Source organism: Caretta caretta, chromosome 6, assembly GCF_965140235.1.
Source record: "Caretta caretta isolate rCarCar2 chromosome 6, rCarCar1.hap1, whole genome shotgun sequence".
Taxonomy (NCBI): domain Eukaryota; kingdom Metazoa; phylum Chordata; order Testudines; family Cheloniidae; genus Caretta; species Caretta caretta.
In genome coordinates, this window is record NC_134211.1 from 2120194 (window position 1) to 2181141 (window position 60948).

The 60948-nt window shown below is 49.8% G+C and overlaps 2 protein-coding genes across 2 annotated transcripts; both read left to right on the forward strand.

The window, feature by feature from the left end:
* Positions 1-40860: 40860 nt before the first annotated feature.
* LOC125639106 (serine protease 27-like) lies at positions 40861-51260 on the forward strand. The gene is made up of 6 exons (XM_048855634.2): positions 40861-40960; positions 44728-44754; positions 45798-45963; positions 46353-46624; positions 47504-47673; positions 48376-51260. The coding sequence occupies exons 1-6, from the start codon at positions 40879-40881 to the stop codon at positions 48682-48684; spliced, it is 1026 nt and encodes a 341-aa protein (XP_048711591.2). The 5' UTR covers positions 40861-40878; the 3' UTR covers positions 48685-51260.
* A 1031-nt stretch (positions 51261-52291) lies between these two features.
* Positions 52292-60429, forward strand: MFAP4 (microfibril associated protein 4). The gene is made up of 6 exons (XM_048855637.2): positions 52292-52555; positions 55602-55686; positions 55899-56059; positions 56329-56425; positions 58717-58899; positions 59621-60429. Exons 1-6 carry the CDS (start codon positions 52550-52552, stop codon positions 59866-59868), a joined length of 780 nt encoding a protein of 259 aa, XP_048711594.1. The 5' UTR covers positions 52292-52549; the 3' UTR covers positions 59869-60429.
* The last annotated feature ends 519 nt before the right edge of the window (positions 60430-60948 follow it).

The following is a 60948-nucleotide window of genomic DNA, read 5'->3' on the forward strand; positions in this document are numbered from 1 at the left end:
AGCTGTAGCTCACGAAAGCTCATGCTCAAATAAATTGGTTAGTCTCTAAGGTGCCACAAGTCCTCCTTTTCTTTTTGCGAATACAGACTAACACGGCTGTTCCTCTGAAACCTATTTTTTTTGTGCTTACAGAGTTTTCATGTACTTTTATCCAAGTGACAGTCTGATTATACAGAGCCATTTTAAGGCTCAGTATTTCTAACATTGCTTCTTTTTGTTTTCAGAATAGCAGCCGTGTTAGTCTGTATCCATAAAAAGAAAAGGAGGACTTGTGGCACCTTAGAGACTAACCAATTTATTAGAGCATAAGCTTTCGTGAGCTACACTCACTTCATCGGATGCATTCAGTGGAAAATACAGCGGGGAGATATATATACACAGAGAACACGAAACAATGGGTGTTACCAGACAGATTGTAACGAGAGTGATCAGGAAAGGTGAGCTATTACCAGCAGGAGAGCGGGGGCGGGAACCTTCTGTAGTGATAATCAAGGTGGGCCATTTCCAGCAGTTTACAAGAACAGCAGGAGGGGAAATAGACAAGGGGAAATAGTTTCACTTTGTGTAATGACCCATCCACTCCCAGTCTCTATTCAAGCCTAAATTAATTGTATCCAGTTTACAAATTAATTCCAATTCAGCAGTCTCTTCTTGGAGTCTAAAGAAAAGGAGGACTTGTGGCACCTTAGAGACTAACCAATTTATTTGAGCGTAAGCTTTCGTGAGCTACAGCTCACGTCATCGGATGCATACCGTGGAAACTGCAGCAGACATTATATACACACAGAGATCATGAAACAATACCTCCTCCCACCCCACTGTCCTGCTGGTAATAGCTTAGCTAAAGTGATCATCAAGTTGGGCCATTTCCAGCACAAATCCAGGTTTTCTCACCCTCCACCCCCCCACACAAATTCACTCTCCTGCTGGTGCTAGCCCATCCAAAGTGACAACTCTTTACATAATCAAGTCGGGCTATTTCCTGCATAGATCCAGGTTTTCTCACATCCCCCCCACCCCCATACACACACAAACTCACTCTCCTGCTGGTAATAGCTCATCTAAACTGACCACTCTCCAAGTTTAAATCCAAGTTAAACCAGAACATCTGGGGGGGGGGGGGGTAGGAAAAAACAAGAGGAAACAGGCTACCTTGCATAATGACTTAGTCACTCCCAGTCTCTATTTAAGCCTAAATTAATAGTATCCAATTTGCAAATGAATTCCAATTCAGCAGTTTCTCGCTGGAGTCTGGATTTGAAGTTTTTTTGTTTTAAGATAGCGACCTTCATGTCTGTGATTGCGTGACCAGAGAGATTGAAGTGTTCTCCGACTGGTTTATGAATGTTATAATTCTTGACATCTGATTTGTGTCCATTTATTCTTTTACGTAGAGACTGTCCAGTTTGACCAATGTACATGGCAGAGGGGCATTGCTGGCACATGATGGCATATATCACATTGGTGGAAACAGCAGACTGGACTTCTACATAGAGTGCTTCCGCCGACGTGCACGGGCTGAAATTGTGGAAAAGCAGCATCACTTGCCCCATAACCACAGCCGTGCGGAACGCAATGCCATCCACAGCCTCAGAAACAACTCTGACATCATAATCAAAAAGGCTGACAAAGGAGGTGCTGTTGTCATCATGAATAGGTCGGAATATGAACAAGAGGCTGCTCGGCAGCTCTCCAACACGAGTTTCTACAAGCCATTACCCTATGATCCCACTGAGAGTTACCAAAAGCAACTACAGCATTTGCTCAAGAAACTTCCTGAAAAAGCACAAGATCAAATCCGCACAGACACACCCCTGGAACCCCGACCTGGGATATTCTATCTACTACCCAAGATCCATAAACCTGGAAATCCTGGGCGCCCCATCATCTCAGGCATTGGCACCCTGACAGCAGGATTGTCTGGCTATGTAGACTCCCTCCTCAGGCCCTACGCTACCAGCACTCCCAGCTACCTTCGAGACACCACTGACTTCCTGAGGAAACTTCAATCCATCGGTGATCTTCCTGATAACACCATCCTGGCCACTATGGATGTAGAAGCCCTCTACACCAACAATCCACACAAAGATGGACTACAGGCCGTCAGGAACACTATCCCCGATAATGTCACGGCTAACCTGGTGGCTGAACTTTGTGACTTTGTCCTTACCCATAACTATTTCACATTTGGGGACAATGTATACCTTCAGATCAGCGGCACTGCTATGGGTACCGGCATGGCCCCACAGTATGCCAACATTTTTATGGCTGATTTAGAACAACGCTTCCTCAGCTCTCGTCCCCTAAAGCCCCTACTCTACTTGCGCTATATTGATGACATCTTCATCATCTGGACCCATGGAACAGAAGCCCTTGAGGAATTCCACCATGATTTCAACAATTTCCATCCCACCACCAACCTCAGCCTGGTCCAGTCCACACAAGAGATCCACTTCCTGGACACTACAGTGCTAATAAACAATGGCCACATAAACACCACCCTATACCGGAAACCTACTGACCGCTATTCCTACCTGCATGCCTCCAGCTTTCACCCTGACCACACCACACGATCCATCGTCTACAGCCAAGCTCTGCGATACAACCGCATTTGCTCCAACCCCTCAGACAGAGACAAACACCTACAAGATCTCTGTCAAGCTTTCTTACAACTACAATACCCACCTGCTGAAGTAAAGAAACAGATTGATAGAGCCAGAAGAGTTCCCAGAAGTTACCTACTACAGGACAAGCCTAACAAAGAAAATAACAGAACGCCACTAGCGGTCACCTTCAGCCCCCAACTAAAACCCCTCCAACGCATTATTAAGGATCTACAACCTATCCTAAAGGATGACCCAACACTCTCACAAGTCTTGGGAGACAGGCCAGTCCTTGCCTACAGACAGCCCCACAACCTGAAGCAAATACTCACCAACAACCACATACCACACAACAGAACCACTAACCCAGGAACTTATCCTTGCAACAAAGCCCGTTGCCAACTGTGCCCACATATCTATTCAGGGGACACCATCACAGGGCCTAATAACATCAGCCACACTATCAGAGGCTCGTTCACCTGCACATCCACCAATGTGATATATGCCATCATGTGCCAGCAATGCCCCTCTGCCATGTACATTGGTCAAACTGGACAGTCTCTACGTAAAAGAATAAATGGACACAAATCAGATGTCAAGAATTATAACATTCATAAACCAGTCGGAGAACACTTCAATCTCTCTGGTCACGCAATCACAGACATGAAGGTCGCTATCTTAAAACAAAAAAACTTCAAATCCAGACTCCAGCGAGAAACTGCTGAATTGGAATTCATTTGCAAATTGGATACTATTAATTTAGGCTTAAATAGAGACTGGGAGTGACTAAGTCATTATGCAAGGTAGCCTGTTTCCTCTTGTTTTTTCCCCCCCCCCCCCCCCCCCCCCCCCGATGTTCTGGTTTACTTGGATTTAAACTTGGAGAGTGGTCAGTTTAGATGAGCTATTACCAGCAGGAGAGTGAGTTTGTGTGTGTATGGGGCGGGGGGGATGTGAGAAAACCTGGATCTATGCAGGAAATAGCCCGACTTGATTATGTAAAGAGTTGTCACTTTGGATGGGCTAGCACCAGCAGGAGAGTGAATTTGTGTGGGGGGGGTGGAGGGTGAGAAAACCTGGATTTGTGCTGGAAATGGCCCACCTGATGATCACTTTAGATAAGCTATTACCAGCAGGACAGTGGGGTGGGAGGAGGTATTGTTTCATATTCTCTGTGTGTATATAAAGTCTGCTGCAGTTTCCACGGTATACATCTGATGAAGTGAGCTGTAGCTCACGAAAGCTCATGCTCAAATAAATTGGTTAGTCTCTAAGGTGCCACAAGTCCTCCTTTTCTTTTTGCGAATACAGACTAACACGGCTGTTCCTCTGAAACCTATTTTTTTTGTGCTTACAGAGTTTTCATGTACTTTTATCCAAGTGACAGTCTGATTATACAGAGCCATTTTAAGGCTCAGTATTTCTAACATTGCTTCTTTTTGTTTTCAGAATAGCAGCCGTGTTAGTCTGTATCCATAAAAAGAAAAGGAGGACTTGTGGCACCTTAGAGACTAACCAATTTATTAGAGCATAAGCTTTCGTGAGCTACACTCACTTCATCGGATGCATTCAGTGGAAAATACAGCGGGGAGATATATATACACAGAGAACACGAAACAATGGGTGTTACCAGACAGATTGTAACGAGAGTGATCAGGAAAGGTGAGCTATTACCAGCAGGAGAGCGGGGGCGGGAACCTTCTGTAGTGATAATCAAGGTGGGCCATTTCCAGCAGTTTACAAGAACAGCAGGAGGGGAAATAGACAAGGGGAAATAGTTTTACTTTGTGTAATGACCCATCCACTCCCAGTCTCTATTCAAGCCTAAATTAATTGTATCCAGTTTACAAATTAATTCCAATTCAGCAGTCTCTTCTTGGAGTCTAAAGAAAAGGAGGACTTGTGGCACCTTAGAGACTAACCAATTTATTTGAGCGTAAGCTTTCGTGAGCTACAGCTCACGTCATCGGATGCATACCGTGGAAACTGCAGCAGACATTATATACACACAGAGATCATGAAACAATACCTCCTCCCACCCCACTGTCCTGCTGGTAATAGCTTAGCTAAAGTGATCATCAAGTTGGGCCATTTCCAGCACAAATCCAGGTTTTCTCACCCTCCGCCCCCCCACACAAACTCACTCTCCTGCTGGTAATAGCCCATCCAAAGTGACAACTCTCTTCACAATGTGTATGATAATCAAGGTGGGCCATTTCCTGCACAAATCCAGGTTCTCTCACCCCCTCACTCCCCTCCAAAAACCACACACACAAACTCACTCTCCTGCTGGTAATTATCCAAAGTGACCACTCTCCCTACAATGTGCATGATAATCAAGGTGGGCCATTTCCAGCACAAATCCAGGTTTTCTCACCCCCCCACCCCCATATACACACAAACTCACTCTCCTGCTGGTAATAGCTCATCCAAAGTGACCACTCTCCCTACAATGTGCATGGTAATCAAGATGAGCCATTTCCAGCACAAATCCAGGCTTTCTCACCCCCCACCCTTTTTCCCCGGGGACACACACACACAAACTCACTCTCCTGCTGGCTATTACCAGCAGGACAGTGGGGTGGGAGGAGGTATTGTTTCATGATCTCTGTGTGTATATAATGTCTGCTGCATTTTCCACGGTATGCATCCGATGAAGTGAGCTGTAGCTCACGAAAGCTCATGCTCCAATAAATTGGTTAGTCTCTAAGGTGCCACAAGGACTCCTGTTCTTTTTGCGAATACAGACTAACACGGCTATTACTCTGAAACCTGTTCTTGGAGTCTGTTTCTGAAGTTTTTTGTCGAAGAATTGCCACTTTTAGGTCTGTAATCGAGTGACCAGAGAGATTGAAGTGTTCTCCGTCTGGTTTTAGAATGTTCTAATTCTTGACTTCTGATTTGTGTCCATTTATTCTTTTACATAGAGACTGTCCAGTTTGGCCAATGTACATGGCAGAGGGGCATTGCTGGCACATAGAATCATAGAATCATAGAATATCAGGGTTGGAAGGGACCTCAGGAGGTCATCTAGTCCAACCCCCTGCTCAAAGCAGGACCGATCCCCAATTAAATCATCCCAGCCAGGGCTTTGTCAAGCCTGACCTTAAAAACTTCTAAGGAAGGAGATTCCACCACCTCCCTAGGTAACGCATTCCAGTGTTTCACCACCCTCCTAGTGAAAAAGTTTTTCCTAATATCCAACCTAAACCTCCCCCACTGCAACTTGAGACCATTACTCCTTGTCCTGTCCTCTTCTACCACTGAGAATAGTCTTGAACCATCCTCTCTGGAACCACCTCTCAGGTAGTTGAAAGCAGCTATCAAATCCCCCCTCATTCTTCTCTTCTGCAGACTAAACAATCCCAGTTCCCTCAGCCTCTCCTCATAAGTCATGTGTTCTGGTTCCCTAATCATTTTTGTTGCCCTTCGCTGGACTCTCTCCAATTTATCCACATCCTTCTTGTAGTGTGGGGCCCAAAACTGGACACAGTACTCCAGATGAGGCCTCACCAATGTCGAATAGAGGGGAACGATCACGTCCCTCGATCTGCTCGCTATGCCCCTACTTATACATCCCAAAATGCCATTGGCCTTCTTGGCAACAAGGGCACACTGCTGACTCATATCCAGCTTCTCGTCCACTGTCACCCCTAGGTCCTTTTCCGCAGAACTGCTGCCTAGCCATTCGGTCCCTAGTCTGTAGCGGTGCATTGGATTCTTCCATCCTAAGTGCAGGACCCTGCACTTATCCTTATTGAACCTCATCAGATTTCTTTTGGCCCAATCCTCCAATTTGTCCAGGTCCCTCTGTATCCTATCCCTGCCCTCCAGCATATCTACCACTCCTCCCAGTTTAGTATTATCCGCAAATTTGCTGAGAGTGCAATCCACACCATCCTCCAGATCATTTATGAAGATATTGAACAAAACCTCCCCAGGACCAACCCCTGGGGCACTCCACTTGACACAATGGCATAGATCACATTGGTAGATGTGCAGGTGAACGAGCCTCTGATAGTGTGGCTGATCGGATTAGGCCCTAGGATGGTGTCCTTTTTAATTTCTTATTTCTTATTTTATTTTTTTTACTACAGCTCTCGTCTGCTATTTTGTTACAAAAACCAAACAAACAAAAAGAATCCAGAATTTTTTCCTATTCTCCTGATTTTGACTGCCCTGCTGCATCCACAACTTAAAAACATTTTAAATTTTGTAAAGCATGGAGAAAAGGAGTACTTGTGGCACCTTAGAGACTAACCAATTTATTTGAGCATGAACTTTCGTGAGCCACAGCTCACTTCATCAGATGTGTACCGTGGAAACTGCAGCAGACTTTATATACACACAGAGAATATGAAACAATACCTCCTCCCACCCCACTGTCCTGCTGGTAATAGCTTATCTAAAGTGATCAACAAGTGGGCCATTTCAGCACAAATCCAGGTTTTCTCACCCTCCACCCCCCACACAAATTCACTCTCCTGCTGGTGCTAGCCCATCCAAAGTGACAACTCTTTACATAATCAAGTCGGGCTATTCCTGCATAGATCCAGGTTTTCTCACTTCCCCCCCACCCCCATACACACACAAACTCACTCTCCTGCTGGTAATAGCTCATCTAAACTGACCACTCTCCAAGTTTAAATCCAAGTTAAACCAGAATATCGGGGGGGGGGGGGGGGGTAGGAAAAAACAAGAGGAAACAGGCTACCTTGCATAATGACTTAGCCACTCCCAGTCTCTATTTAAGCCTAAATTAATAGTATCCAATTTGCAAATGAATTCCAATTCAGCAGTTTCTCGCTGGAGTCTGGATTTGAAGTTTTTTTGTTTTAAGATAGCGACCTTCATGTCTGTGATTGCGTGACCAGAGAGATTGAAGTGTTCTCCGACTGGTTTATGAATGTTATAATTCTTGACATCTGATTTGTGTCCATTTATTCTTTTACGTAGAGACTGTCCAGTTTGACCAATGTACATGGCAGAGGGGCATTGCTGGCACACTCTCACAAGTCTTGGGTGACAGGCCAGTCCTTGCTTACAGACAGCCCCGCAACCTGAAGCAAATACTCACCAACAACCACATACCACACAACAGAACCACTAACCCAGGAACTTATCCTTGCAAGAAAGCCCGTTGCCAATTGTGCCCACATATCTATTCAGGGGACACCATCACAGTGCCTATTAACATCAGCCACACTATCAGAGGCTCGTTCACCTGCACATCCACCAATGTGATATATGCCATCATGTGCCAGCAATGCCCCTCTGCCATGTACATTGGTCAAACTGGACAGTCTCTACGTAAAAGAATAAATGGACACAAATCAGATGTCAAGAATTATAACATTCATAAACCAGTCGGAGAACACTTCAATCTCTCTGGTCACGCAATCACAGACATGAAGGTCGCTATCTTAAAACAAAAAAACTTCAAATCCAGACTTCAGCGAGAAACTGCTGAATTGGAATTCATTTGCAAATTGGATACTATTGATTTAGGCTTAAATAGAGACTGGGAGTGGCTAAGTCATTATGCAAGGTAGCCTGTTTCCTCTTGTTTTTTCCTACCCCCCCCCCCGATATTCTGGTTTAACTTGGATTTAAACTTGGAGAGTGGTCAGTTTAGATGAGCTATTACCAGCAGGAGAGTGAGTTTGTGTGTGTATGGGGGTGGGGGGGAAGTGAGAAAACCTGGATCTATGCAGGAAATAGCCCGACTTGATTATGTAGAGAGTTGTCACTTTGGATGGGCTAGCACCAGCAGGAGAGTGAATTTGTGTGGGGGGGTGGAGGGTGAGAAAACCTGGATTTGTGCTGAAATGGCCCACCTGTTGATCACTTTAGATAAGCTATTACCAGCAGGACAGTGGGGTGGGAGGAGGTATTGTTTCATATTCTCTGTGTGTATATAAAGTCTGCTGCAGTTTCCACGGTACACATCTGATGAAGTGAGCTGTAGCTCACGAAAGCTCATGCTCAAATAAATTGGTTAGTCTCTAAGGTGCCACAAGTACTCCTTTTCTTTTTGCGAATACAGACTAACACGGCTGTTCCTCTGAAACCTGTAAAGCATGGAGTTACCTTTTAAGGGTTAAATGCCAAATCCCAAAGCCAAACAACACTAATCACCTGTGTCTAGCAAAAAGGTCTGTCAGTTTTGCAACTTTGAATTAAAGAGTCAAATGGATTTTTAGTGGCATTATTTAAAACAAAAACAAAACCAATTGGTCCTTAGAACTTTACATATTTACACACACACAGATAGATACACATTTTCTTTTCCTTAACATCCCTTCCACATTGCTCTGTTTTTTACATCCTACATTCACAGAATATCAGGATTAGAAGGGACCTCAGGAGGTATCTAGTCCAACCTCCTGCTCAAAGCAGGCCCAATCCCCAATTTTTGCCCCAGATCCCAGATGGCCCCCTCAAGGATTGAACTCACAACTCTGGATTTAGCAGGCCAATGTTCAAACCACTGAGCTATCCCTCCAACCCGCAGAGATGCTTTCTCAGTTCAAGTGGCAGGATCCTATGCTTTGGGGGAGCAGGAGCTTTATACATTTGAGGCAGTTACGTTCCAATAGAACCCCCTTCTGTTCTTTTAGCAAATTTGACTAAATTGTCCATAGTCAAACGATTTCAATCGGATAGTTCATTTTTGCCTGGCTTATTTACAGACATTCCTTTGGAAAAGGGCCCATTTTTCCTTCAGAATGGCTGCAAAGAAACCAAGAATGCTCTTTCTCTCACACTTTTCCTTTTTAACATTTTCACAAAGTTTAGCTGCTTAATTCCCTCCAGCCTCTGCAGAGTTAACTTTTCACTCTCTTTTCTCTTCGTAATTATGCCTGGGAGTGCAGAGTGCCGTACATAGGACCTTCTCCCCCTTCACCCGCTCTAATGGCAGTTACCTGTTTAGTGGCAAAGCCCAATTTTTGTCTCAGACTCACAACGACTGTGATTTACAGGTGCTCGGCCCTGCTTCAAGGTTCATTTCTTTACCATACCTTGGAGCACATGATTCTCTCTTTCAGTTTTCTCAGAGGCTTTAGCTTGGTCTGCCGGGAATCGCTCTCTCTCTGCATTCCTGGAGTGCCTCTTTCATTATTTCCAGCTGACGCTGGGTATTTATAGCCAGCACCTTCCAATTGTCTGCTCCCTTTTGGTTTGGCTTTTCCTGTAAAGATGCCTTTTCCTCTTTACATGAAGACAAGCAGAGGCAGGAATCATTAAAGGTCTCCCGCTACAACCAAGTTGCTGCTGCATCTCTGTTGGCAGCTCTAGGAGGTTTGTATATGAGGATATACTGAGCCAATCTATCCTCTAGGTCTGAACTAGTCCAGACATCAGCCAGGGCTTGTTTAGTCCAAGGACTGTGCCCAAATTTTTGAAGGATTTGTTTAAAAGGTGTAATTTCTTTAACAAAAGGTGAGGTTGGAGTTCCTTCTGACTCCATTCATAGAATATCAGGGTTGGAAGGGACCTCAGGAGGCCATCTAGTCCAACCCCTTGCTCAAAGCAGGACCAATCCCCAATTTTTGCCCCAGATCCCTAAATGGCCCCCTCAAGGACTGAACTCACTACCCTAGGTTTAAGCAGGCTAACGCGCAAACCACTGAGCTATCCCTCCCCCTCCCTCTGGTACTGACTTACACTGTTTTCTTTTAAACGTCTTAACACGGGCATTTCAATCTCTTTGTGACTCCTGGTATTACTCAGTGAGGGACCCAGCCTAGATTCTGAAATTGTAGCTTCTCAAATTTCCTCGTCACACCTGGCACAGGTCAGCGAGGGACACAGCCGAGATCCTCTGATCCTGCTACTCCTTGTTCCAGCGAGCAGCACTGCCTGGCCCTTACGCCTTCTTGTTGCCCCTGATACTTCAGTGAACAATAGGACTTGGATTCTGTAATCGTAGCTTAATAATAAGAGCTCTGTATATTTTACCTCTGCCTCCTGGAGGCCAGCAGGTCTGGTTAACCAAATAGAAATGCCGAGCTAAATAGAGCTGGCGGTGTGCACACCAATATTTACAATAACGGAGGGTTTTTTCCAATATTCCCCCTTTCACAATTCTCCACCAAAATGTTATACTGATAAAATAAAAACCAGCAGGATCTTATTAAAGGGGAAAAGGCAAAATGCCACATTTATTGTGAATACAGAAAGAATCACAGTAAGCAGTTAGTTATAGCTATAACATTCCATTCAATCTCATATTTATTCACACATTCATTCATACAAACACACACACACAGGTTCTGCAAGGTTGTTATCATAGTTACCAGCCCTAGAGTTGCTCGTGCCAAGCCACTGGCCAGGTGGCCTGGACACGAGGAGGGAGCAGGGCCTTGTCGGATGCTCATCTGACTCTCCTGGAAGTTGGTTTGCAGAATCAGACCCCAAAGTTCTCACTTTCTAGAGTCCATTTTTATAGGAATTTCTTCCTGTGCCAGTCTATGGGAATTGCTTCATCACGCTGTTGCTGAATCAATCAGCAGATGGCACATTCTTGACGGCTCTGTGCTGCCAGGTGTGATCTTGTTCTTCGCTTCTCCCATCCTTGAGGCTGTTGGGTGGGTTCCAGTCTGCCCTCCGGGGGTCCTCTGGTTGTGTCCACTTGACGCCTTCTTCGGCTGATGGACACTAGATTCTTAGGCTCCCTGATCATTCATTTCTTATCCACCCCAAGCCTCCATCCCCATCCATCCTCTATCTCTATTTTAATCACAATTGTTAACAAAGCGAGAGAAATACAACAAAAGGGCGGGGAGTCTCTGGGTGCTGTTTCTGTTTTTACAAAGGATCGCTTGGAGTCTCTCTCGGTGTGAGTAGTTGTTGTTACAAAGTATTGCTTTGAGAACAGATTCTGTCTTAGGATGTACGAACACAATTAGCAGCCAAAAACCAAGAGACTTCCCTCTTAATTAGTAATACCCTGGAATTTAAACTATGGGGAATCAAACTCATTTGTGATTTTAATACAGAATTTCTTTAATATGATCCAACGCTTTTAGCCAGGGCCCCAGGAGACCTGGTCCCTCCAGCCAGGGCCCCAGGAGACCTGGTCCTTCCAGCCAGGGTGCAGGTGATGTCTTCTGTACAAGCTCATTCGTGCTGGGATAATATGCAAGGTGCTTTGCTGTGCAGATCCGTGGAAAACAAGAATTCCATTCTGAAAAAAAAGAGGTTACTTTTTTCAATCCACATCATAATGAAACTCAGACCCAGCTTCCAGTTCTCACGGTACCTAATATATTGAAGGGACACAATGCAGGGTCTTCTGCCCCCGGCCCCCTGCAATGAGTGCTCTGCCCAAACTGCTACTGGTCTGTCTGGGGCCTTGCTCTTGGTCTAGGACAGTGGTTTCAATCTTCTTTCACTTGCAGCCCCCTAAGCAATGTTGACTGGAGGGGTGGGCCCCTTTGCAAGTCTTAGTCATAGTCTGCGGACCCCCGTGCATTTGAGATCACTTGCAAGGGGCGCTGTCCTGTAGAACTGACTTGGGCCTTTCCCAAATGACTGCAGATATTTTAGGAGCATGGGAATTGCCAGGTTGGGTCAGGCCATGGGCCTTTTCAGTCAATCGCCAGCAGTGGCCGGTATGAGATGTTTCAGATCCAGATGGTCCTCTAGAGGAAAGTACAGACCCTCTCAGTAAACAGATGTGGGAGGATCTGCCCTCTCAAGATGACCATCTCAGCTTGCTCTCTAAGTGGACAATAGACCTGAAACAGGTGTTTCAATATCCCTTCCCAAATTGTCTCATAAGTTCTCATCACTCTGGACATTCTTGGTCTCAATAGAAATAGCCAATCCCTTTGGTAAGCCTAAGCACTGCTGGACCATGGTCCATCTAGTGCAGAAGTAAGGGGGACAATACCATACCAGGCCATCCTTACTGCTGCTGGTGGCGGCTCTGCCTTTAGAGCTGGGCTCCCGGCCAGCAGCCATCGCTCTCCAGCTGCCCAGCCTTGACGGCAGAAGTAAGGATAGCAGTATTGCAACCACCCCTACCCAATAACCTTGTGACCCCCCCTCCACACACACACACACACACACACACACACACACACACACAGGTCCTTTTTGAGTCAGGACCCCTACAATTACAACACCGTGAAATTTCAGATTTAAAAATCTGAAATCATGAAATTTACGATTTTTAAAATGACCATGAAATTGATCAGAATGGACTGTGAATTTGGTAGGGCCCTAGCAATGTGTGAAGAAAGACTTCTGTGATAGGTTCGGTCACAGAGACCCCCTTGGGACTGTCACCTGATGTGCTGAAATTACCTCTGAGCCTGTTTTCCCTGCCAGCCTGGGCCTCCAGAACCCTGCCTTCTTGAGTCAGACACACTAGCCTGCTGCAACACAGACCCAGGGTCTTGTCCATGTCCCCAAAGCTGAAGACTATAACTAAAAACTGCTCAGCAGGTCACTTATCTCCAGCGCCCTGAACACCCAGCTCCCAATGGGATCCAAACCCCAAATAAATCCATTTTACTCTGTATAAAGCTTATACAGGGTAAACTCATAAATTGTCCACCCTCTATAACACGGATAGAGAGATATGCACAGCTGTTTGCTCCCCTAGGTATTAATCACTCTGGGTTCATTAATAAACAAAAGTGGTTTTATTAAGTATAAAATGTAGGTATTAAGTGGTTTCAAGTAATAACAGACAGAACAAAGTATGTTACCAAGCAAAATAAAGTAAAAACATGTTAGTCTAAGCCTAATACATTAAGAAACTGGTACAGGTAATGTCTCACCCTCAGAGGTGTTCCAATAAGCTTCTTTCACAGACTAGACTCCTTCCTAGTCTGGGCCCAGTCCTTTCCCCTGGTACAGTCGTTGTTAGTTCCAGCAGACATCTTAGGTGGAAAGCAGGGGTGTTCTCATAACTGTGACCCCCTTTTTTCTGTTCCACCTGTAGTGGGGCTGCTGCCCCACTCCTGGAGAACAGGCGTTAAAAGCAGCCAAGCTAGGCTGATTGGGGAAGTAGCCACAGCTGTGGCCAGCTCAATCAGGGCCTTATAAGAGGGCTGGGGGCCAGGAGCTGAAGGAATCTCACTCTAGCCCTGGAGGGAGAAGGGCTAACTGCCTGTAAGAGAAGGTACCTGAAGTGGAGCAGTGCTGGGGAAGGGCAAAGGGAGCTGAGGAGCTCCAGCCTGGTAAACCCCCAGGCTGCAGGCCTTGGGGAAGGCCTACACAGGTACAGGGGTTGCAGAGATGCAGCCCGGGGTTAGGCAGAGGCAGCTGGTCCAACTTCCTTGCCAATGATGAGTGGCCATGACCAACTGCAGTTTGCCCCAGTGAGCGGGGGCTAGATGATGACTGGCGGTACCCACTGAGACAAGGTGGGTTTGGAGGGTTGGGAGTTCCCCTGGAAGGGGAGACCCAGAGTGTGGACCAAGGGGGGGGTACTGCTGTGGCAGAACCCCGAGGTAAAGAGTACCAGGGTACGGGAGGGACACGGGGGCCAGCAGCAGGTGAGACAGGCCTGCAAAGGGCGCACTGTACACTGGAAAGAGCTAATTCCCAAGACAACCAGCGGGAGGTACCGGTGAGTCGTCACCCTTGCTGCACACACCCTTTTATATCTTTGGCACAAGGCAAGAATCTTTTGCCTTTCTGGGTCCCCACTCCTCCTTCTAAATGGAAAAGCACCAGGTTTAAGATGGATTCCACTTCAGGTGACATGATCACCTGTCACTGTAAGACCCCAGCTCCCATTCTTCCAGGGCTGGCCCACAGGCACCCATGAAGCTTTGCAAGTAAACAGACCGTTTACAATGGGAGCCATCAAGATTGCAAAAACACCATTAATGGTCCACACTTTGCATAATTACAATAGGACCTCAGAGTTATACTTCATATTCCTAGTTTCAGATACAAGAACGATACATTCATACGAATAGGATGACCACACTCAGTACATTATAAGCTTTGTAATGGTACCTTACAAGAGACCTTTTGCATAAAGCATATTCCAATTACATCGTATTTACACTCATAAGCATATTTCCATAAAACATTGTGGAGTGCAACGTCCCAACTTTTTGTTCTTGTTTTTTGGGGGGGTTTTGTATTAATCCTGCTGCCTGTTAAGTTCACGGGGTGGCCCCCGGTTCTTGTGTTATGTGAAGCGGTAAATCACACTTCCCTATTCACTTTCTCCGCACCAGTCATGATTTTGTAGCCCTCAGTCACATCTCCTCTTGGTCATCTGTTTTCTAAGTGGAGCAGCCCAAATCTTTTTAATCTCCCCTGGTATGGAAGTCGTTCCATACTTTTGATCATCTTTGTTGCCCTTCTCTGAACCTTCTCCACTTCCACTATATCCTCTTTGAGATGGGTCAATCAGAACTGGACCCAGTATTCAAGGTGTGGGCACACCATGGCTTTAGACAGTGGCATTATGATATTCTCTGTCTTGTTTTCCCTCCCTTTCCTAATCGCTTCGAACATCTGTTCGCTTTTTCTCCGCTGCTCCACGCTGAGCTGAAGTTTTCAGAGAACTATCCACAATGACTCCAAGATCTCTTGCTTGTTTCTTGTTCTCAGCCATTACCAGTGGCAGGGAGTCTCACTGACTAATCACCCAATGGCTGGGAAACAATCTCCTTTTATCACTTCCATATTTCCCAACAGCGCAATATAATTGAACGGCCCCATTTCCTGGGTTATGGGACATGATGGATTTTTCTGGCTAGCTGGTGAGTGCAAAAAACCTTGGGGGGAAAAAAAGTTTAAGGTGGGACCAAAAATGAATTTTTTTGAAACTTTCAACAAATTGGGGAGAGGGGAGGAGGAGAGGGAATTGTTTTGAGTTAAATGAAACAGTTTGTTTCAACAAAATCAAAATATTTTTGTTTACTTTTAGACCATTTTCCATGTTTTTATATAAAATTAAATTAAATTACAATTTTGAGAGAAAGGGCCTCCTATGGATTTGTGACTTCTATCAGTGGCTCTGCGAGTGGAGGGGGTTAGAGCAGGGCGGGGCTGGAAGCCAGAACTCCTGGGTTCTACCCCTAGTCCTGGGAAGGTAGTGGGGTCTAGTACCTAGTGGTTAGAGCAGGGGTCTAGAGAAGGTAGTGGGGTCTAGTGGGTTAGAGCAGGGGGCGCTAGGAGCCAGGACTCTTGGGTTCTATCCCCACCTCTGGGAGAGAAGTGGGTTATAGCATGGGAGCTGGGACTTTTGACTGGTATTTCCAGATCTATGAAGTCTCTTCTCTGCCTCAGTTTCCCCCTCTTTCAAATAGCTATAATACCACCTCAACCTCCTATGCCAAGACTTGAGCACACAATGCTCTCCCCCAACACGATTATCCCAGGCAGGCTACACATGGCAAAGAGCGATCTGCCCACGTGCCCCATTGTTCCTTATTTTCCTGCAACATTTCTAGGTTTCGCTGTCCACCCACTCCAATCACAGAGCCAAGAGCAATTTCCTAGCCAGCTGTTCCCTCCCTTAATACTCATTGCTCTAGGCATCTTGGGCCAGAGACACCAGTCAGACTGGAGGTGGGCTGTGTTAAGTTTTACTGGTATCTCCTCCCAGAGTAGGTGTATCAGTCGGCCAGGTGTTGGGTGTGCCATCGATCAAGCTACCAGCCCCTGCCAACCGGAAGATCAAGCTCTCTTAACACATGTGAATGAACAGAGCTGCTCCTTAACCCTCTGTTCCCAGTGTGGGGTTTGCACAGCCCATCACAGGTCCAGGAGACATGGTCCTTCCATCCAGGGCTCCAGGAGACATGGTCATAGAATCATAGAATCATAGAATCATAGAATATAAGGGTTGGAAGGGACCCCAGAAGGTCATCTAGTCCAACCCCCTGCTCGAAGCAGGACCAATTCCCAGTTAAATCATGGTCCTTCCAGCCATATAAGAATGGCCATACTGGTTCAGACCAAAGGTCCATCTAGCCCAGTGTCCTGTCTTCCGACAGTGGCCAGTGCCAGGTGCCCCAGAGGGAATGAACAGAACAGGGAATCATCAAGTGATCCATCCCCCGTCGCCCATTCCCAGCTGCTGGCAAACAGAGGCTAGGGACACGATACTCGCTCATAGCCATTAATGGACCTATCCTCCATGAACTTATCTAGTTCTTTTTTGAACCCTGTTATAGTCTGGGCCTTCACAACATCCTCTGGCAAGGAGTTCCACCGGTTGACTGTGTGTTGTGTGAAGAAATACTTCCTTTGATTTGTTTTAAACCTGCTGCCTATTCATTTCATCAGGTGATCCCTAGCTCCTGTGTTATGAGAAGGAGTAAACAACACTTCCTTGTCTACTTTCTCCACACCAGTCATGATTTTATAGAGTTCTATCATATCCCACCCTTAGTCGTCTCTTTTCCAAGCTAAAAAATCCCAGTTTTATTACTCTCTCCTCATACGGCAGCCGTTCCAGACCCCTAATCATTTTTGTTCCCTTTTCTGAACTTTTTCCATTTCCACTCTATCTCTTTTGAGACAGGGCAACCACATCTGCACACAGTATTCAAGATGTGAGCATAGCATGGATTTATATAGAGACAACATGATATTTTCTGTCTTATTATTGATCCCCTTCTTAATGATTCCCAACATTCTGTCTGCCTTTTTGATGGCCACTGCACATTGAGTGGATGATTTCAGAGAACTATCCACAATGACTCCAAGTGGTAACAGCTAATTTAGACCCCATCTTTTAATATGTATAGTTGGGATTATGCTTTCCAATGTGCATTACTTTGCATTTATCAACATTGAATTTCATCTAGCATTTTGTTGCCCGGTGTTGTGAGATCCCTTTGTAGCTCTTTGCAATCAACTCTGGGTTTAACTATCTTGAGTAGTTTTGTATCATCTGCAAACTTTGGCACCTCACTGTTTACCCCTTTTTCCGGATCATTTATGAATTCGTTGAATGGGACTGGTCCCAGTACAGACTCCTGGGGGACACCACTATTTACCTCTCTCCATTCTGAAAACTGACCATTAATACCTACCCTTTGTTTCCTATCTTTTAACCAATTACCAGTCCATGAGGGCACCTTCCCTCTTATCCCATGGCAGGTTACTTTGCTTAAGAGCCTTTAATGAGGGACCTTGTCAAAGGCTTTCTGAAAATCTAAGTACACTAAATCCACTGGATCCCCCTTGTCCACATGCTTGTTGACCCCCCTCAAAGAATTCTAGTAGATTGGTGAGGCATGATTTCCCTTTACTAAAACAAGGTTGACTCTTCCCCAACAAATTATGTTCATCTATGTGTCTGACAATTTTGTTCTTTACAATAGTTTCAACCATTTGAGTTCCTTCAGAACTCTGGGTGAATACTATCTGATCCTCGTGACTTATTGCTGTTTAATTTATCAATTTGTTCCAAAACCTCCTCTAATGATACCTCAATCTGGGACAGTTCCTCAGATCTGTCACCTAAAAAGAATGGCTCAGATTTGGGAATCTCCCATGAGACCTGGTCCTTCTGGCCAGGGCCCCAGGAGATATGGTCCTTCCAGTCATAAGAATGACCAGACTGGGTCAGACCATGGTCCATCTTGCCCGGTATCCTGTCTCCGACAGTGGCCCAGACCAGAGCTTCAAGGGAAGTGCACAGAATGAGACATTTATGGGGTGATCCACCCCATCCTCCACTCCCAGCTTCTGGAAGTCAGGGGCTTACCGTCGCCCCGAGAATGGGGTTGGGTCCCTGACCATCTTGGCTAATTGCCATTGATGGACCTTCTGACCTTCTGAATATTGCTGGGGTGCAAAATGTACTTGGCCCAGCAACACATTCCTTCTTGGGTGGCTCCTTGGAGGTGGATTCAGAGGAAGGATTCTGGGGAGATGCATCAAGAGACCTTGAGTTCCATGAGTACCATGATCAACATAAGCCACATCAGAGAATAAAAAAACCCAAGATAAGAGAATCTGCATCCCAGATCCATGCAGATCCGCCGATTCCCCTGAAGGTGAGACAAACATTAAGGCTGCTGCCACTTGCCCTGCCATCCCAAGGTCCCACTGAAGGTCGGGTTTGAGTCCCTTTTTATCTACTTGTTCCTTCCACCCACCTATTTCCAAGAGCGTAGTTAGTTAAGTCTTGGCCTCTTGCCCCTATTGGCTACTCCTGCTATTTATTATGAGGGGTCCCAACTATTGTCGTAAGCATTTGTGCAGACAGCTGGGTCTCTATAAAGTGGGGATAAGAAGGTCTGGCTGAATAAAGCGAATAGATTATCACAAGATACCTGTAACTAAATCCTCTGACCCAAGGTTACTTACTCACGAAGCCACTACTACGAGGACTCAAGCTGAATACTAGGCCTCAGGCCTACTCCAAAGCCAGTTTGAAATGAACGTTACATTTCATTGCATGCTCCTACTTGCATTATAGCTTTACTTTCATTTCCACTAAATTAGCAACCCCAGCAGCTCACGCCGACAGGAACCTCAAACAAACCCATTGCAAGCAAGTGTAACTGAGGAATCGGGAGGCAGAGCTAGGAGAGATTCAGGCCCTGGCTGGGCCTGGACTTTTTGTGCCCACCTCACTTGGAACCGTTTGACAAATCAGAACGTGTTGCCCCCATTATGCTAGGGGAGACTAGCCCTCTGCTCCCAGGGACACCATGAGAAGCTGAGCTCCGCTGGGGTCCATGGGGCCAGATCCCCAGCGGGGGTCACTTGGCCATAGCTCCATTTGGGTCAATGGGCCAGACCCCCAGCTGGGGTCACTCGGCCGTAGCTCCATTGGGGTCAGATCTCACTATAAGGCAGGTTTCCAATCCTTTAATCATTCTTGTGTCTCTTCTCTGACCCCTCTCCAATTGATCCACATCCCTCTTGAATTTTGGGCACCAGAACTGGACACAGCATTCCAGCAGCAGCTGCACCAGTCATGAATACAGAGGTCAAATAATCTCTCTACCCCTACTTGAGAGTCCCCTGTTCATGCATCCCAGGATGGCATTAGCTCTTTGTCACACTGGGCGCTCCTGTTCAGCTGATTATCCACCACAACCCCCAAACCTTTTCCAAAGTCACTGCTTCCCAGGAGAGAGCCCCCAGTCCTGTAAGTCTGGCCTGCATTCTTTAGCCTTGTTTAAACGCAGGTTGTTTGTTTGCACCCAGGTTACCGAGTGATCCAGCTCTCTCCGAGCCAGTGACCTGTCCTCTTCATTATTTCCCACTCCGCCCGAGTTTTGTGTCATCTGGAAACATAATCAGTGATGGCTCTACGTGTCGGGGAGCCAGTGAGATCGAATTCCTGCTCTGGGACCGTCGCCCTGGGCGATCTCTCAGCATCACTCTTGCGCTAACGAGAGCCTCGTCTGCAAGACACGGGAGGCGACTGTTTCACCGAGGAGGCCTCAGCTGGAGAATTGCATCCAAGTCTGGGCGCCGAACTTTGGGAGCCAAATTGGAGCAAGTAAAATGCTGCAGGGGCAGGCCTAGAAGGTACAGGCTAGCCAACACCACCACATAGCTACCCAGCAGCTATACAAAGTGTGTGTGCATTAGCACCTAATAAAACCCTGGTAAGATATATACCTCAGGAAGTTCCTCCTCCAGGCCAGACTGACACCTTCCCTTGTGGCCCCTGATTGGTCCAGGCCCCTTATTTAAGCCCAGGAGGAATTCCAGGAAGCAGCTGTGAGACAAGGTCGGCTCTCGCGCTAGCTGTCGCGGTGGATCTGTGTCTTGGTCATCTGACCCCTGGCTCTGCCAAGCCCGAGTTGTGAGACATGCGAACTATGAGGAGAGGCTGAGAGAATGGGCACATTTAGTCTAGATCGGAGAAGGCTGAGGAGGAAGCTGATAGCAATCCTGGGAGATGTTCAGGGCTGCTAGAAAGAGGATGGGGATCAATTATTCTCTGCATCGATTGAGGGTGGGACAAGAAGGAATCCACTTAGTTTGCAGAAAGGAAGATTTAGGTGAGAGATTAGGGGGGAAATCTAAGGCTACTCCATCACTGAACCAAGCTTCCAAGGGAAGTTGGGGAATCCCTGTCATTGGAGGGTTTTAAGAACAGGTGGGACAACCCCTGTCGGAGATGGTCTAGGGTTACTTGGTCCTGCCTCACCACAGAGGGCTGGACTAGACCTGCTGAGATCCCTTCCAGTCCTGCAACTCTGTAAGCAGGGTTGATTTCTCCTTCCATGAGTGCTTGGCATAGCCTTCGGCTTCAAGCAGGGCTGTGTTTGTCTTTGGATCAAGGACCAGCCGGCTGGCACCTTCCAACGTGACAGATCCATGGTGAGTGCTTCAAATTGCAAAACAAGCTGATAAGCGTCTTTTCCTGTGGCACGCCCTTGCCTCGCCCAGTAATGCACAGCCTCCTCTCCTGACCCTGTAGAGCGATGGTGGATAATATGGGTTAATTACAGCCACTGCCCACCTGCTGGCTCCCAGGGCTTCGCAGAGGTTAATGACTTTAGCCTCACACCACCCTGGGGGAGGTAGAATGAGCTCATTAGCAGGAAGGAAAATGAGATATCCATTTGCCTGAGGTCACAACAGGGGGTGGAACTCAGGAGTCCTGATTCCCAGCCCCCTGCTCTAACAACTAGACCCCACTTCCCTCCCTGAGCCAGGGATAGAACCCAGGAGTCCTGACTCCTAGCCCACCCCTTCTAATCGTTATGTTACCAGCTTTGCCCATTACTTTGGGATATCAGTGCTTGTGTCCCTTGTGCTCTCATACGGAGCCCTGCTTCTCCCTGCTGCACGTCCCCTCCCAATGGCGCTGTCCTGCAGGACCTCGGTTCCCCAGGACTGGGTTCTTCCAGACTCAAATGAACACACACACACGAACAAACACACATCTGAGAGGATCAGGTTAATCAGCACTCCCAAGCTGATCCCTTATTTGACCTTGGACTCAGCAGGCCGGGTCAAACAGCACCTCCAAGCTGAAAAGGAGGACTTGTGGCACCTTAGAAACTAACCAATTTATTTGAGCATGAGCTTTCGTGAGCTACAGCTCACTTCATCGGATGCATACCGTGGAAACTGCAGCAGACTTTATATACACACAGAGAATATGAAACAATACCTCCTCCCACCCCACTGTCCTGCTGGTAATAGCTTATCTAAAGTGATCATCAGGTTGGGCCATTTCCAGCACAAATCCAGGTTTTCTCACCCTCCACCCCCCCACACAAATTCACTCTCCTGCTGGTGATAGCCCATCCAAAGTGACAACTCTTTACACAATGTACATGATAATCAAGTTGGGCCATTTCCAGCACAAATCCAGGTTTTCTCACACACCCCCCACCCCCATACACACACAAACTCACTCTCCTGCTGGTAATAGCTCATCCAAACTGACCACTCTCCAAGTTTAAATCCAAGTTAAACCAGAACATCTGGGGGGGGGGGGGGGAAACAAGAGGAAATAGGCTACCTTGCATAATGACTTAGCCACTCCCAGTCTCTATTTAAGCCTAAATTAGTAGTATCCAATTTGCAAATGAATTCCAATTCAGCAGTTTCTCTCTGGAGTCTGGATTTGAAGTTTTTTTGTTTTAAGATAGCGACCTTCATGTCTGTGATTGCCTGACCAGAGAGATTGAAGTGTTCTCCGACTGGTTTATGAATGTTATAATTCTTGACATCTGATTTGTGTCCATTTATTCTTTTACGTAGAGACTGTCCAGTTTGACCAATGTACATGGCAGAGGGACATTGCTGGCACATGATGGCATATATCACATTGGTGGATGTGCAGGTGAACGAGCCTCTGATAGTGTGGCTGATGTTATTAGGCCCTGTGATGGTGTCCCCTGAATAGATATGTGGGCACAGTTGGCAACGGGCTTTGTTGCAAGGATAAGTTCCTGGGTTAGTGGTTCTACCAACAACCACATACCACACAAAAGGATTTTTGGGCGCTGCAGGGATCTTTAGCTTCGGTACAAGGAGTGTTGTTGCAGAGTGAATGAGGAAGCCAAAAAACACCCACCGGGGGGTGGGAGAGAGAGAGAGAGAGAGAGAGAAGCAACCAGCTTAATTATGAAAGTTATTTATTGCCAGGTAATAACCACAGGGGAGCCAAACAAGCAAAACAGTGATAATATTAAATCTAACTTAAATTTGATTATAAAATTCAGGTTTAGAAAACTATAAGTGATCACACAAGTCAGGGTCAGAAGGTTATACGAGACAGAGAGAGAGAGAGAGAGATAGGTTATCACCACTCCATGAAGCTTGAATCAATGGGAGGTCCCAGGTGATGGTAGCTGAGAGTCCGGAGTGCGGGAGACAGGCAGAGCCCCCAGCAAGATCAGTCAGGAGAAGGTGAAGTCCCAGTGGACCTGATGCAGAGTTTGGATCCAGGCATCAGAGCACTTATTTGAGCGTATGTAGGGGGGTTTTGTAGGGAAAGAACAGTGGTTCAAAGGAGAACACTAGATTTATTTATGGGTAAACAAGGGAGGATACCAAAGTTGTTTTGTTCAGGCTAGACATGGGAGCTGATCATTCCTGGCTTTGGGCGATGTTCCTTGGAGGGGGCTCACAATGCAATTAGGGAGCGTCACTATTTTGGATACCAATAAAGGATTTATTACCAGAATTGGGCTGATAACTACTAAGCTGGGTGTGCACAGGCGTGGGTTCATTAACATGTGGAGCAGAGATCCCCCATCATGCAGTGCTTCCCTGCTTTTCTGGTCTTAGAGTTCAGTGCCTTGGAATCACTGTTCTCCATGCTGTATGCTCATGGAGATGCCTCCTTGTCCCATCTTCAATGCAAATGAGGCTAGGGGAGTTTCCTTAATTCTGACAGGTTTCAGAGTAGCAGCCGTGTTAGTCTGTATCCGCAAAAAGAAAAGGAGGACTTGTGGCACCTTAGAGACTAACCAATTTATTTGAGCATAAGCTTTCGTGAAATCTCCCACTGTATTTTCCACTGCATGGATCCGATGAAGTGAGCTGTAGCTCATGAAAGCTTATGCTCAGATAAATTTGTTGGTCTCTAAGGTGCCACGAGTCCTCCTTTTCTTTTTCCTTAATTCTCTCATCCCTATCCCAAGGGTTGAGGTGTGTCTCCCCCGGCCTTTCCATTGCTTTTTGTAAGTCTTCCTTCTGATGCAGATTTGATTCAAGCAGAGGCTGGGGTGGGGGGAAGGTCTTTCGTCTGTCAGACAGGCTGGGTACTGTGCCCTGGTTCCCCAAGAACACAGAGCTGCTAGGTAACAACTAGACCCCGCACCCCTCGCAGAGTTGGGGAAAGAAGTCGATGGGGGCCTAATATCTGGGTCTGGGCAGTGCCCACCACAATAGAAGGACCAGACCCACCCTGGGTCTCTGCAGCGCCTGGAACAACAGGGAATCCTGTCTCAGCCCTGGGGGGGAGAGGTCTGTGCAGTGCCCAACACGACAGGGGGGCCCCAATCTCAGTTGTGGCGTCAAGGTCTCATTCTCCTGGCCTTCCTGGATCCAATTTCCTGGTCACTTTCGAAGAAATTGTTGAAGACTGATTAGTGTTTTGGGGCCTCATGTTTTCGGGGGACACTTCCAGTGACAGACATTTTGGGGGAGGAGGTACAATTGTCCCCCTTTTCTATTCACAAAGCTGATGCACAGAAGCAGGTGGGGCTGTTTGCTACGTATCATTTCCATTGTCATAGGCCCCGGTCCCCAAAGATGCCCAACTCCCATTGAGCTCGGTGCTGTACGTTATTTATTAGGTGTATTACGGTAGCCCCCACTTCTGGCTCAGGATCCCAGTGTGCTGGGCGCTGTACAGACACAGAAGAGTGTCGTCACCCCACCCCCATCCCCAAGGGCTTCTGTTCTAAGAGCCTTGGTGAATGACTTTGTTGGGAAATGAAGGCAGCATCGCACGTGGCCACAAGGGGGCTCATGGGAATGACACCGGTAGGGGGCGGAGCTATGAGGGGTTGGAGCAGCAAAGGGTGGGGGCTAAGGGGGAGTTGGAGAATTGCATTGGAGAGTGGGGTGGAAAGGGGAGGGTCAGGCTGAGCAGTGGGGGATAGTGGGGGACCGTCCTCTGCTCCTTCCTCCAAATCCCACCTCCCCCGCAATGTCTGGCCCCACGGACATCATTGCAGATTCCCAGTCTCGGCATGGGGAGGAGGACTGGGGAGGGAGGGCTAGGCTGTGCGGATGGACGGACAGACAGGAGAGGCAGTGGGCGGAGTGACATACAGCCATGGTCTTCTGGTGCCAGGATAATCCTTGCCAAGGAGCGGGGGCAGTGGAGGGGCAGGGGAAAGAGCTGGGCTCTGACAGGTGGGGATGCGGAGAAATTACATTGAAAAAAGACCCAAGGAAATCAAAAGCCCCCAAAGTTTGTTAATGTCAAATTCAAGTTGTCTGGGGGAGCCTGGGAGCCTTCCAGAGAGTGAGTGGATATAAACGGCTGAAAAACCAGGACGTGAAGGGTTCAAGTAATAGAACTTTAAACCATTTAAAAAAAAAACGTGTAACACAAAACGAAAGTCCGCACCCCCCCCCCACGGCTTAGCCTTCATTCTATGCCCCACCATGCCAAGAACACACATCCTAGCAAGAGATAAAAACATTTGGCAGAAACTTTTTTCCACTGAAAATACAGGTTTGAAGACCCGGAATAGTTTCACAAAGTTGTGTCATAAGCATGGCCACAGTGGGTGAGACCAATGGTCCATCGAGCCCAGTACCCTGTCTTCCGACAGTGGCCGGCACCAGATGTTTCAGAGGGAATGAACAGAGCAGGGCTATTATCAAGTGATCCATCCCCTGTTATCCCAGCTTCTGGCAGCTGGAGGTTTAGGGACACCCAGAGCATGGGGTTGTGTCCCTGTCCATCTTGGCTAATAGCCTTCAAAGCCTTAAAAGCCAGAGGTTAAGCGACCAAAGGAGTTTGTAGGAGGGAGTCCTAATATAATGGTTATGGTTAGGAACTGCTCCTGTCTCCTCCACTTGCACCTGCATCCAGACAGAGAACCTGACCATGGAGGCCTCTACCAGATCCTGGCGTGGATTTCCAGAGATTGTGGCCGGCATTTCCCACTCACAGAAAGCCAGACTGGGGGGATCATCCAGTGTGAGAGGTGCCTGCTGGTGGGATTGCTCAGGAAGCAGGTGGGAGAGGTACAGGAGGAGGTGGCTAAGCTGAGGAGCAGCCGTGCACACGAGGAATTCATTGACAGTATTCACATGGAGACATCCAAGGCGGAGGAAGCTGTCCAGCTTACAGAGGACTGCTGTCACAACACCGGGGGAGGAGGATATGGCTCTGTCACTGGCTGCTGGTTATTTCTGGCAGCAAGCAGTGCTCCGCCCCTACTCCCAACCCACCCACCATGGTGATGGGAAACCGATATACTGGCCTGGCAATGAGTGACGAGGAATCACCCCTAAGGTGGAGGAGGAGAAGCCATGTACCCTCATGGCTGGGAGGATCGCAGCCACCACTCCCAGGAGGAAACGTAGGGTGGTGGTGGTGGTGGTTGGAGACTCTTCTGAGGGGGACGGAGGCACCCGTCTGTCATCCTGACATGGCATCCCGGGAGGTGTGCTGCCTGCCAGGGGCCCGTACCTGAAATGTGATGGCAGGATTGTCGAGGATCATCCAGCCCTCTGACTACTACCCCATGCTACTCATCCATGTGGACACTAATGGTACTGTGAAGTATGACCCTGAGCAGATCAGAAGTGACTCCAGGGCTCTGAGAGTATGGGGGAAGGAGTTGGGAGCACAGGTGGTGTTCTCTTCCATCCTTCTGGTCAAGGGTAGGGGCCCAAGCAGAGACAGATGCATCCTGGAGGCAAATGCCTGGCTGCAAGGATGGTGCCGCTAGGAGGGCTTCAGCTTCCTTGACCACGGGATGCTGTTCCAGGAAGGAGGACTGCTAAACAGAGATGGGGTCCACCTATCGAGGAAGGGGAAGAGCATATTTGGCTACAGACTGGATAACCTAGTGAGGAGGGCTTTAAACTAGGTTCGACGGGGCAGGTGACCAAAGCCCACAGGTAAGTAAAAAGCATGGAGACCCAGGAGAAGGGTCAGAATCTGGGGGGAGCATGGGCTGTTATGGCTGGGATAAGGGAGAGGCAAGACAGAACTGGGGGTAGGGGGAATCAAATCAGTATCTGAGATGCCTGTGTAATAATGCGAGAAGTATGGGGAATAAGCAGGAAGAACTCAAAATGCTAGTAAATAAATACAGCTGTGACCTAGTTGGCATCACGGAGACCTGGTGGGATAATACGCATGACTGGAATATTGGTATAGATGGGTACAGCTCGCTCAGGAAGGACAGGCAGGGAAAAAAGGGAGGAGGTGTTGCCTTATATATTAAAAATGGATACACTTGGACTGAGACTGAGATAGAAATAAGAGACAGACTTGTTGAAAGTCTCTGGGTAAGGATAAAAGGGGTAAAAAACTAAGGGTGATGTCATGGTCTGGGTCTACTACAGACCACCTAACCAGGAAGAAGAGGTGGATGAGGTTTTTTTCAAACAACTAACACAATCATCCAAAGCCCAGGACTTGGTGGTGTTGTGGGACTTCAACTCCCAGACATCTGTGGGGAAAATAACACCGCAGGGCACAGATTATCCAACAAGTTCTTGGACTGTATTGGAGACCATTTTTTATTTCAGACGGTGGAAAAAGCTACTGGGGGGAGGCTGTTCTAGATTTGATTTTGACAAATAGGGAGGAGCTGGTTGAGAATTTGAAAGTGGAAGGCAGTTTGGGTGAAAGTGATCGTGAAATGATAAGAGTTCATGATTCTAAGGAAGGGTAGGAGGGAGAACAGCACAATAAAGACAATGGATTTCAAGAAGGCAGACGTTAGCAAACTCAGGGAGTTGGTAGGTAAGATCCCATGGGAAGCAAGTCTAAGGGGAAAAACAATTGAAGACAGTCGGCAGTTTTTCAAAGAGACATTATTAAGGGCACAAGAACAAACTATCCCGCTGCTTAGGAAAGATAGGAAGTATGGCAAGAGACCACCCTGGGTTAACCAGGAGATCTTCGAGTGATCTAAACATAAAAAAAAAGGGTCCTACAAAAAGTGGAAACTCGGTCAAATTACAAAGGAGGAATATAAACAAATGACACAAGCATGTAGAGACAAAATTAGAAAGGCCAAGGCACAAAATGAGATCAAACTAGCTAGGGGCATAAAAGGAAACAACAAAACATTCTACAAATACATTAGAAGCAAGAGGAAGACCAAGGACAGGGTAGGCTCGTTACTCAATGAGGGGGGAAAAATAATAACAGAAAATGTGGAAATGGCAGAGGTGCTTACTGACCTCTTTGTTTCGGTTTTCACCATGAAGGTTGGTGGCGATTGGATGTCTAACATAGTGAATGCCTGTGAAAATGAGGTAGGATCAGAGTCTAAAATAAGGAAAGAACAAGTCAAAAATTACTTAGACAAGTTAGATGTCTTCAAATCACCAGGGCCTGATGAAATGCATCCTCGAATACTCAAGGAACTGACTGAGGAGATATCTGAGCCATTAGCGATTATCTTTGAAAAGTCATGGAAGAGGGGAGAGATTCCAGAAGACTGGAAAAGGGCAAATATAGACTCAATCTATAAAAAGGGAAATAAGGACAACCCAGGAAATTATAGACCAGTTGGCTTAATTTCTGTACCTGGAAAGATAATGGAGCAAATAATTAAACAACCAATTTGCAAACACCTAGATGATAATAAGGTGATAAATAACAGTCAGCATGGATTTGTCAAGAGCAAATTATGTCAAACCAACCTGATAGCTTTCTTTGACAGGGTAACAAGCCTTGTGGATATGAGGGAAGTGGTAGATGTGGTATATCTTGACTTTAGTAAGGCTTTTGATACTGTCTCGCATGACCTTCTCATAAACAAACTAGGGAAATACAGTATAGATGGAGCTACTACAAGGTGGGTGCAAAACTGGTTGGAAAATCATCCCCAGAGAGTAGTTATCAGTGGTTCACAGTCAAGCTGGAAGGGCATAATGAGTGGGGTACCATAGGGATCGGTTCTGGGTCTGGTTCTGTTCAATATCTTCCTCAATGATTTAGATAATGACATAGAGAGTACACGTATAAAGTTTGCAGATGATACCAAACTGGGAGGTTGCAAGTGCTTTGGAGGATAGGATTAAAATTCAAAATGCTCTGGACAAACTGGAGAAATGGTCTGAAGTCAATAGGATGAAATTCAATAAGGACAAATGCAAAGTACTCCACTTAGAAAGGAACAATCAGTTGCACACATACAAAATGGGAAATGACTGGTTAGGAAGGAGGACGGCGGAAAGGGATCTGGGGGGTCATAGTGGGTCACAAGCTAAATATGAGTCAACAGTGTAACGCTATTGCACAAAAAGCGAACATCATTCTGGGATGTATTAGCAGGAGTGTTGTAAGCAAGACACGAGAAGTAATTCTTCTGTTCTTCTCCGCACTGATACAGTCTCAGCTGGAGTATTGTGTCCAGTTCTGGGTGTCACATTTCAGGAAGGATGTGGACAAATTGGAGAAAGTCCAGAGAAGAGCAACAAAAATGATTCAAGGTCTAGAAAACATGATCTATGAGGGAAGATTGAAAGAACTGGGTTTGGTTAGTCTGGAGAAGAGAAGACGGAGAGGGGACGTGATAAGTTTTCAAGTACATAAAAGGTTGTTACAAGGAGTAGGGAGAAAAATTAGTCTTCTTAACCTCTGATAGGACAAGAAGCAATGGGCTAAAATTGCTGCAAGGGTGGTTTTGGTTGGACATTAGGAAAAACATCCTAACTGTCAGGGTGGTTAAGCGCTGGAATAAATTGCCTAGGGAGGTTGTGGAGTCTCCATCATTGGGGATTTTTAAGAGCAGGTTAGACAAACCTGCCAGGGATTGTCTAGATAATACTTAGTCCTGCCTTGAGTGCAGGGGACTGGACTAGATGACCTCTCCAGGTCCCTTCCAGTCCTAAGATTCTATATAGAGGCAATATGATATTTTCTGTCTTATTATCTATCCCTTTCTTAATGAGGACCAAGATTCTGTTCGCTTTTTTGACTGCCGCTGCACATTGAGTGGATGTTTTCAGAGAACTATCCACAATGACTCCAAGATCTCTTTCTTGAGTGGTAACAGCTAATTTAGACCCCATCATTTTATGTGTACAGTTGGGATTGTGTTTTCCAATGTGCGTTACTCAACATTGAATTTCATCTGCCATCTTGTTGCCCAGTCACCCAGTTTTGTGAGATCCCTTTGTAGCTCTTTGCAGTCAGCTCTAGATTTAACTACCTTGAGTAGTTTTGTATCGTCTGCAAACTTTGCCACCTCACTGTTTACCCCTTTTCAGATTAGCTGAATTGTTGGAGTTGAAGAAAAACCTACAATAAATCGGGGCGGGGGAGTCAAAACCTTAACATTATTCAAATGTTTCAACCTTTTGATGTGAAATGACTTTTTGTGGTGCAATAGCCTTTCAGTGGAAGTTTTTAAAAGAGCTTGAAGCACCATCCAAATCACAGTGAAATGTTTCATTTGATCCAAAACTCTTTGGTGTCACAAAACTTTCCAAAAAAAAAAAAAATCATTTTTCTTTGACCCGGAAAAACAATTTCCACCCCCCAGACTTGCCCATGAGCTGAACAATCCATTATTTCCCCAGCTGTAAAACTGGAGGAATTATTTCTCTGGCCTGTGTTATGCAGGAGTTTAGACTCGATGGCTCCTTCTGCCTTTAGAATCTGTAGACACGAGCGCTCTGCCCTGAGAGATGCTACAGGGGACGTGAGCATTGTAGGCCAAAAGTGAGCTCCTACTTCCTGCTGTGAGAAAACTCAATTTCGGCTCAGGCCTAGCTGACAGGAGCTACCTACACGTGGCCTACACACAAGCCCTGAACCTGTGGTAGAAGCAGACCTGACTTGTGTGCAGAGCCTAACTCTCCTAACTTCCACTGAAATCAATGGGATTAAGCTCCTGAATACCTTGGAGGATCTGGTCCAGGGGTCAGCAACCTTCAGCACACAGCCCATCAGGGTAACCCACTGGCGGACCGTGAGACATTTTGTTTATGTTGACCGTCCACAGGTCCCAGGGGCTGTGGTTCGCTGTTCCCGGCCAATGCGAGCTGTGGGAAGTGGCAGCCGGGCAAACCGCAGCCACTGGGAGCTGCGCCTGAAGATGGTCAACGTAGACAAAATATCTCGCGGCCCGCCAGTGGATTACCCTGATGGGCCGTGTGCCAAAGATTGCCGACCCCTGATCTGGTCTTTGATGGTGTTGACCTTTTACCCCAACCTGATCTTGGAAGGTTTATAGCTCAACGTCACTATCTTTCATGTGCTTTTCTAATGATCCGCGATGCATCTGTGGTCAACATTATGTCTCATATCCTTGATGAGTGCCCACTGACTTAATTCAATGGCGGGCTACCAGCACTCCACCTGGCCAATGACAATATGGGGCATGTTGCACATACGCTGAGAGATTCATCTGCTCAAACACTTAAGAGAGGGATAAAAAGGCCAGTCATTACAGCTGTAATGAATGTAGGGACAGATAAAATATATATATATATTAATATTGCAATAAGTTTTGCAATGTGTTTGAGGCCTAACTGCTAGCATAAGTGCACAGCCCAGCATTATAAGATTTAGAAATATGTTTCTTGTGATAAACAAGGAAACGGCAAAGGAACAAGACAAGTTTCAAACAGTAGAGTTACATAGGCTTTTTGGTGTTTGTAACAAGGGCAAGAACCATATTGGTGGATCGAAAGCACTGGGAAGAAGTCTTGACACAAATAGCTCATGCTAACAGCCAGAACTTTAATTAGGGTTGTCTGGAATACCACATGCTGACAGGAGCTGAGACCTAATCAAATATGGCCCCACACATGTAGTAATTGGCAATCTCTTGGAATTCGAGGGTGATTGTCTTCCAAAAAATGATAGCCATTTATTGCTGGTGGATTCCTCTAATGAGGCCAATCTGGGATCCACAGATTTTATGACAGATGGGGCAGATGTTTTCCAGTGGAAGGGGACGATCCAGGTTGTTGAATCAAGCTGTGGTGTGTTCTCACCTCCTCTCCCGTCTCTCCACTTCCTGTTGTCTTCACTGGGTCTCGAAACAGTGGGATCCTTGCCACAAGGTCCTTCTCCATTGAACCAGCCGAGGGCTTGTGTCTCCCATAAGTTTATGAGGAGGTTGCATTTCTTGTTGTTGGCTTTGAGGTGATTTTTTTGCCCTCTCCAGACATAGAATCATAGAATCATAGAATATAAGGATTGGAAGGGACCCCAGAAGGTCATCTAGTCCAACCCCCTGCTCGAAGCAGGACCATTCCCAGTTAAATCATCCCAGCCAGGGCTTTGTCAAGCCTGACCTTAAAAACCTCTAAGGAAGGAGATTCTACCACCTCCCTAGGTAACGCATTCCAGTGTTTCACCACCCTCTGAGTGAAAAAGTTTTTCCTAATATCCAATCTAAACCTCCCCCACTGCAACTTGAGACCATTACTCCTTGTTCTGTCATCTGCTACCATTGAGAACAGTCTAGAGCCATCCTCTTTGGAACCCCCTTTCAGGTAGTTGAAAGCAGCTATCAAATCCCCCCTCATTCTTCTCTTCTGCAAGCTAAACAATCCCAGCTCCCTCAGCCTCTCCTCATAACTCATGTGTTCCAGACCCCTAATCATTTTTGTTGCCCTTCGCTGGACTCTCTCCAATTTATCCACATCCTTCTTGTAGTGTGGGGCCCAAAACTGGACACAGTACTCCAGATGAGGCCTCACCAATGTCGAATAGAGGGGAACGATCACGTCCCTCGATCTGCTCGCTATGCCCCTACTTATACATCCCAAAATGCCATTGGCCTTCTTGGCAACAAGGGCACACTGCTGACTCATATCCAGCTTCTCGTCCACTGTCACCCCTAGGTCCTTTTCCACAGAATTGCTGCCTAGCCATTCGGTCCCTAGTCTGTAGCTGTGCATTGGGTTCTTCCGTCCTAAGTGCAGGACCCTGCACTTATCCTTATTGAACCTCATCAGATTTCTTTTGGCCCAATCCTCCAATTTGTCTAGGTCCCTCTGTATCCTATCCCTGCCCTCCAGCATATCTACCACTCCTCCCAGTTTAGTATCATCCGCAAATTTGCTGAGAGTGCAATCCACACCATCCTCCAGATCATTTATGAAGATATTGAACAAAACCGGCCCCAGGACCGACCCTTGGGGCACTCCACTTGATACCAGCTGCCAACTAGACATGGAGCCATTGATCACTACCCGTTGAGCCCGACAATCTAGCCAACTTTCTACCCACCTTATAGTGCATTCATCCAGCCCATACTTCCTTAACTTGCTGACAAGAATACTGTGGGAGACCGTGTCAAAAGCTTTGCTAAAGTCAAGAAACAATACATCCACTGCTTTCCCTTCATCCATAGAACCAGTAATCTCATCATAAAAGGCGATTAGATTAGTCAGGCATGACCTTCCCTTGGTGAATCCATGCTGGCTGTTCCTGATCACTTTCCTCTCATGCAAGTGCTTCAGGATTGATTCTTTGAGGACCTGCTCCATGATTTTTCCAGGGACTGAGGTGAGGCTGACTGGCCTGTAGTTCCCAGGATCCTCCTTCTTCCCTTTTTTAAAGATTGGCACTACATTAGCCTTTTTCCAGTCATCCGGGACTTCCCCCGTTCGCCACGAGTTTTCAAAGATAATGGCCAATGGCTCTGCAATCACAGCCGCCAATTCCTTCAGCACTCTCGGATGCAACTCGTCCGGCCCCATGGACTTGTGCATGTCCAGCTTTTCTAAATAGTCCCTAACTACCTCTATCTCCACAGAGGGCTGGCCATCTCTTCCCCATTTTGCGATGCCCAGCGCAGCAGTCTGGGAGCTGACCTTGTTAGTGAAAACAGAGGCAAAAAAAGCATTGAGTACATTAGCTTTTTCCACATCCTCTGTCACTAGGTTGCCTCCCTCATTCAGTAAGGGGCCCACACTTTCCTTGGCTTTCTTCTTGTTGCCAACATACCTGAAGAAACCCTTCTTGTTACTCTTGACATCTCTGGCTAGCTGCAGCTCTAGGTGCGATTTGGCCCTCCTGATATCATTCCTACATGCCCGAGCAATATTTTTATACTCTTCCCTGGTCATATGTCCAACCTTCCACTTCTTGTAAGCCTCTTTTTTATGTTTAAGATCCGCTAGGATTTCACCATTAAGCCAAGCTGGTCACCTGCCATATTTACTATTCTTTCGACTCATCGGGATGGTTTGTCCCTGTAACCTCAACAGGGATTCCTTGAAATACAGCCAGCTCTCCTGGACTCCTTTCCAAGTATCGATGTAAGGAAAAGGGGTCTAAAAGAGGTCTTTGCCCAGCCCCTAGTTGGGTACAGCCAGTTGAGAGGATGGCATAAACTGACGTCATATCCCGCTCATGGTACTGACCACTGACTGCTTTCTTCTCTCTTTGTTCTCACCCATCCTCCCAAGCATTGGAAAATGCTCCCTTATGTGGATCTCTTTCTTGTATGTGCTGTCAGTTGGTTTGCATGTGTGTTTTTCCGTGTGCTGTCCCAGCTCTGTGCAGAGAGCTGACCCAGCACGCCTCGATAGCACTACCTAGAAAGGCCACCAACTCGGTTGGGTGGTGAAGGTGCTTGGCCAGGTTTATTGCCAGCAAAGCATGGCCTTAGCTCCCTGGATCAATGTCTGCAGGAACACTCACACATCTATGGTCGTTACAACGGATGCAGCAGGTTAAGGCGAGGTATCCCGACATTTATAGACTGAGACAAATAACTAGAACACACAACTTACGTACCACCTTACCTGTGGCATGACTTTTGTTTGTTACCTCCCCTTGCTCCTGATATCTTGAACAAACCTGTCAAACCATCTTGTCTTGTACTAGATTGGGGTGTAAATATGCTAGCCTTGAACCAAATATGTACATAAACATCTAATACTTACTACACGAGCAACAACTTTGCCAAGTTCACGTATTGGACAGTGAACTTGTGAGCATCTGCTTTAATACGTGGCCTGACTTTGGTTCCCAGCCTCTGGTTCCGGCCTCAGGTCTTGCCCCAGGCCCAGTGCTCCAGGCCCTCTCTCTGCTACCGTATGGGTGCAATTCACTGTTGTAATTTGGATTTGAAATGAAGGCTTCCTGCCTTTATATCTGTAACCTCCAGTCCCACTCGTTATAGAATTTCACAAAGCCACCTGAGGAAAGAACCTGTTATTAGTGACTCATGCAATTTGCACCCTAAATCAATCTACAGGCTGCAATGCCTTGTGTCTTGCGTGACCCGAGGTGCCTAGGGTAACCCACACTGCAAATGCCAAGGTCATGGCAGGCTGCCGAAAGGAGAGCAGATTCTCCCCAAACTGGTGGTTAACATTGAAGTTAGACTCACCAACCAGTCGCCAACTGTGCTCCTGATTCCCCCACACTGGTTATCAAGAACCTAGAAAAAAGAAATCACACAGCCCCCTTTATTGCGTTCCTGTCTCTGGCTCCCAATCAGCACCTCGGTCCAGTACAGTGAGAAGTTACTTAAAATTCTATTCGCTTTACAAAATGTTCTTCTGACCGCAAAGGGCCAGCTACATTACCAGATCAGTACTAGTTTGGCTCTTACCCAAAATACCACCCCGCCCGCCAATTGTTTAGTGTCTAAAACTTAAGGTTTTATTATAAACAAAAAGAAAAGACCAAGAAGAGAGCTATTCAATAGTCAAAGCAATCAGATGCATATATCAGGTTCTTAGCAGGCTAGAAAGTCCCTCTGGAACACATCCACAGCTTGGATGGGTCTGTCAGTCCTTGGTTCAAAGCTTCAGTCTTCAGAGAGGTTACTCCAGAGGGGAGAAGCAGGACTGAAGACAAAACAGAGACAATGCCGCTGCCTTTTATATCTTTTGCCATGTGGCCGGTTCACCCTCCGTCCCAAACACACAGCACACGGGCCTGGAAAAGCACTTGGAGACTCCTGTCCCTACACGTCCCGCTGACTCATCGGCGTAGGCCCTGACGTCTCTCTCCGTGGCTTCGTTGTGCAGCTGATTGCACTGGATGGGCCATCGCACAGGCCAGGCAGTGTGGCTGCCAGTGGGTCTGCGGGTGTCACCCAGCCACGCAGCACAGGTTTGACACTGCACGGATACGCACATCCTTATCATTCATCATGCAGATGTGATACATACGTATCAACATGATTAGCATATTTAGCCAATTATAACTACAGCTACGTTTTAGTCACGGGTATTTTTAATAAAAGTCAAGGACAGGTCATAAGCTGTGAATTTTGGTTTACTGCCTGTCACCTGTCCGCGACTTTTACTGTATAACCCTGACTAACACTTGGGGGGGCAGCCTGGGGGGGGGGGGCAGTGGATACTCAGGGGGGGGCATGACCCAGGGGGATGCTGGGGGTACTCGGGTGGGGGGGTATGGCCCGGGGGGGCTTCATGGGGGCTTCGGGGGCATAGCAGGGATGGGGCAGGTTCCCTGCCAGACTCCTGAGAAGCAGCGACCTCTGGCTCCAAGCTCCCTGTGCTGCCTTCTCTATGCCCCAGCCCCTGTTCTCCAGCTCCCATTGGCTGGGAACCGCAGCCAATGGGAGCTGCCGGGGCGGTGTCTGCAGGCACAAAGGTGTGGAGGGAAGTTCCTGTCGCCCTTCTGGGAAGCCCCCCCCCCCCACGTAAGTACCACCCCACCCCCTAATCCCCAGCCCTGAACCCCCCCCTACCCAAACTCCTGCCGCTGGGAGGTGGGGCGGGGGGAGCCCGAGACTGCCCCAGCAGCAGCCGGTGCGACTGGCCATGGGGCTGCCGGAGCTGCATGGGCGTCTCCCAGCCCAGGTGCACCAGCCACGGCAGAAGTCACGGAAAGTGACAGAACCCGTGACAAACACGGAGCCTTAGTTATAACTGTTCCACAGATACTTTACATGGCATATGTTGTAAGATGCATTGCAATTTTGTAACACTGGTATCCATAACATCATAAATGGTCACCCATATTCCCTACAGGATAGCATCCTGTATTCCCAGCTATCCCCAGCCCTTGCCTTGAGGTTTCCTTCTGGGAAGTTGCCTGCCCTCACCTGAGCCCTGGCAATTATTCATGTAGGCAACCAAATGCCGACGAGCAAGAAGATACCTGGGCCACCCTCCAGGACTCAGCGCTGACCCAGGGTGTGACGGCTCTCTCAAAGTCCACATGCACCTCGCTTCGTAGCACAGAGCCAGCTGATCCTGTCATCAGTCAGCGCACTGACGCCTTATGCCGTGAATGTGACTGGAGTGCATGCAGGCGAATGCTGGAATTCAAATCTATGGGATGATTCCACCTTCTCCTCATCCTCCTCCTTCTCTCCCTGTTGCCGATCCATGGATTTTAAGTTACATCCTGTAGTTGGACCTCCTGTAACACAGAAACCGTTAAATTTCACCCTGAGACCCGCTTTGTGGAGCCCTGTCACATGTGTTGCCCTGAAGCCTCTTCCAGAAAGGCAGCTGGTCTTGATGCCGTGGAAAGCTGGAGAATACACCGCTTCCTGTGGGAGGGCATTTACTTTTCCACCACCCATACTGACCCATCCCTAGAGAACGAAGCAGAGCAGGGCAAGCTTAACTGTGTATTATTGGTATTTGGGGGCATTAGATGGATGGATGGATGGATGGATGGATAGAGAGGTGTGTATGGAGGTGGATGGTAGATGGTCAGGGATACAGGGGTAGATAGCTGGACAGATGGTTGGTGTGACAGGTACCCCCCAGAGTGCCACCTGGAGCTGAAGTATCACTGAGCCCTGGGACCCACCAGGGCTCCTAGTGGGGGAGCTAGGAGTCAGAACTCCTGGGAGGGGAGTGGGGTCTAGTGGGTTAGAGCAGGGGGGCTGGGAGCCAGGACTCCTGGGTTCTATTCTGGCTTTGGAAGGGAGTCAGGTGACGAGTCAGGACTTATGCTGGAAGCTTGCCCCAAAAGAAGGTCCCCTGGATGGGGAGTTTATCCCTCTAATTGGGTGCCTCGCCCTGATGATTAAAGTCTTTCCAGGAAGCTATCAGGCAAACAAGGCCAGCCAGGCAGAGTTCCAGCACCCTGGCTCCCCTCTGATCCCCCAGGGAGGCTTTCCCCAACAGATCCCCCTCCCCGAGCCACCCACCTAGCATCCCCTGGCTCTTTTGCTACCCCACTGCCATGAACGGGGTTTTGGCTTAGGGGATGGTGGGGTTCATTGAAATCCCTGGCAGGAAATGGCAAGGTTTGCAGCATCTCTGAAAGGTGGGGTCAGGGAGAATTAGATGGGTTTGTCTCCTCTGGGTCTCATGCAATCCAGCTAGGAAGTGGTGATAGAGCCCAAGAGTCCTGGTTCCCAGTCCTCCCAGCTCTGACCCACTAGACCCCACTCCCCTCCCAGAGCTGGGGAATTGTTTTAAAAATATGTCTTCTGTTTGCTGGATAGCTGCTTAGATGTCTTAGTGACGTACATTGAGATAGTGCTCAGGAGTGACTGGAAGAGCTCTTTTGACCAAGTGATACTTGTGTGTTTAGTTAAATACCTGTCAATAAAAACAACTGGTCATTTTAAACAGTCTGGAAAAAGATCAGTTCCCCTCTAACTTAACTGGGTTTCACATCCTTTGTTACTGCCAGATCGCAACCCTGGCAGGTTTCCTGTCTTTCACAGAGACTTCCAAATAACCTGCAGGAGTAATCCTGGAGTATTGTTACTGCAGAGTACCAGAGTATTATACTGCCCAGCAAAATATTATGCTATTCTACAGTAATAATCATAACAATTAATAATACTGTTAAAGCATTAATACTGCAAGAAAGTACTCTGGTATTTTTCAGTAATAATACAATTAGCTGTAGTACTGCATGAAAGTGCTCTGATTATTGTCCAGAAGTAATATCATTAGACTATTAGTACGGCACAAAGGTACTCTGGTGTTTCCCAATAATAATACGGGTAGACTATTAGCGGTACACACAGGCCTTCTGCTATTCTGCAGTAAAATACCCTGGAGAATTATAACTTTTGTAGCCCTGTTAAGAATATTAAAGTAAGAGTGAGTTTCCTGATGTATTGCTGTAAAGTAGCAGAGCACCGTTGTACAGTACTAACGCGTTATCTGGAGTATTACGGTAGTATAACAGTACTTCCAATAATGCAACTGGAATATTACTGAAAAATACCAGCAGATTATCTATAAACCCTATTAAGAGAAATCCAGCACCAGAGGACTTACTGGTGTTCGGTTAGAAAATACCCGAGTCTTTTGTCTCTATGGCAAGTACCACAGCATTTGTGAGTCTCCTTTTATGAGTACGACACTAAGAGTGAATTTGCTGGAAGTATTGGCTGCATATATTTGTACAGTATCAATAATTTTATTGGAGCATTATGGTAGAATACTAAGGTATATTTTATAGCCCTACTAAGAGGCCTAAGGTGTTTAGCTGAGCATTGTCATGGACTACCAGACTGATAGTAGGTATGATATTAGTATGCGGTCTAGTAATGTAACTAGAATATTTCTTATTGAATACCGAAGTATTTTGTGCCCTATTAAGTGCCCCTCATAGTGAACTTACTGCAGTATTAAGGTGGAATACCAGAGTATTATTGTTCAGTACTATAATAACGTAATTGGAGTACTTCTCTACACTACCAGATTGTCTTTAGAGAGCCTATAAAGAATACTACAATATTAGTGAGCTTTTGTATGGTACCAGTAATCTAACTCGAGTATTACAAGAGTACTTTTCCATGGTATGACAATAACTGGCTACTTTTGCATGGTACGACAATAACTGGACTATTACTCAGTAATACTGGAGTATATTTTGTAGTCCTAGTAGGATTGCTACCATACTTGTCATCTAACTGGAGGATTACTTTAAAATATCAGAGTACTGTACCTTTTCTGCCACTGATTATAATATTGGACTGAAGCATACCAGAGTACATTTTAAAGATCTAAGAGTATTGCAGTACCAGTGAGTCTGCTGAAGTACTACTGTAAAATATTAGTGTTCTTTTTGCTGTTGTATTGAGTATTATTGTACCAGTGAGCTTGCTGCGGTATTACTGTAAAATACTAGAGTATACTTTGTGGCCCTATGAGAAGTACCACAGTCCTGGCGATATTACTGGAGTATTACTGTAGAAGACCAGAATACCTTTTGCAGCTCTATTTAGTATTATTCTACCAGTGAGATTGCTGGGCTAGTACTATCATATACCAGAGTATCTTTCATGGCTGTATTAAGAGTACCAAACTCCTGGTGATCTTATGACTTAAAATACCAACGTACTTTGTAGAGACCGATAAACAGTGAAAATACGAATGATCTTACTGGAATATTCCCAGAGAATACAAGAGTACCTTTTGCACCTCTGTTGACTATTAGTGTCAGTGAGCGTGCTGGAGTATTACCACAGAATACCAGAGCACTTTTTGTAGTCCTTTTAAACTCTTGGTATCTCTATTAAGAGCATTTATGTTATCAATCTGCTTGCTAGGGTATTACTCCAGCATAACAGAGCACCTTTGGTAGTCGTAGTTAGAATACCACAGAATGAGTACTGTAAAATACCACAATACCTTTTGTAATCTCAGTAATACCACAGTACTAATATTCTTCCTGCAGTATTACTGTAAAAATACCAGAGTACCTTTTGCAGCTCCATCGCATATCACCATACCAGTGAGCTTGCAGGAGCCTTACTGGGCTATACCAGAACATCTTCTTTAATAAAATAAAATAATAAATAGTAATTAATACTATCACAGTACTTGTATTCTTACTGGAGTATTGCTTTGAAGTGCCTCAGCACCTTTTCGCAGCTCCGTGTATTAATACTGCACCAGAGGGCCGTGTTATTATTGGCAAGGCTTTGCCTCTGGCACCTCAACCTACACACTGGGGTCACCTGGGGGTGCCAGCAGCAGCAAAGGAGGGAGTCCGGGGAAGGGGGAAGAGCAGGCGAGGAGAACTGAGGGAACAGCTGGTTCACATCTGGCAAGCGGCAACAGGGATGCTTGGGAAGAAGGCGGGACATGTGCCAACATCTGCTGAACCCGTCGGTCAACATTCTAGGCAGACTAACTGGCTGGATATAAATCGTGTTGGGATGCACACCCTTTCCTGGCTGCGTGCATTGCCAGGTGGCCTGGCTGCCTCTCTCTGGGAGCTTTGGGATCCCCTTTGGGTTTAGTGATCAGTGCTGCTAACGAGAGTATGGAGGAGCGGCGAACCAAGGCCAGCGGGCTGAGCTGGGCAAGGAGAATGGGATGTCTGCTTCTGCTCATTGTGCTGATGGGTAAGAAAGTCCATCGGTCTGAGTGATCTGCCTACAGAGAAGGAGTGGGGAGGGGAGAGGCAGGACTCCTGGGTTCTATCTGCCACACTGGGAGGGGAGTAGGGTCTAGTGGCCTGGAGGGGGGACCCAGGACTCCTGGGCTCTATCCCCAGCTCTGGGAGGGGAGTCTCATGGGCTAGCGCTGGGAGGCTGGGAGCTAGGATTCCTGGGTTCTATACCTGGCTCTGGGAAGGAGAGTGGGGTCTAGTGGTTAGAGCAGGGGGGCTGGGAGTGAGGACTCTTGGGTTCCGTTCATAGTTCTGTGAGTAAAGGGTGGGATGTGTCCATTGTAGCTAAAGTATTCCCTGCACTGTGGCAAATCTGCAGCTACCTGTTAAGTGTTGTTGCTGGGGCAATTGGTCTAACTAACATCCTGCCTTGGCTGAAGGTCTAGAGAGTCAGGGTCCTGGTGAGTCTGTTATCCTTGTTCTGACGCTGTGTCAGCATCAATCACTGGTTGCAAAATTGCCATCAATTTGCAGTGTCTGGGTTGTTAAAATGTTGTGGTCAAAAAACTGCAAAACGCCGGGTCAAGTAACTTGTGATGGTAAAACCTGCACTTAAAAAAACCTTGTGATCCCAAAATTGCCACGGTCTGGGTTAAAAACTGCCAAGCTCTGGGCAGAACAAACATTTCTGGAGGGAAAAAACAGAAAAATCGGTGTAAAAAAAAGTTTTAAAATGCAAAAATCTGTGTTGGAAGATATTTTCCCAGAAAAATCTGCCCGGAAATACTAAAATTTGGATAACAGCAATTGGGATTGAAAGGGGAACTGGTCATAAAAATGGTTGTTTTGGGGGAAAAGCAGTAACTTGTCTAAAACACCAACTGAAATCTGGGTCAAACGTTTTGGGGTCAAAGGCATAAACCTTGTGGTTGAAAGAGGACCCGGTCCAAAAATGCACAAATCAAAGACATTTAGTGGGGAAAAGAAGCCAAGATTTGTCCAAAAATACTACGCTCGGAGGCAAACGTTTGAGCTGAAAACGTAGCTGGATCCAAAAATGCCATAATCTGGGCGACAACAAATGGTTTGTGCAAAAATGCAGCATGATTTTGGTTAAAATAATGCCCCCCAAAAGTATCTTTTTCTTATTTTGGCACCAAAATGGGTTCACTCGTAATAAGTGTCCTCAATCTGTATCAATATCAAGCGTGCTCTAGGGTGGCTCGTTTCACATTTAGTTATTTCTCTGGCCTGTTTCATCTTTTGGTGGCAACCTTTACACTGAGTTTCAAGTCCAGTCTCGTTTATGCAGCTCCTCCCTGTTTAGAATCACCTGCAGATTTAAGTCAAAAGCTGGTGAAATGCAAACGCCGTGCAGCTGTTTCACCCCAGCGAGCCATCCTTGTGGGCCTGTTGCCCAGCTGCCCTGCCCCCGGGGGGGCTGTCTTTCTCTCAATTTCTGCATACCACTCCCCCTATATTTTAAGCCTCTCTCCTAATCAAATGAAGCAACTGGCACAAATATGCCTCAGTCCAATATTTTAGTCCCATCACATGGGGCACTGCACAGACACACAGGAAGAGATAGTCCCTGCCACAAGCGGAAGGCAGCCGAAAGAGAAGCATGCTCCCCATTTTATAGATAGGGAAACTGAGCCCCAGAGCAAAGCATGGACTTACCCACAGGGAATCTTTAGCAAACCTGGGAATAGAACCCAGGAGTCCTGGTCCTAACCCCTCCCCCGGGCTCTAAGCCACTAGACCCCACTCCACTCCCAGAGCCGGGGAGAGAACCCAGGAGTCCTGCCTCTCTCCCGTCCTGAAGTGCTCCAGAATTATGTGACGGGACAAATTTCTCCCGTCGGTCTCTCCTCCATGCCCCTCAGCTGGTGCCCAACCTACCCACACACTCGGAGCCAGGTGAAGAGCTCTGTCTGCCGGGACCCCAGCAAGGCCGGGCAGAGAAGATAAGGTGGGCACCATCTTCGCAAGCGCCCGGCCCCCGGCCCCGGGTGCAACCAGCCAGCAGAACTCCACGCCTCAGGGGGAGTTCTGCAGCTGGTCTGTTTAATTGGCTAATGAGGTACCGCTGTAATTCTTAACGAGCCACTGCCCGGGCAAGCCTGGCAAAGGGCAATGCCACTAATGCGGGTCGTGTGGATGGAGTAATTGGGTCTCAGGGCGCTGGCAGGGTGGGAAGGAGGAGACATGATACCATGCTAGATGGGATCCTGGGTCTGACCTGCAGTGGCAGAGATGGGGATGGGATACCAGGGTAGATGGGCTTCTGGGTCTGACCTGTGGTGACAGGGATGGGGGCAGGATACCAGAGTAGATGGGCCTATGGGTCTGATCTGGGGTGACAGAGATGGGGGTGAGATACCAGGATAATGGGGCTATGGGTCCGATCTGGGGTGGCAGGGATGGGGACGGGATTCGAGGATAGATGGGGCTATGGGTCCTATCTGGGGTGACAGGGATGGGGACAGGATACCAGGATAGATGGGACTAGGGTCCTATGTGGGGTGACAGGGTTGGGGGTGGGCTACCAGGGTAGGTGGGCCGCTGGGTCTGACCTGAGATGGCAGGAAGGATTAAGGACACCGGGGTGTGGCTAGCCCAGAGACTCTGGGCCGGGCCTGTCGCCAGATCTGTTACAACACAAAGGCAGAGCCGCATTCCACGGTGCTGGAGCTCCCTGCCTCGATCTTTCACTTCCTTCTCCCTAATCCCGGGTAATTGCCACCCCGTAATTAAACACGGGAACATGAAGCCAGCTGTGATGCGCCCGTTCTGATCCCATCACGGCCTTGGAATGTGGATCTGCCTCTGGGAGCAGCCGGGGAACAGCCCTAGGTCTGAGACCCTCAATCCCAGAACCGTCACAGGGGGCTGAATCTGAGGCAGGGAGCTGCATGGAGTCTGACCAACATAGTGGGGCTGTCTGAAGTCTGCAGAGAGCCTGAGCCGATTGCTCCGAGAAGCCCAGATCAGAGCTGGGTGGGAAACGGTTTCCTGCCCCTCAAATATGTTCCGGAGTTTTTACTCAGCTGAAATCGGGCTCAAACGTCAAACCCCTGACGATATTAGGGAACAGAAAAAAATATTTTTCCCATACTGGGTCAATTGAGAAGTTTCTTTTCGATTTCCACCTTTTTCTCAACTTTTTTTCTCCCCCTCTTCTTCCCCCCGGGCTCATTTCCTTCAATTTCAGAATCAAAATCTCTTTGAGGCAAGAATTTTTCTGTTCAAAAATGTCCAAATCAAACTTTTTGGCTGGCTCAAAAGACTTCCCCCCCCCCCACCACCAACAACAACTTGTTCTCAGCTGGGGAAATTTGGCCAGTCCGCCCCTGTTTCACGAAGAGTTCCCGTTTCGACAAATGGGCATATGTTGATGGGAAAACACCCAAACGTCTCCAGCTAACTATTCAAAAGTCAGATGGCAAATAAAAAGAACCCCACAGTTTATTAGTTTTAAAAATCTCTTGATTTTTATGAGCTCGTCCTTGCCTGGGGACCTGGCTCGTGATTTTGAATACTTAAGGCCGGCAATGTTTTATTGAGTTGGCTATCTGCGAAAGGTGGAAGTTAGGAGAGAATGAACATCTGGTGCTGAGATGCAGCCACTTCTGGGGTGGAACTGGGTAGCATAGCTAGTCTCTCTGCCACCCCCTGGTGGTGGGCGGGAGAAAAGACCCGAGTGGAATCACGATTGAGGCTGCTGCATAGAGGCAGACCCTGTGGCTCTCCCTCTGACCCTGTCTCTTTGCATTTCAGGTGCTCAACAGAGCGAGGCAAACGGAGGTGAGTCTTGAGCCGCGCTCAGCAATGCCCACGCCCGGTACCAGCCCCCCAGCAGTAAGGTTGCCAGGTGTCCAGTTTTTGACTGGAACGCCGGGTCAAAAAGGGACCCTGGTGGAAGAGGCCAGCAGGTTCGGCTCCTAGGCTGGAGGACCATGGGGCTCTGCACGCTGCCCCTGCCCCAAGCACCAGCTACCCACTCCCATTGGCAGGGAACCATGACCAATGGGATCTGGGGGGCGGTGCCTGCAGATGAGAGCAGCACGGGGAGCCTCCTGGCCCTCCTGCCTAGGAGCTGGACCTGTTGGCCACTTCTGGGGTGCAGCGCGGAGCCAGGACAGGCAGGGAGCCTGCCTTAGCCCCGCTGCGCCACTGACCGGGAGCCGCCCGAGGTAAGCCCCTGCCTCAACCTCACGCGCCAACCCCCTGCCCCAGCCCTGAGCCCCCCCCCAGACCCAGAGACCCCTCCTGCACCCCAAACCCCTCATCCCCAGAGCCTGCTCCCCCAGCCCAGAGCCCTCACCCCCTCGCACACCCTAACCCCTTGCCTCAACCTGCAGCTCCCTCCCTCGCTCCAAATCCCTAGGCTTCACCCCCGAGCCTGGATCCCCTCCTGTACCCCAAACCCCTCATCCCCAGCCCCACCCCAGAGCTCACTCTCCCAGCCAGAGCCCTCACCCCCGCCTGCCCCCCAACTCCCTGCCCCAGCCGGGAACCCCCCTCACACCCTAAACCCCTCATTTCTGGCCACACCCCAGAGCCCGCAGCCCCAGTTAGAGCCCTCCCTCCCACCCACACCCCAACCCCCTGCTCTAGCCCAGTCAAAGTGAGTGAGGGTCGGGAAGAGCGAGCCACGGAGGGAGGGGGAATGTAGTGAGCAGGGGCGGGGCCTCCGGTTAGGGGCGGGGCAGGGGTGGGGCCTCTGGGAAGGGGCGGGGCGAGGGTGTTCCGTTTTGTGCGATTAGAAAGTTGGCAGCCCTACCCAGCAGACCCCGGGGCGAGCCGATCTCGGCCAGGATCCTGCCTTATGTCTCCTTTCTCTGCAGTCTGCGGGAAGCCGCAAATGAACCTGAACCGGATCGTGAAGGGGCAGGACACGGTGGAGGGAGAGTTCCCCTGGCAGGCCAGCATCCAGTGGAAAGGAGTCCACATGTGCGGGGCGTCCCTCATCAATGACGAATGGGTGGTGACGGCTGCTCATTGCTTCTACCAGTGAGTACAGGGGTTCTCGAGCCCCAGCCGTGCCGGGGCCCCTCACTCCCGACCCCCAGCCCCCTGCCAGCCCAGCCCTGGGCCCCCCAGCCCTGCCGGGGCCCCTCACCCCTGACCCCCAGCCCCCTGCTAGCCCAGCCCTGCCCCCCCAGCCCTGCCGGGGCCCCTCACCCCCGACCCCCATCCCCCTGATAGCCCAGCCCTGCCCCCCCAGCCCTGCCGGTGCCCCTCACTCCCGACCCGCAGCCCCCTGCTAGCCCAGCCCTGGGCCCCCTAGCTCTGCCAGGGCCCCTCACTCCCGACCCCCAGCACCCTGCTAGCCCATCCCTGCCCTTGCAGCTCTGCTGGTGCCCCTCACTCCTGACCTGCCACTAATGCGTTTCTCACAGGGTCCTGAACCTGACCCAGTACCGGGTGGTGCTGGGGGCCCACCAGCTGTTGAACCCAGGCCCCAACTCATGCGCCTGCCCAGTCCGGCGCATCATCACCAACCCTAGGTACGCCGGGCAGACCACGAGCGGAGACATCGCCCTGGTCCAGCTGGCCAGGCGGGTGAATTTCACTAACTACATCCTGCCCATCTGCCTCCCGGATGCCTCCGTCCGCTTCCCCCCAGGCAAAGTCTGCTGGGTGACCGGCTGGGGCCACCTGCGCTCTTGGGGTAGGTCAGGATGGGACACCCAGGGCGGGGATGGGTCCTTGGGGTAGGTCTAGGGGAATGCGGGGCCAGAAAGATGGGAGGGAGGGAGGTATGCCAGGGGTCAGGCGATCTGGAGGACTAGTGATGAAAGAAAGAAAGAAAGAAAGAAAGAAAGAAAGAAAGAAAGAAAGAAAGAAAGAAAGAAAGAAAGAAAGAATTAGGAAAATGAAATAAAAAGAGCGAGTCTGACCCCTAGTGTTAAAGGAGGGGACAAAGAGTGAATGGAAGCATTAACAAAAAGAGAAGGAAGGAAGAGGGGTGGAGCTCACACAGAGAAGGACAGAGTGTAAAAATGAACGAAGGAGCCCTCGAGTGAAAGACAGGGGGCATGGCAGAGAAAGCGAGAATGAGACAATGAACGAAAGAGTGAAAAAGCCTTGGACTTAAGGGGAGGGCAACGAGAGACCAAAAGAATGAGAAAAGGCCAGGAAAAAGGAAGACCGAACCCTGCGGTTGCAGGAGGGATAGAGAGAGAAGGGAAGAACAAGGAAATGAAGGAAAGAAAGAAATTAACTGTAAAGTAGGAAGGAAGAGAAAGAAAGAAAGAAAGAAAGAAAGAAAGAAAGAAAGAAAGAAAGAAAGAAAGAAAGAAAGAAAGAAAGAAAGAAAGAAAGAAAGAAAACTCCTGTGTTCGAGGGGGGTTAGAAAGATCAAATGAGAATATGAATGGAAGAACGCGTGGAAGAGCCTTGGATTTCATGGGCGGGCCGCGGGAGAAGGAACTCCGGAGCAGACAAAGGCAGAACGGCGGGGTGCTCTGGGGAGGGCAGTCCAGCTCTGCCCCCCGGGAACCGGGCTGAGCCCAGCACCTCACCCCCAGCTCTTGCTGCCCCCTTGCAGTGGACCTGCCCTCCCCGCAGACCCTCCAGAAGGTGCGAGTCCCCATCATCGACTCCGAGACATGCAGGAATCTGTACCTCACCAACATGCAGAACACGCTGCCCCACAGGAATATCCAGGCTGACATGATCTGCGCCGGTTACGCCGAGGGCAGGAAGGATGCCTGCAATGTGAGCCCCCTGGCCAGAGAACCCAGGAGTCCTGGCTCCCAGCCCCTCCTCCCCAGCCCTGCAACTCCCTAGACTCCACTCCCCTCCCACAGCCGGGGAGAGAACCCAGGAGTCCTGGTTCCCAGCCCTCCCTGATATGACCCACTAGCCCCCACTCCCCTCCCAGAGCCGGGGAGGGAACCCAGGAGTCCTGGTTCCCAGCCCTCCCTGCTCCGACTCACTAGCCCCCACTCCCCTCCCAGAGCTGGGGAGAGAACCCAGGAGTCCTGGTTCCCAGCCCTCCCTGATCCGACCCACAGCCCCCACTCCCCCCCCCTCCCCGAGCTAGGGAGAGAACCCAGGAGTCCTGGCTGTCAGCCCAGGGAGCAGGCTGGGGTGGGGGGGCAGGGGGAATAGGCCCAGAGTCCCATCCCAGAACAGGTCACAGCTACTCGACAAGGCCTGGGTTCTGTGCAAGCAATCTCTTTGCAGCATCACAGGGCCACTGTTATCCACCTGCCAAGCCCCACCCCAGAGGTGGCTGCATTTCAGAGCTGCCATTTGCACAGAGCCTCCTGACTGAGATTGGGGCCCTTTGTGCCAGGCATTGCACAGACCCCGACTGAGATTAAGGAAGTCTGTGGCATAGCTCAGAATAGACCCCCCCCCAAACCCCTGGTTCCCCGCCTAGGGCACTAACCCTGCTCTCTCTCTGCTCTGCAGGGTGACTCTGGCGGCCCTATGGCGTGCATTCTGGGTGATGTCTGGGTGCTGGCCGGAGTCGTCAGCTGGGGCGAGGGCTGCGCCATCAAAAACCGCCCCGGGGTCTACAGTCGCCTCACCTCCTACCAAAGCTGGATCCGGGAATACATCCCCAATCTGGAGTTTGTCAAGGAGCCCAAAGGCCGGGAATCCCGTGCTGTGGCAGACCCCAAGGGGCAAAAGCACCCTGATGCTGGCTGGCCCAGCCAGGCTGCCTCTGTCGTTGCCAGCACCCTGCTGCTCTTGACCTGCCTGCTGTATCTGATTTAAAACCAAGGGGGGTGGACAGAGAAAAAGAGAGAATTCCCCCACTCCTCTATCAAGCTAGAAGGAAAAGGAAGAAGGAATCTATATCTCTGGTCCAGTCTCCCCAGTGTTGGCTACCTAAAGGCCCTGGGTTTTAGCATTCCCTTTGGGAAAATATTTTAAAAGTTTAAAAACTAAGGAAATTCCCAGACAAAAAACTTTGTGAAACACTGTAAACGTGTGTATATTTCTCTGCAACTACAGCAAGGGTGCCGTAGGCACGAGGGGGTCAACCAGTTGTTCTAGGTCTCTATCTTCATGTATATATTTAGGACTAGGGAGTTTAAGATGGAACAAAACAACCTTTGCTGATCATTTCAAGAGGTCATAAATGCACAGGGCCCGATAATCAGCGTCTGTTTTTGCAGGGTGGTTGAGATAACTTGGGAGGAGTCGCAGAGGTTTGGGCTGAGGGTGAAGCTAATCAAAAATGTTTTGAATGTTTCTAATTTGACGACAACATGTCAACATTTCTGATTTTGACCAGGGAACGATTGGGAGGTATTAAGGCCCGGGGAAGACCTCATCTCAGTTCTGGGTGTGCTTGGTTCTGTGCACTCGCGTTAAAGACAGTGGGATTCAGAGTTGGACAGGGGCAGAAAAGGTCTTTGGGGACAGTCAGGGGATCGGGAAGCCGATCTTATGGGAAGAGACTCAGAGAGATTGTCTTTTTTCGCCTAGAAAAACAAAGACTGAGAGGGGACCTGAGTTTGGAAACGCTGAAAATTTGAAAGTTGCAAATGTTGAAAATTGCAAATTTAGATGAGGGAAGTGATAGGAAAAATACCGACATAAATAAATAAAAATGTTTTCAATTCTCCTCTTCCACCACCACCGTCTTTCAACCAGCAATCTGAGTTACAACCCATAAGAATAAGAATTTTCTTTGCTGTTATGGCCAATTTGAAGTGGAAGTCTCTTTCCCTAGGTCGAATGACCCCCTATATAAATTTGAGGGGATATTTGCAGGTTTATATTTACGATGGATTAATTGATGGCATTTCTCGCATGAATTAGATCTAAAAATCATAAACCACAGATATTTAAGTACTGAGATAATCTGTGTAGCTTTGTGGTGTTTCCACTAACGACTGAAAACTGTGAATGAGCTTCCACTCAGATATTTTGATATACGGGAGTCGTCTGGTAGCTGGACACGACATTGATGGATAAATAGAGGTGTGTCGATAAACATGCCAGCATTACGGGTATTTGTGGAAACGGTAGGAGTTTCCCGGTATTTCAAACATTTAACTTTATTGTTACTTTAACTATTTCAGGCCTTGCAGATGTTTTGTAAGTGAATTGGTTACGGCTTTAACAAAGTTTTTTTGTCTGGGAATTTCCTTCGGTTTTGTGATCTACAAAGACTTGATGCCGTTGGTTATTCTTCTGATGGAGCGAATATTTCGCTATCAGAGATGCGGTAGGTTGTTTCAGTCACACGGAAGACAATGCAGCATTCTGATATTTTGCCCCTGGAGCGTATGATTTCTTTGGTCCAGAGATGTTTAGCAGATGGAGGTTGCAAACTCTGACGGCTCTGCCAGTGGGGAAACGTGACCTTCTCAACTACTGTTCATAAACTCCTTCGACCTAGCTGGTTGGACAAGGCGTGGTGACCCTGCAGGCAGAATTTCTGGGACCCTTGGGCCAGAGAGATTAGTCTCAGGGAGTTTGCATTCTTAAATGAAGTTTATAAACTCCACATCCTTGGATTGACGTTCTCAGAAGGTTCCAAACGTGGCAAAAGATAATGGGGACAAATGAATCTTCCCTCGCTGAGTGCCGATCCAGACCCTTCTCACCACTTGTTTAACAAAGGCCCAGATCCTCCAGGGAGCTGAATTTCAATGGGATCTAGGCACCTTGATACCTTTTCAAGATCTGGGCCTAGGAGTCTGAGCCGAACGCCAGAGAAGCCAATGGCTCGTCACCATTGATTGGGCCTCCAACTCCACTAAGGGGTGGACAAAGGAACTGTCTCAGTTTGCAGCAAGGGTTGGATATCAGGAAAAACTTTCCAGATCTAAGGCTAGTTCAGTGCTGGAACGGGCTCCCTGGGGAAGTGGGGGAGGCCCCATCACTGGAGGTTTTTAAGAACAGATTGGGCAAACACCTGCCGGGGAGGGTCTAGGTTGACTTGGTCCTGCCTCAGCGTGGTGGGACCGAACGAGATGACCTCTTGCGACCCCGTCCCGCCCACCACTCCCGTGATTGGCACCTCCAAGTGAATTGTTCATAGAGAGGAACCGAGTTGTTTCTCCACCCTCGGAGCCCACCTCCGAGCCACCAGCCGCGGCTCGCAAGCCTCTTATGTTGTTAAACGTGTCCAACAGGCATTCTGGATACGCTCAGGCCTGGATTCTTCTCTCTAAGCCAATAAACTCCTTTCATCCCAAATGCGGCCTCTCTGAGCTAATAAGCGAGGGAAATGAAGTGCAGCTGGGAGGCGTCTGTTCCAGATGTTCGGGAGAAAGCGGTGAGGGGCAGGGGACGCCTGCTTTGGTTTCTGGGGGCTGCCCTTAACATTGGTCCAGTTTCCACAGTAGCCACAACACAGAGCAAGCAGACATGGGGCGTGCAACGCAGCCTAGATGGGGAGTCTCCGTTGGGGAGCAGATGGGCCCAGGACAATCCTGCCCTGGGTGTGGAAGGGGGGTGGGGGAGGTGGGCCCTGGTGGGGCATATTTATGGCAGCTGGGGGACAAGCTGAAGGCCTCATTCTAGGGCTGGCCCAATATTCCCTTCCTGGAGAAGGGACTTCAGGATCCCCTGGGTCCTGGCCAGTTCCCTGCTGCTGATCCGGGTCGGGGATGCAAAGAGTACTAGAAGGGAACACGTGCAGCTGTTCACATCTGGATGTGAGCCACAGACATTCCCCCCCCCCCTTCCCCCTTCCGCTTTCCCTGCAAGGCCCGGAGGTGTTGGAGGGGAGGCAAGGGGCGGGGGTGGGTTGGTTCAGACAGGACCCCGCTGGGTTACTTCCAGCCCTTGGTGAGCTTGTCCTTAAGCCAGACGCTGCCCACTCTCATGGTTGAGCTGAAGGCTATATTAAAACCAGAGCGGCAGTTTAACCCTATAGGGGCTATGCTTTCGTATCCTCCCTTGACGAATAGAATCCGGGAGTCCTGGCTCCCAGCCCCCCTCCCACAATGCACTAAACCCCACTTCCCTCCCAGAGCTGGGAGAGAACCCAGGAGTCCTGGCTCCCAGCCCCCCTCATGCTCTAACCCACTAGACCCCACTCCCCTCCCAGAGCTGGGAGAGAACCCAGGAGTCCTGGCTACTAGGCCCCTGCTGTAACCCACTAGACCCCACTCCCCTCCCAGAACTGGGGAGAGAACCCAGGAGTCCCAGCTCCCAGCCCCGCCCCCGCTGCTCTAACCCACTAGACCCCACTCCCCTCCCAGAGCTGGGAGAGAACCCAGGAGTCCTGGCTCCCAGCTGACCCCTGCAGTCCCCAAAAGGCGCCTCTGTCTCCGCCCCCGCTGGCCCAGGCCCCGGCCCGTTCACACGTGAGCTTGTGAACGGTGAACACTATGTTCGTGCCAAGCCGCCCGGAGGGCGTGGGTGTCCTTAGCTCAGGCCACGGCTGCGATTCCCCCCCCCCTTTCATTTCCTGCCAGATGTTGTGTTTACACACAGCCCCTGTGCCGCGATTTATAGCCTGTCAGCTGATCCCCTGCCTTTGGGGGTGTCTGGGGGGCGGGGAGCCGAGCGGAAAACACGGGAAGACGGGAGCCGAGCGAGCTGTGATCCAGGTCAGCTCCGGCCAGACAAGTCAGGGGCTGCGGGCTGGGACAGACGACAGGAAGCACCCAGCACCATGGAGGTAACTTGCACCCGGGATGCTGGGGGGGGGCCGGGCTGGAAAGTAGGGGGCCGAGGGAGCTAACTGAGAACAGAGCCAGGCCGCGCCGTGTGTGGGATCGCACAAGCGCTCTGCCTCGGCAGATGGGTCTGTCTCGGCTCTGGCTGGTAGCAACTGCTCGAAACGCTCCTTGTCCAGCCAACCATCCCCTCCAGGGCTAGCTCGTGATCTCCAGACCCACCCACCCCGCTTCTCGCCCTTTCCGTCTCGCCACCCCCACGCGGACCCCTGTCTGTCCGCCGAGCTATCCCATAGCCCCCTTCTCTTTACCTATCCCATAACCCCCTCCAGTCTACCTATCCCATGACCCCCTTCTCTTTATCTATCCCATAACCCCCTCCCATCTACCTATCCCATAACCCCCTTCTCTTTATTTATCCCATAACCCCCTCCTGTCTACCTATCCCATAACCCCCTCCCGTCTACCTATCCCATAACCCTCTTCTCTTTATCTATCCCAAAACCCCCTCCCGTCTACCTATCCCATAACCCCTTCCCATTTACCTATCCCATAACCCCCTTCTCTTTACCTATCCCATAACCCCTTCCCATTTACCTATCCCATAACCCCCTCCCATCTACCTATCCCATAACCCCCTCCCGTCTACCTATCCCATAACCCCTTCCATCTACCTATCCCATAACCCTCTTCTCTTTATCTATCCCATAACCCCCTCCCATCTACCTATCCCATAACCCCCTTCTCTCTACCCCCTTCTGTCTACCTATTCCATAACCCCCTCTTGTCTACCTATCCTATAACCCCCTTCTCTTTATCTATCCCATAACCCCCTTCTCTCTACCTATCCCATAACCCCCTCCCATCTGCCTATCCCATAACCCCTTCCATCTACCTATCCCATAACCCCCTACTCTTTATCTGTCTAGCCCCATAACCCCCTTCTCTCTACCTATCCCATAACTCCCTTCCATCTACCTATCCCATAACCCCCTTCTTTCTACCTATCTAGCCCCATAATCCCCTTCTCTCTACCTATCACATAACCCCCTTTTTTATCTATCTACCTAGCTACACCCATAATCTCCTTCTATCTATCCCATAACCCCCTCCATCTATCTATCTATTTTTTGGTCATTCAGGTTTTGTAATTTCCACATAGGAGTGTTGCTCTTTTAACACTTCTGAAAGCCTGTTCCACACCTCGTCCCTCTCTGATTTTGGAAGGCACTTCAGATTCTTAAACCTTGGGGCAAGTGCTGTAGCGATCTTTAGAAATCTCACATTGGTACCTTCTTTGCGTTTTCTGTCAAATCTGAAGTGAAAGTGTTCTTAAAACAAACCACGTGTGCTGGGTCATCATCCGAGACTGCTTTAACATGAAATATGGCAGAATACTTCATGGGTAAAATAGAGCAGGAGACCAACAACTCTCCCGCAAGGAGTTCAGTCACAAATTTAATTAATGCATTATTTTTTTAACGAGCATCATCAGCATGGAAGCATGTCCTCTGGAATGGTGGCCAAAGCATGAAGGGACATACGAACGTTTAGTGTATCTGGCACGTAAATACCTTGCAATGCTGGCTACAACAGTGCCATGCGAATGCCTGATCTCACTTTCAGGTGACATTGCAAATAATAAGCCGGCAGCATTATCTCCCATCAATGGAAACTAACTTGTTTGTCTGAGCGATTGGCTGACCAAGAAGTAGGACTGAGTGGACTTGTAGGCTGTGAAGTTTTCCATTGCTTTGTTTTTGAGTGCAGTTATATAACAAACAAAATCTACATTTGTAAATTGCACTTTCACGATAAAGAGATCGCACTTCAGTACTCGTATGAGGTGAACGGAAAAATACTGTTTCTTTTGTTTATCATTTTTACAGTGCAAATATTCGTAATCAAAAATAATAATATAAAGTGAGCCCTGTACACTTTGTATTCTTTATTGTAACTGAAATCAATATATTTGAAAATGTAGAAAAACATCCAAAAATATGCAATAAAGCTCAATGGGTATTCTATTGTTTAACAGTGTGATTAATCCCAACTGATATTTTTAATTCATTTAACACATTTAACATTTAACTCATTTTTTTGAGTTGATCACTTGAGTTAACTGCCATTAATCGACAGCCCTAGTTATTTGACCTTTATATTTGGCCCTGGTGCGACCACTGCATCCGGTTCTGGTGCCCACAATCCAAGAAGGATGGGTCAGAGAAGAGCCATGGGATTGACGAATGGTTTAGAAACCATCCTTAATAGTGAGAGACTCCAGGAGCTCAATCTATGTAGCTTAGCAAAGAGAAGGTCCACGGGTGACTTGATCCCGGTCCATAAATACCGACATCGGGAACAGGTATTTATTAATGGGCTCTTCAATCTAGCAGAGAAAGATCTACCACAATCCAATGGCTGGAAGTTGAAGCTCGACAAATTCCGACGGGAAATAAAGCATCAATTTTTCGCAGGGAGGGGAATGAACCATTGGGAAGTGAACATTTGGAAACTGTGAATTTAAGTGAGGCCATTCTGTGAAAGTCAGAGTCCAGCCACCTCAAGGGGCGAACAGGACCCCCCAGAATAAGCAACAGAGTCAGCTGCTTGTATACCACATCAATGGATGCCCAGTGGGTCTTTTATGGGAGCGCGTCACGTTCGGAACCGAAGGGTCGTGCGGAGCTCTGTAGCCGGGTGATGGCAATGCGCGGATGCAGGGGTATATGTGACGAAGCTTCGTGCAGTGAGTGACCCAAGTGGACTGAGACCTGGGGGCAGGTTTCACTCCTTCTGGAGGGGATGAACCAGAGAAGAAAGGTCCCAGGGTCTTACTGGTCTGGGTGAGCCCCCAAACATCACCAATTCCCAGGCCAAAAGCTTTGTGGGACTATACATTAAATCTCTATGGGGAGGAGGGGAATCTGGGGCTCTGAACCCCGTGATCTCAGAGCAGGGAGAGGGTCTGACTCTGGGGTCCCCCATTTTTACTCTAGATGAAGGTCCCTTCCTCACTCGGTGTCTCTCTCTCTCCGGCTGCTACAGGCGTCCTCGCTGGTCCATTTCCCACTGCTTCTCTTCCTCCTGGCGTGGGCGCCCATGACCGATGGCCAAGCCATCAACGCTCAAGGTAAGTCCCACCCCAAGCCCGTTCCCCGCTGTGCGTATCCTGCCCTGTCACCTGCTAGTCGCTGGGTGGGGCATAGAGGGCCAGGAGGTGGCTGCTGCCCCCTAGAAGAGCAATGTGGGGCTGCTAGAGGCAGAGGTGGAGAATTCGACCCCAGCGCAGGACACATCGGGGAACAGGGGCAGGGTCTGGCTAATGCTCTCTCCGCTGGGCAGCTCAGCAGAAGTTGTGTGCGGACGAATCCTTTCCCCTGGACTGTGAGGATGTCTACGACCAGGGATCAGAGACGGACGGCGTCTATCTGATCTACCCGGCTGGCCCCAACATCCCCGTGCCGGTCTACTGCGACATGACCACGGACGACGGGAAGTGGACGGTGCGTAGCATCGTTAAGAGCCAGGGGTGTGCCCCCTGCCCCGCTCTAACCACCAGACCCCTCTCCCCTCCCAGAGCCGGGGATAGAACCCAGGAGTCCCGGGTGGGTCCCCTGCCCCACTCCCCACTGGAGAGCTCTGTCCCTGATTGGCTCAGCCCCTAGATCCATTATCCATAGAGGTTTCAGGCCATAAGGGACGTGCTGCCGGCCCTAAGCCAAAGCCCCTGCCCCGGGGGTCTGACCCCGCTCTCTCTCCATCATGCCGCCAGGTCTTCCAGAAGCGCTTCAACGGCTCGGTCAGCTTCTTCCGGGGCTGGAACGACTATCGGTTCGGGTTCGGCAGGGCCGACAGCGAATACTGGCTGGGTAGGTGATGGGACAGGGGCCCCGGCCCCACAGCCACCTGGGCCAACCTCCCGCCACCCGCTCATCCTACCAGTCCTAGCCTCTGCCACGCCGCCCCTCCATCCATCCATCTCTCTGTGCCTGTCCACCCCCACCTCATCTAACCTACCATCCACCCCCACACGCCCCCACCCATCCACCCACCCCCACATATCTCTTCATCCATCCATCCACCCTCCCTCACCTACACACCCCTCCAGCCAGCCAGCCCCACACACCCATCCATCCATCCACCCCCACACACCCCTCTATCCATCCATCCACCCATCCCCACACGCCCCTCTATCCATCCATCCATCTATCCACCCCCAAAACCCCTCCTTTCATCCATCTACCCCCATCTCATCTAACCTACCATCCACCCCCACACGCCCCCACCCATCCACCCACCCCCACATATCTCTTCATCCATCCATCCACCCTCCCTCACCTACACACCCCTCCAGCCAGCCAGCCCCACACACCCATCCATCCATCCACCCCCATACCTCTTTACCCATCCATCCATCCACCCCCACACACCCCTCTATCCATCCATCCACCCATCCCCACACGCCCCTCTATCCATCCATCCATCTATCCACCCCCAAAACCCCTCCTTTCATCCATCCACCCCCATCTCATCTAACCTACCATCCACCCCCACACGCCCCCACCCATCCACCCACCCCCACATATCTCTTCATCCATCCATCCACCCTCCCTCACCTACACACCCCTCCAGCCAGCCAGCCCCACACACCCATCCATCCATCCACCCCCATACCTCTTTACCCATCCATCCATCCACCCCCACACACCCCTCTATCCATCCATCCATCTATCCCCACACACCCCTCTATCCATCCATCCATCTATCCACCCCCAAAACCCCTCCTTTCATCCATCCACCCCCATCTCATCTAACCTACCATCCACCCCCACACGCCCCCACCCATCCACCCACCCCCACATATCTCTTCATCCATCCATCCACCCTCCCTCACCTACACACCCCTCCAGCCAGCCAGCCCCACACACCCATCCATCCATCCACCCCCATACCTCTTTACCCATCCATCCATCCACCCCCACACACCCCTCTATCCATCCATCCACCCATCCCCACACGCCCCTCTATCCATCCATCCACCCATCCCCACACGCCCCTCTATCCATCCATCCATCTATCCACCCCCAAAACCCCTCCTTTCATCCATCCACCCCCACCTCATCTAACCTACCATCCACCCCCACACGCCCCCACCCATCCACCCACCCCCACATATCTCTTCATCCATCCATCCACCCTCCCTCACCTACACACCCCTCCAGCCAGCCAGCCCCACACACCCATCCATCCATCCACCCCCATACCTCTTTACCCATCCATCCATCCACCCCCACACACCCCTCTATCCATCCATCCACCCATCCCCACACGCCCCTCTATCCATCCATCCACCCATCCCCACACGCCCCTCTATCCATCCATCCATCTAACCACCCCCAAAACCCCTCCTTTCATCCATCCACCCCCACCTCATCTAACCTACCATCCACCCCCACACGCCCCCACCCATCCACCCACCCCCACATATCTCTTCATCCATCCATCCACCCTCCCTCACCTACACACCCCTCCAGCCAGCCAGCCCCACACACCCATCCATCCATCCACCCCCATACCTATTTACCCATCCATCCATCCACCCCCACACACCCCTCTATCCATCCATCCACCCATCCCCACACGCCCCTCTATCCATCCATCTATCCACCCCCAAAACCCCTCCTTTCATCCATCCACCCCCACCCATCCACTCACCCCCACATATCTTTTCATCCATCCATCCACCCTCACGTACACACCCCTCTATCCATCCATCCATGCATCCATCCACCCCCACATATCTCTTTATCCATCCATCCATCCACGCCCACCTGCTCCCCTCTATCCATCCATCCACCCCCAGCTACACACCCCTCCATCCACCCATCCACCCCCCACACAGCCAGCCAGCCATCCCTACACACTCCTTCATCCATCCATCCATCCCCAAATACCCCTCCATCTATTCACCCCCATTCCCATTCTCTTCCTTCTCTTCTGTCCCCGGCTTCCCTGTTCCAGCCCCAAAAGCCACCCAGGCCAGATGCTCTGGTGGACAGCAGCCCCCCAATACACATACACCCCCCTTCCCCCACCCTCCAGGTTAACTCTTTCCCTGCTGGATCCTCACACGTGCTCCCCGCCCTGCCCTGCCCCGCAGGCCTGCAGAACATCTACCTCCTGACCCTGAAGCGGAAGTACGAGCTGCGGGTGGACCTGGAGGACTTTGAGAACAACACGGCCTGGGCCAAGTACATGGATTTCTCCCTGTCGCCCCATGCTATCAGCGCCGAGGAGGACGGCTACACCCTGCACGTGGGGAGCTTCACCGATGGCGGGGCAGGTGAGAGAACCCAGCTGTCCAGGCATGTGGCCCACCGAACCCCATGCCCCTCCTGCAGGCAATGACTGAACCCAGGGTTCCTGATCCCCACCTCCCTCATTTAAACCACTAGCCCCCATTCCCCTCCCAGAGCCAGGGACAGAACCCAGGAGTCCTGGCTCCCAGCCCCCACACGCTCTAACCCCTAGACCCCACTCCTCTCCCAGAGCTGGGGACAGAACCCAGGAGTCCTGGCTCCCAGCCCCCACACGCTCTAACCCCTAGACCCCACTCCTCTCCCAGAGCTGGGGACAGAACCCAGGAGTTCCTGCACTGATGAGGGAGTCAATGTTAGTCTCCTCTGAATCAACCTCCACCTGCCTTGCCCCAGAGGTGGCTGCATCTCAGCCCCGAGTGAGCCATCTCTGGAAAGCGTCATGTGCAGCTGTTCCCCAGCTGCCCTACCCCAGAGGTGGCTGCCTCTTAGTGCTGGGGCTTGTCATCCCGACACTCAGAGCCCTGACGCGGCCCCCCGCCCCCGCCCTGCCCCAGCCCACCCCCATCCCCGCTGCCCTGTGAGCGCAATCCCACAGCCAACCGAGGCCGGGGGGCATCCCCGGGGCCCTCCTTAATGACCCTCTCGCCAGCCAAAAACCACCCAGGGCAGGGTGGTCCCCGGCCGGCCGCTCCCCCAGCCGAGATGGAGACGCCCCGTCTAACCCGTCCCCTCTCCCCCATCCAGGCGACTCCTTGTCCTACCACACCGGGCAGAAGTTCTCCACCTTCGACCGCGACCAAGACCTGTACGTGCAAAACTGTGCGGCCCTCTCCTCCGGTGCCTGGTGGTTCAAAAGCTGCCACTTCTCCAACCTCAACGGCTTCTACCTGGGGGGGGCCCACCTCTCCTACGCCAACGGCCTCAACTGGGCCCAGTGGAAAGGCTTCTACTACTCGCTCCGCAAGAGCGAGATGAAGATCCGGCGCATCTGAGCCGCCTCCCCCCCCTCCCCCCGGCCCTCTCGCCAGGAGCGGGGCCCAGGGAGCCCGGTGGAGTTCGGGGGAAGGGATTGGGGGTGGGGGGTGGGCGAAACGGGGTCGGGGGGGGGAGCAGGATAGAGCCCGGAGGAGCAGGGTGCTGTGGGGAAACGGGCTTTTATTATATCGGACTGGGGACGTGAGTTCGAATCCTGGCTTGGGTGAACCGGTGCCGCAAGACCGGTCCGGTCTCAGGGGTCGGAGGAGGGGCAGCAGGGGGCTGCGGGGCGGGAGTGGGGGGCACCGGCGGCGAGAAGGGGGAAGTCCAGGGCGGGGCTGGCAGGGGGCTGCAGGGCGGGAGTGGGGGGCACCGGCGGCGAGAAGGGGGAAGCCCAGGGCGGGGCTGGCAGGGGGCTGCGGGGCGGGAGTGGGAGGCACCGGCTGCGGGAAGGGGGAAGCCCAGGGCGGGACTGGCAGGGGGCTACGGGGCAGGAGTGGGGGGCACCCACCCAAGAGGCTGGCTGCTGCCCCCTTGTGCCCCACTCTCTGTCTCCTAATAAAACTCCGTTCCTTGAGGCTCCTCTCTGGCTCTTTGCAGGATGCGGGTGAGGGGAGGATGCCCGGGGTGACCCTAACCCCGATCCCTGCCAGAACACGGGGGGTCCCCCCGTCCTTATTCCACCCCCGATACTCTCCCCTCCCCCAACAGGTCTTGGCGTGACACCTTGTCTCAGTTCAGGCCTGCACTGGGGGGTGGGGGATCCTGGGGGCACTGACGCTCCAGATGCCTGGGTCCCATCCTGTCGCTCCCTGATGGGGCTGAGGGCACTGCCTTCCCGGACGCCTGGGTCCCATCCCCTTATTCCCAGAGGGGGCAGGGGGCACTCCCATCCCGGACGCCTGGGTCCCATCCCCTCGGCAGGGGGCACTCCCATCCCGGACGCCTGGGTCCCATCCCCTCGCTCCCTGAGGGGGCAGGGGGCACTCCCATCCCGGACGCCTGGGTCCCATCCCCTCGCTCCCTGAGGGGGCAGGGGGCACTCCCATCCCGGACGCCTGGGTCCCATCCCCTCGCTCCCTGCCCCCACTGGAACC

Excerpts from the sequence above, each read along its gene's own strand:
- LOC125639106 (XM_048855634.2), top strand. The coding sequence starts at position 40,879 with ATGGAGGAGCGGCGAACCAAGGCCAGCGGGCTGAGCTGGGCAAGGAGA. Across the intron at positions 44,755-45,797 it reads ACAGAGCGAGGCAAACGGAG|TCTGCGGGAAGCCGCAAATG; the intron begins GTGAGTCTTGAG and ends CTTTCTCTGCAG. Across the intron at positions 47,674-48,375 it reads GCAGGAAGGATGCCTGCAAT|GGTGACTCTGGCGGCCCTAT; the intron begins GTGAGCCCCCTG and ends TCTGCTCTGCAG.
- MFAP4 (XM_048855637.2), top strand. Across the intron at positions 56,060-56,328 it reads CGGACGACGGGAAGTGGACG|GTCTTCCAGAAGCGCTTCAA; the intron begins GTGCGTAGCATC and ends TCATGCCGCCAG. Across the intron at positions 58,900-59,620 it reads CTTCACCGATGGCGGGGCAG|GCGACTCCTTGTCCTACCAC; the intron begins GTGAGAGAACCC and ends TCCCCCATCCAG.